This window comes from Adelges cooleyi, unplaced genomic scaffold, assembly GCF_023614345.1.
Source record: "Adelges cooleyi isolate 19-005CV unplaced genomic scaffold, UGA_ACOO_1.1 ACOO_flye_CR_arks_rails_tigmint_CR_PRNA_115, whole genome shotgun sequence".
Taxonomy (NCBI): Eukaryota; Metazoa; Arthropoda; class Insecta; order Hemiptera; family Adelgidae; genus Adelges; species Adelges cooleyi.
Window position 1 is genome coordinate 532,743 of NW_026095768.1, and position 72,089 is coordinate 604,831.

At 32.6% G+C, this 72,089-nt stretch overlaps 1 protein-coding gene and 1 pseudogene across 1 annotated transcript; one reads left to right on the top strand and one right to left on the bottom strand.

The window, feature by feature from the left end:
• The first annotated feature begins 19,886 nt into the window (after positions 1–19,886).
• On the top strand, positions 19,887–20,459 carry LOC126847666 (putative nuclease HARBI1; annotated as a pseudogene).
• A 1,028-nt stretch (positions 20,460–21,487) lies between these two features.
• Positions 21,488–25,682, bottom strand: LOC126847676 (fatty acid CoA ligase Acsl3-like). The gene is made up of 12 exons (XM_050588054.1): positions 25,557–25,682; positions 24,803–25,018; positions 24,126–24,303; positions 23,788–24,042; positions 23,360–23,560; positions 23,124–23,260; positions 22,909–23,048; positions 22,667–22,839; positions 22,476–22,601; positions 22,246–22,383; positions 21,710–21,994; positions 21,488–21,642 (listed from the first exon to the last, which is right to left on the bottom strand). The coding sequence occupies exons 1-12, from the start codon at positions 25,680–25,682 to the stop codon at positions 21,488–21,490; spliced, it is 2,130 nt and encodes a 709-aa protein (XP_050444011.1).
• Positions 25,683–72,089: the final 46,407 nt, after the last annotated feature.

A 72,089-nucleotide genomic window follows, 5' to 3' on the forward strand; every position in this document is an offset into this window, starting at 1 on the left:
GAGTAAATAAATATTAAAATAATTTATTAATTTTATTAAGTTGTTTAAGGTATCTTTGATTAACTGCAGTATTTTATATTTGCAAATTAAGTGCAATGTACCTAATTAAAAAGTCGAGTATATAGAGCCAAGGAATTTAAAACTAAATAACGTGAATGTAAGAATTACATATATATTTTTTAAGCTTTATTTTTAATTTAACGAACTATTTTATTTAAGGTCATGTCAGGCCGCCGCTTGACTAATTACAATTCCAAACTATCTGCTAACAAAACAAATTTTGCACACATTGTAATTCGTATTAAATTTACTAACTTTTATTTTTGTTTCTAGTTCTACATCAGAAAATGGGTTTGCGTTTGTAGCACTCTTTTCTTTGCGATACCTCCTCTGAGCCATTTCTTTACAAAACTGAATATGTCTTTCGTACGATTTAGGTGTAAAGTTACGATTACAGACCGGACATGTTTGACTATAAACCGATTTGGTGGATAATAGTACAATATCCTCGTCTTTAACACCTCTAGCAACTCGGACAGCTCTTAAAAGTTCTTTATGTTTAGCTCTCCAATTATTTGGTGGTTTTTCGTTGATTTCCTGATGGTCGTGGTTATTGTTTACAAGTAGCAAATATGAAGTTACGCCTGTAACTTTTCTGCGTTGACTAGATGAATCAAACGGCACTCTACGGCGTTTTTTTGCATATTTTTCACATACTACAATATGCCGGGGCAATATATTCGGATGAAAGGTCCGTGAACAAAGTTTACACGGTTGTAACTCTACTTGATTTACGCAAGGGAGCTCTAATATAAAACAATAGTAAAATAGTTAACGTAATGGCAGCAGCAGCTATATAGTGTACATTTTTATATATTAAATTTAGTGAAGCTATATCGAGAAATAGTATGAGAAAAACGAACAATTACCTTCGTCGATAATGATTTGCTTCATTTTTTTTTTTTTTTTTTTTTATGTATATGACGAAAGAGGTTTCAAAATTATAAAACGCGATTAGTGGATATGGTAAGAAAAAATGTCAGTATGCGTAAAAAATAAAAATAAATGTAAGGTGCATATACAACATAACTATAAAGTATAAACTATCTTAAATAACATAGCAACACGATATCGCACTTATAAGACCACACTGTAGAGAAGATAAGGTGACGTGTCTCCAATCAAAACATTTTTTTCTTGTAAATAGTTGTATTTATTATAGTAATTTTATTACGTTATTTCAGAGGACAGAAGAACGGAGAGAGGTCGAAATGGAAAAAAGAATAAGAAAGGAAAACGGGACCAAAAAAGTACAAATTGCAATGGATAAAATGTTGTCCAAAGAACTGAGTTTGAGAGTAGCTTCGTTGCATTACATCATGGAAAAAACACTGTACACGATAAGATATTGACATTGAACCGTGGAAAAGAAGTAACATCCCAACTAATCTACCAAAATCGGTAGATTCACTAACACCTCACTCAAGTACGAACAAATTTTAGTGAACCACACAATAGATTTGTTTAATAGATGTCTGCTGCTGATGAAAAATGAGTTTTTAAAGTTAGCTTTCAACTTGGCTGAATCTATGAAGATCCCTCATCGCTTTAACAAAAATAAAGGTATTGCTGGGAAACATTTTTACTACAGTTTTATGCGGAGATATCCAGACCTTTCGCTGAGAACACCAGAGTCGTCGACGAGCATGATGCGGGCCATACAAACCACAAGTGGATCTCTATTACGACAATCTTAAAAATCTATTGACACGGTATAAATTTTCACTTCCCAATATTTATAACTGTGATGAAACTGGAGTCGGCTGCTTTTACAAGCATCAAAAATGTCTTGCTCCGAAAGCTGCCTGTCAAGTAGGAAAGCTCACTTTTGCTGAGAGGGGCAAAAATATCACAATCTTGTTTTGCATGAGCGGTAGCGGCCACTTTGTACCGCCATTTTTTGTTTTCCCTAGAAAAAGGATAAATTATCGACTCGTGAATAATGCTCCGGCCAAAAGTGTAGGCGTGGCCATACTTAACAGAAAGAGAAGATTTGATTGTTTGGCGTTGCAATTATCTATACGACATTCGTAAATACGGGACGAAGGTAGGTCGATATATTACTTGAACGAGACGTGGCTTAATGCCGGCGACTGCAAAGAAACGGTGTAGGTCGATAAAACCGTATTATCCAAACACGATGCATTCAATAGAGGCCGGTGAAACTGGACCGAAAAACCCAACGGGTAAAGGGAAACGATTAATTTTATTGCATGTCGGATCAGACCAAGGATTCCTTAAGGCGGCTTGTTATGTTTCGATTCTAAGAAAAACACGGCGGACCACCATGACGAGATGAATGGTCACAGTTTTCATGGATGGTTCGAGTCAATTCTTACTTGTCTTAACAAGAATTCGCTCATCGTTTTAGATAATGCTCCATTTCATTCTGTAAAATCAGATGCGATACCAACAACAAATACGAAAAAAATCCGACATCTTGAAGTGATTTAACTTGAAGGGTGTCAAGTTTAACAGGTCAATGGTTGAAGCGCAACTTTTGCAAAAGGTGTGTGAAATTAAGCCGAAGTACACATCTTACGTCGTCGATAATATGGCAAAATATGCAGGTCATAAAGTATTTTGACTATCACCATACCACTGTGAATTTAACACTATAGAACTGCCACGGACAATGATAAAAGACATCATGTTACGTCAAAACAACATTATTTAAGCAATTGACGATCACTCCAGAACTTAAAATTGGAAATTATGTATTAAATAATTATGATGACCTCGGTCTTGACACTAAATTAACATTTCCATTTAATGTGAAAGATTTAAAAAAATAAATTGAACAGTTTAATAAAAAAAGACATCTGCTATGGTCGTCCAAACGCATCTAATTTTAATGGTACCTACCCATCTAATTACCTTTATAATATAACACAATCTAATTAATTTTTTCCCCTCAGGTATCAGAGTTAAAAATGACACGACTGTTTAAGGGGTGAAGCATACTTTGTATGCTCCTGCTACTTCCTTGAATTTCTCATCGGTTCCTGCAGTTTTATTCTTGTCCGGTTGATATTTTAATGCCAATTTTCGATGCGCTTTCTTAATTTCTTTATTTGAAGCACTTTTGGACACTCCAAGTATTTGGTAATAATTTTTTCTTGGCATATGATGAGATAATATTATTATCAAATACTAGAATGGTTCTCAGGTCAAGGAAACACGAGTAACCTACCGACTGCGCCAAATGACACGACTGTTTAAGGGGTGAACGGGCGGTGGCCAGGAGATGAAATAAGTTAACACAGGTGTACAATTACAATGGTATATTCTTACACAAAAAGTAATAACGTAACATCGAGAGAATGGTCGGCATTTTTCTATTTTTTCATTATAATTCCACAACTAATCTTAATTTTTATACGTTTGACCAAAAGTAACTTAACAAGTTTTCACTAGTACAAAATTTTTTTTGTTTTATTTATATCAGTAGTATTTTTGACAAGATGGATTCTGAAAAACTAAAGATTGATAACCCTGATGCGACAGACTTAACGTCGATGCAGAAAGATAAGCCAAAGCAACCACCGAGCTTCACATAAAAAAAAGAAAAATTGCAATCCGTCCAATATTACGCTAGAAAATGACTTCTACGAAAGTCATTTTTTATCAAACTTTCGCCATAACTAGGAGAAAAATAACTAAAAGTATTATTTATTTAAGTTTTATTGATGAAGAATTAAAAAACAATGATATAATGGTTTTATTTACAAATAGACTAAATCAAGACTTACTCAAAAATCTTTTTTTAATTTTCCGACAAAAAGGGGGTTATACAAAAAACCTACGGCGAGGACAATCAGAACTCCATTTCGAGGTACTTGTGTTTTTTAATTGATAATAACAACTAACTGTGGAAGTAGTAAGGAATTAGATGAACCATTATTAGTCCAAGATGTGATTACAATTGACAGAACAGTAATCGAAACATCAGAAATGTCTTCAGTCACAGCGTCTTTTTTTTCGTCTCCTCCGCCTACATTTGTAACAGATGAATCTAACTCGGTAGAAACAAACGATTTGAATACGCTGGAAGATTGTTCCATCACATATTTTTCTGGATACCTAGCATATAAATGTATTCAAAAATTTAATTGCAATGATTGTGAAATAAATTTTATAATGAAAAAAAATTTAACAGACAAAAATCAAATATTATTAATTCACAAAAATTACTCAGACTTAGAAATACAGGTCTCATGGCACCATCAATCAAGTTAAATACTATTAGAGATCACACCTTGACTATATTTGAATCAACGTTTGAAAAACTTATGTTATAGATGTTTTATCATACAATTTTTATGTGATTTAAAAAAAATGTTTTCGTATTTTCTTATCGTAACCATATCATTATTACCATTGATTTTAGAATATAAGAAGGGTATTTCGGTGGAATCTATATACACCCGTGTTTTTATAACATTGTATAAAACTGGTTTTTTAAGAAAATAGAATAATGTTGAATGAATGACGAGTGCCGACCGGTTGTAATCTGATGATAAGACGCCGCGCCGTCGCGTCGACGGTCCACCGCCCGGCTAAACTCTATTAATTACCTACATTTTTTTGCTTATGACAAAATAGAAAATGTTCAATTCAATAAAAAATTTAGTACGACAGCGATATCTATCGACGATTTGTAAAAACAAAATATTAGTCACCAAAATCTCCTATACTACCGCTTATCTGTATATTCTACAAATTCTACAAATTAAACAAATGCTACTTTTATTCTATTAAATTCTTTCCTAAATAATTCTGGCAAGACCATAATTCAAAATCAATTAAACTAAAAATTTAAATTTGCCAAACTTCATCTGACTTTGATGAAGTATTTCCAATCCTAACCGAAGAAGATCCACAAACTACACAAAATAAGATAAAGAATTAAGATCGAACTTAGTGTGTACACTATAATATATTTTATCGTTTGATTTTAAAATATTTGAACACATATTTCTAAATAGTTCAGTCAAATTAGACAAAAAAACGTCAAAGTTTGGAAAATATTTACCGAAAGCTGAATTTTAGTATACATTTAGTTTATACCATACCAATGAACATACTAAAAGTCCTGACGCCCACCCCTTGTGTGTAGCCCCCCACCCCTCAAAAGGGGTGTTTCGACCTATCCACCGTATTCTCTTATAACTCAATAACCGTTCATTTTACAACTAAAATGTATAGGACCTAAATTAAAGATCGTCAAATTTACTATAAGGACAATCTATTTTTAATACTTATCTTTTCACTTGAGAAGCAGAATAAGTAATAAGCCAAAATTTTCGGCAAAAAAAAAATGTTTAATTTTTTTTTGGTTTTTAGCTAAAATTGTGAGTTGTACGTTAAAGTCGCTTATTATAGAAATTATAGACCAAATGATTTTACATAGGATAGGTACCCTTTTTTTATTTTAATACTTCTACCATTGTTGATATGTACCGCGGAACTCTGTAGGGACGCGGTACCGGTGCCCGGTGGCTCGCGCTGAATGACAGTATATTAGGCCATCTATCGCCATGTCAAATTAAGGACCATCCTAATGTGTATATTATTTAAAAATCGCTAATCGTTGTGTAAAATATCGAGTCGTTATTTATTGTTGAGTATAAGTATTTTCCTAAAAACACCATCAACGAGAGGTTAACAAAAATAGACTAAATATAACAAAAGAATGTTTGTTTTGACTCAGGGGCGGATAGGCTAAATTAATGTTACCGGGAAATGTATGGAAAGGGCCCAAAGGGCAAAGGTTACTTCTAAGTACATAGAACCAACTCATAGAAGATTCAACCCTGCATCTTCTCCCCTTTAACTCACACAAAATATATTCCTTTTTCTTATTTTTACCATGCGCGTGTAATACATTTTTATATTTATAAAATATGTAATCAATAATCAATATTAAATTTGATAGTCAAAAGTTTAGATCCTGTATTTATAAATATACATTTTTATAATATGTTAAAATAATAAAATTGTAATAATATGTCAGAATTTATGAACTACAAAGTCTTAAGTTTAAATACTTAATACTATTCAATATTGAAGCACTTTTTTGAGGAGATCACTTTTGGTTGAAATTGTGTTTATTATGTCATCATTATCGAGATCCATTAGAATGTCTTTTTCTACACTCATTAAAATGAGTGTTTCGAGGTTCTTTTGACTTAGAGTGCTACGAATTGATGTTTTTACATATTTTAGTTTAGAAAACGTACGTTCACATGAAACTTGGCTTACTGATAAAGTTAATAATAGTTTGTAAGCCAAATAAAGTCCTGGGTATGCATTGGTATACAGATTATAGCGAACTAATACAAAAAAACAGCAAATGTGACACTTTTTGTCAGATGATTTACAACAAGAACTTTTTTGCGGTATGTCATTTAATATTGTTTCATCTATCAAACCAGAGTTTGCATAATCTTCTTTATCATAGTTATTTCCAATATCGGAGCTATTATTAGATTTGGTGTTGTAATATTCTTCTGTTAAACTTTGACTTAATATTTCCCATTTTAAAGCAAAATCCTGCAATTCTTGCTGTAAAGATTGTAAAGTTATATCATTATTAAATTGTTTGATTATACTAAATACTTTTTTTAAAGAGTTTGGAGGTATTTGTCTTGAAATTTCTTTGAAATTTTGTGGATCTAGGCATGAAAAATCAGCGCAGAGTTGTCCGTGTTTTTCAAAACGGGTTTCCAAACTATTAATAATTGTATCAATCATTGAGTTATAAACATTACATTCATAATTATAAAGAAGATTATTGCTTTGTTCATCTTCAGATTCATAAGAGAATAAACGTTTTTTTTTACGCTGGCGAATTTCTGGAAAACTGTCTTCCACAACTAAATTACTTTCAAGTGATTCTAATTGTATATTGGCCCTTTGAACGAATTTATCTGCCGCTTCTTTGGTGGCGGAAAAATCTCGAGATATATCTTTAATACTACTTATTGTATTAGTTACCATCCTATGAGCTTGTAATAAATCTAGACCTTGCGTCTGCAAATATTTTGATAAATGTGTGGTGTGTTTGAAGATACGTAAAAATGTTTGGGCTGTTAAAATAGTTTCGTATTTACAAAGAGATTCTAATAAACCTTTTGACTTATAGCGTATATCTGATTTAATGTTAGAATCTGTGTATATCTCTTCTAGTGTTGCAATTAACTCAATATAAAGACTACTTTCTTGTTCATTAAAATGTCCAAATATTTTTGATAAAGCGATATCTTTTGCCCACCATCTAGTTTGTCCAATGGTACCAAGTCGTTTATTTGAACACTTTTCTAACCAAATATCCATTCTTTTGTATGATTCTCTAATAAATACAGCACAACTATTGAGTAAACCAAATAAAGATAATGCTTCTACTTTATTTTCAGTAACATCACATATGACTGAATTTAAGACGTGCGCATAGCACCAGACATGTAGTTGGGTAGCCCCCGTTTCACTGAGTTTTGCCGAAAATCCTCTGTATTGGCCTTGCATATTAGCCGCTCCATCAGTTGAATTTCCCACGCAATTTAATATATCAATATTTGCTGTTTTAAGAACATTCAGCAATAGTTCAACAAATGCTTCTCCAGTTGACGATTTACATTTTACCATAGCTATTAATTTTTCTTTTACACTACATTTTGAAACATATCTTATTATTATTGAGCATTGATCACTTATTGAAGTATCTTGAGTTGTATCCAGCTGAATTGAGTACATACCAGCTTCGATAACTTCTTTTGAAATACTAGATTTTATCATAGAAGAACAAGTATCCAATATATAACCTACAGTAGTCTTAGATAGAAATGTTAAGGTACCACCTCCTTGTTTAGAACCGGCATCATGACATAATTTACTTTTTTCAATTGAAGAGTCAATATGTAATTTTAGAATAGGGTCATATTTGCTTAATAAAATAACCATTTCAAGAAATGTGCCATGGTCTATTGTATGGTCACTTAGGGTATACGCAGCTTCATTGGAACTTGTACCTCTATAACTAAGTCCACGTTTTCCTATCATTTTAATTATATCAATGATTCTTGTCAGTACCTGTCTCTTTTCTTCTATTTGTTTTTTTCTCAAATTACATTGGTCATATATAAGTAATTGATCAACCGAACCACTACTATTTTTCAAGAAGTAAGCATCTACACTATTCCCATGTGTTTTACTTTTTTCATGCTCTTCTATACGTTGGTAAATATGACGCCAATCGTTTACGCCTAATGTAAATGTATTTTTGTCACAGACAGTTCCAAACGCTAGGCATATACTACAAAATAAAGCTGAATGTTTGGAACTATAAGTTAACCAAATTCGTTTACTACCATCATTTCGATAGAATGTTCTATTTGCTGTAAAAGGAATGTCTCTATCTGGTTGAATTGGATGATACAACATAAATTGATTAATAAAATTATAGTTCGGCTTTCTAAAATAATCTATCTCATTAAATTCATTGATATTATTTATCGGTTTTTCAATAATGATGTCGTTATTTGTTTTCAACACACTTTGATCATTCTGACTAACTTCATTTTTATTTAAAATTTCAATTTCTAATCCAATTGTTTGATGTTCAATAGGTAACGGCACCCTTTTGACATTATTAACATTTTGTTCAATATTATCAGATGTTTCAGAAGTTGTTGAAAATTAAAAAAAATTATTTATTTTCTTACAAGTTTTTCCTTGTTCGATTAATAATTGTTTTTGTTTCTCTAGTCGTTTTTCGTGACCACTTTTAAATTTTTTAGATATTTTTTGTGGTTGGTCATCCATATTATCTACTTGTTCGATCGAATAATATGAATTATTAAGCATAAAATTATTTTTACTCACTTGAAAACAGAAGGCGGAGGCGTGGAGAGTATTCATACATAAAAGCCTGTATGTTGTTCCAGTAACAAAATAAGAAGAAATGTAAAATGGTTCGGATCATCAAATAATATTATTGTGACATTTCACATTAGTATTTGGTAGAATGTACCGATAATACTCCCATCAGATAAGGTCGACCGCCACGCACCGATGCTAGAATGTACAAATGTAAACATGCGGGACTAACGTGCCATTATTGCTATTTTTAGTATTTAGTTTAATTTTCAATATCTATAAAATTATTATTTATGACGAGGTATTACATATTGGTTCGGCCCTGTGTATATTTATACGTATTGAGTAGCGAACACTGTTCTGTAATAGTGTATAAAAAATAAAAATAAAAAAACCTACAGAGAGGAGGGCCTACCGGGATTTGCCCGGTATCCCGGTGGGCCTATCCGCCCCTGTTTTGACTAGTATAAAGGAACGCAGCTTATGGGATGTACTGTAGTATACGTTTGCCGTGTATAACAGTACAGCGTTACTCGCACGCGTATGTTATTTTCTTTTTTGTGTGCTTATTTTAACGTAAAAATGACTAGTTTATGTTTTATTTGCGATGAGAGAATTGAAAGCTGAAAGTGAATGTGTTTTAGTTAAGACAAAAGGTCTCGCCACTCTTATAAATTCAAGTAAACAGCGGTTAGACAACAAATGGAAATCTTTAGTTAATTTAGAAAATGTTAAAGTACACGTAGATGTCGTAAAAACTATACAAGGCCAGATACAGTAAGAAAATACGTCAATGAACAAAAGGATGCGACTCTGTTATCACCTATTAAAGGTAAGCTACGTTCCAATTACGTATTTAAATTTAAGGAAAATTGTTTATTCTGCGATAAAGAGTGTTCAAAAGAGTTTGAGTCAAAATTAAGTAAGGACCGTCGAGATATTATCGTTGAAGTTTCTACACTTCATTTTAAGCAATCTATTGAGGATGTAGCGACCATGAGAAACGATGAATGGGGAAAATAGTTTTGGATCGCCTACATAGTGTCATCTGTTTAGTTTCGGAAGTTCCATTTTTTTTGTTTATACATGCGATTGGTGGGTGTGTTACGACGTCAGCTATCTTTCAACAGGGAAAAATCAAACACCTGAAAACTGTTCAAGCACATCCAGAACTTCATGATTCCTTATTAATGTTTAATAATAAATCATCTACACCAGAAGACATTTTTCGTGCGGGAGAAGAGTACCTGCTAAGATTATACAAAGCACCTACAAATATCAAATCATTGAATAAACTTAGGTATGACGATTTTAGAAAAACTGTGGCTTCCAGCAAAAAGCAGGTACAGTTATGTCGACTTCCTTCCACGACAGATGCTGCAAAAGAACATTTATATAGGGTATATTTGCAAGTGCAATTATGGCGAGGAAAAGCCATATTCCGTTGGAATGGGGTTGGGAACAAAGGCAGCAAAACATATTTTCAGTCTTTACAAAGAAACCTCCAGCAACAGACACTCTTTTAGCAGCCATAAGCTGTGCTTGCACTAAATTTTGTGAGAAATTGTGGCTGTCGGAAGGCAGGAATGCGATGCTCCGTGATGTGCAAAAACTGTCAAGGAACATCGTGTTTAAACCAAACACTGATTTGTGACGATAACGAGCTGGACGATGAAGATAATCCAATATCCTTTAATGTGGATGAAGAAATGTATGAATATTCACAGCCATCTAAGAAGAGAAGATCTACATCCTATAATAAATAAGGTATGATTTCACTTTAATATAATGTTTATATAATACAATACCTACACAATAAATTAAAATATACATATAATTATTGTTACAGGCGAGTAACCGTTCAACAGGGCAGATTAATTAAAAATTGTGAAATAATAAATGTAAACAAATTAAAGATTTAATTAAAACTTTAATGTAAAAAAGATATACTTATCACCATCCTAAATTAATTTAAGTTTACCACACGAATAAATAAATTTAAGAATAAAAATGTATATACTTCTCTGGTAAGTCTGATGGTTATTAATTATGGTGCTGTACATTTAAGTTGCAAAATGAACGGTCATTGAGTTATAAGTGAAAACGGTAGGAAGGTCAATAACATGCCTTTTTGAGGGTGGAGACTATAAACAAGGGGTAGGCGTTAGGACTTTTAGTATGTTCATCGGTAAAAGTAAAAATTAATTGTGTACTAACTTCAGTTATCGTCGTTTTTTTCATAGTCTATTTTATCATTTTTTTTTCATGTCAATTCTAGGTTATATTAAAAACAGTACAGTATTAAAGCCACGGTATATATCAACAATGGTAGAATTGACAGTAATGTGTGTATTAAAACAAAAAAAAAAAATATATCCTATGTAAAATTATTTGGTCTATAATTTCTATAATAAGCGACTTTAACGTACAACTCACAATTTTAGCTAAAAAAACCCCAAAAAAAATTAAACATTTTTTTTTTGCCGAAAATTTTGGCTTATTACTTATTCTGCTTCTCAAGTGAAAAGATAAGTATTAAAAATAGATTGTCCTTAGAGTAAATTTGACGATCTTTAATTTAGGTCCTATACATTTTAGTTGTAAAATGAACGGTTATTGAGTTATAAGAGAATACGGTGGATAGGTCGAAACACCTCTTTTGAGGGGTGGGGGGCTACGCACAAGGGGTGGGCGTCAGGACTTTTAGTATGTTCATTGGTATGGTATAAACTAAATGTATACTAAAATTCAGCTTTCGGTAAATTTTTTCCAAACTTTTTTCTAATTTGACTGGACTAAGAACTAAATGTTTTACCAGGTACTCAAATTATCATTATTAGTCGGTATGAAGGATGTAGGAGATAGTGTGCGTCGTTTAATGATGAAAATGTTCGATGATGAATTGCTTACTTCATACTCACTGGTTGGTTTGAAGAAAAAGAAAAATTTTCAAAGCTTGATCTCTATAATTTATTAATTGGTTAGTTATTTTTTCTTCAAAATATATCTGTTTAAAATATTATACAGTGGCATGTTTAGAAATAGAATGAGATAAGATGATTTGAATAGCATAGACTTCCGCTAAATTTTTCTATTTCGTAAGTTCGTATGTTCATTTGTTATATAAATCTAGATATTATGCAACGCCCCCTCCCTCCTTTTCCACCACAGTTTTTATTACTTAACATACTAGGGGTGACTGGGTACAACTACTTATAACACGGGACGATTGTAACACTGTCAATATTTACCTCCATGACAAATATAAAAATTTGAAAAAAATATATACTTATTGGTAACACTGTGTAATGAATGGTATCTCCTTATCAATCAGCCAATATGATGTTTATATTGCAAGCCAAATAACAAAAGGTGAGTATGACACCGAAAAGTAAAAAAAAACACAGTGTTACGAAGCAACCGAGTTTTTATTATTTATTTAATATATTTATGAACATATGAAAAGAATTTAGTATTTTTTAGTTTTGTCTGTTCAGAAAGCTCTGTATAGTAAGTAATTTTTTTAATGCTTGATATAATTGAATCAAAATTAAATAGAGAGAATTGTAACAGTTGATTGGGGGACAACTGTTACATTACCTCTTTATTGGAATTTTTCTAATATAATTATTGTGTCAATTGTATTCAAAAAGTAAGAGCGAAGAATCGTGAATCCGATGCCAAAGGTGAAGTTATGGTCGCACGAAGCTTGTACATCACAAAATTATACAGATTTCTATTTATGTGATGATTGTGAGTCTGATGATTAGAGTAGTAATTATTTGATTTGTTATAAAGGTTTAAACAATTAAATAAGCTAAAAGAATTTAAAAAAACAACATGTGTTACATTTGTCCCTGGCCTTGTTACAATTGTCCTCTTACTGTGGGTATAATTGTAACACTTAGTTTTTTTTTTATTCTCATTTATTCAACAATTTGTGAAGTTTAAGGTCAATACTCATACATTTATAATGGGAACATGTATTTTTTCCTCTTCGTGTTCAGGTAAAATTCCTACGCGATCCCAAGAATTTACTACTCAATATAATATATAGTGGCTGCCTTAAGGAGACTATATCAACACTCTTGAGACCAGTCCAGTGTCAGTCCTCTAATTTAAACAAAATATAACACACTACTTACACGCAAGCTTTTATCTACGTCCGTGACCACGATAAGTATCGCTGTTGCACACAATTCTACGTGTAATAGTCTCCATAGTTCATCTCTACGCTGACCATCTAGAGATAATGCATCATCAATTTACTTCTGACTAAATGCGACATACATACGTCCACATCTTCAAACCAAGGTCCTTCTTCTTCGACTGCGTCTAACCCTCTCCAACATACATCGGGCGACAACACAGCTCCGCCAGTAGCCTCAACCCCTACTACCCAACCTTCCGGAGCAGCGCCTGCCCAAGTAGGCATGCAGCATGCACCACCCGCTTCTCGACCTTCCGGCCCGTCCGTCCCCTTTCTCAAGGGACAGGTCCTCCTCGACTTTGGTCGACTGGACTCTACGTACGTCCAACAAGATTTCATAGTCAATATAGAAGCACAGGAAACCCTAGCACAAGCAGTTTACCAGCAACTCGAACAGCTATCCAACAAAGCACTTCCTCTAACTCAAGACAACTTCGTCCAGATGTGGAAGACCCTGATACTCAAACGAGTTTAGGACATTTACGAGGAGGAGAAACACCGCAGAGCGGAATTCTTCGTCAGAATCATGCCAAACAATTCCAATTCCAGCACCTCTCGCCGACCTTCTCTACGCACTATGCCAATCTCACAGCAGAGCACTAGGAACCATATTTGATATGGTCCCTCCTCCTCGACCTGCCGACCCACTCATTTGGTGGGCACTCAACCCCGGAATACTAGACCACTTTTGTCTACTTACCGGCCGCATGCAATACCTTTACATCATGAAATAATACCCTTCGAAAAGCGAACTCACCAATAGGGCGATAGGTATGACTTCTATTCTTGGCGAAGGCCCACTACGCTCAGTCCAATCTCTCATAAATGAGCCACTCCAGCAGGTGGTTTCATACGTTTCGTAAATGACGAAATGTTCACGAATCCATTACTATTCCAGCAATCCAACCTGCGAATAGTAGATACCCTCGAGCGTAACTCCATCATACGTACTTACGTAGATAGTTACGTCCTCTCCGCAAACTCATAGTTTTTAAGTTCTCTATTATACATTAATTATTGCATTTATTATTAATCTATTTCTTATTCATTATGTGTTCCTTATAATTAATGGGAATATGTTACACAACAGATTAAAAATGTAATCAAACAAAAAAACTGCAGGCAAGAAGTCACAGCTTTCCGCACCGACCAAGGCTGCTTGTTCCACCGGACAGCATTATTCAGTGACGACGGAAACTGCAGGCAAGACGTCACAGCCTTTCGCATCGACCAAAGCTGCTTGTTTGACCGAACAGCGTCCTTTAGTGACGACGGAAACTGCAGGCAAGACGTCACAGCTTTCCGCGCCGATCAAGGCTGCTTGTTCGAATCCTAATTGAAATAGATCATTTTATGAAAATTGTTACAATTAAACCCAGTCTCCTCTAATTTTAAACATATTTTATAACAAATTTTATATTTTATTTATATGTAGTTAATTTATAACTGTTGTGTGTATATCTAAATGGGCGTGAGTGAAGTAGCGGATCATTATAATAATAAGGTAGTACTAAGTAATTAGTCACTAATTAATAAGTATAATATTAATTTGTGTGCATTTCATTTGAAAGAAACGATTACAGAATGCCACAAATTACAGAATTTTAACTTTTTTAAACTGAAATAATAAATTAACAAAAAAAGATGTTAACAGATTGCAAACCATTTGAGTATACAAATTTACTAAAAAAAAAAAAATAGTTTTTGGAATGCCGCAAAATTGGGGTTGTTGTTTGGCTTATTAACGACAATATCTAGCTACGGAACACTGTGGTATGTAATTTACTACTATATCATTATTATGTACACACGTAGGTGACTATAATGAGTGCACATGAGAAGGTATACAACTGTTTATAGATAATTCATACGCCGCTCACTCAATCGATCACCGAAGGACTACCCAAAAAAAACGAATCAGTTTTAAAAAATTGTATAAGATTTGAATATGAATATTCTACGATTAATGAGCAACTAGTGCCTTTTAGAAGTAAATATCCTTTTAAACAGTTTATACCAAGCAAGCCGGCAAATTATAGCCTAAAAATCAAAACTTTATGCGGTGGTCGAACTTGATTACAAACTTTTCGCAGTGGTTTGTCAATTGATTACAAACGTAAATGTTCCAAAAAAAAAGGCAAAAACGTAATTTTGATTTAAACAATGCATCCAAATTCTAACGATATTAGTTGAACGAATGTTCAAATAAAATCATGTAATAACAAGTAGAAAACGTCAAAAACCAAGACATTCTGTTTTACTGGTTCTCTGCTTAATAATTAACTGGTCAGGGAGATAGGGAGTTCATATCTTGTTATATCTGAAATAACTTAAATAACTAAAGATAACAAAAACACTCCACCTATCTAGTTCTGTAAACTTTTTTCATATACCTAATTGAAGGTCAAACAAATACAAATGGTCCTAACAACATTAGATTATCTTAAACAAATTTTGGGCCAGGTAAATTTGATTTAGTTCGTAAAAATAATCCAATTTGCTGGCTCTATATTTTTAACACTGTGCGTAAACGTCGCACAACATCCAATGCACGTTGCCAAGTCGTAACAAGAACGAATTTATTAAAATAATATACCGTCGTATTTAACTGAACTGAAGTTGTTTTACGGCCGCGGGTTCGCATTGTTTACCGACCGACCGGAAACGGCCGTGTCCATGGACGACTTGATCGACCGGGTGGAATCGTTGTGCGACTATTTGGAAAACGGCCGGGATCTCGGGACGGCCGCTGCTCCGGCGACTAGGCGCGAACGCCGCGGACCGTCTCGAGCCGTCGCGTCCCGGGACGTGTGCTACGATTCGATTCAGTCACGTCGGTCTGCGTCATGTCTGCAAGAGGCGGCTGCCGCGCGCACACCGGCCACCGACTACCGTCCGCGCCGTATCGCCTCGGCAAACTTCGGCAGCGGCAGCAAAACCACCGGCGGTGGACGTCACGAGTTCCCGGAAGAAACGGCCAAACCGCCGAAAGCCGGCGCCGGTTGCGAACGGTGCGAGGCGCCGCATTTACCGCCGTCGCCTTCTCCGTGTCGTCCGGAGTCCGCTGACAGACGACCTACCGCGGCCGCGGGCGCGTGCGACGAACGGCCTTGCTGCTGTTATCGCCGCGACAAGCCGAATCGTCGCCCTGCAGCGTGCATCGGCTGGTGGCAATGGGGAGACGCGGCGATCCGATGGCTCCTGAACAACAAGTCGTATTTTGCCCTTGCGGCATTATTCTTCGTGGCCGGCGTATACGCGGAATACCGTTTATCTCTGGTGGCCACCGCCTTCGGAAACAACTCCGAATCCGATGAAAATACTTGTTACTCGACAGATTGATCGGTGTGAAAATTTAAGTTATTTTAATATAAAATATGGAAATATCAAGTAAAAACGTTTATTAAAACTAAAATAATAAAAAATGAATAAATGCTTACTTAGTAATACAAACGGCCTTTTTTCCGCTGCACGGAAAACATTGAACGATGGATTAGAATAACGTTAGAAATAAATTTAGAATGACGTAATTTAATATAATTTAATCACACCTGGTTCAATTTTAAATTTAAAAAAGACAACGTTTATCCGTCCACTGTTTGTATCTAGTCCAAAAAATTAACAATGATATTTAAAAAAAATGTATAAAAACATAGTACACATTATTTATTGAATTTTAACACAGATATGCGATCCATTCAAAAATCCGTTCAAATTAATTGTTTATCTACATATTAATCTCATAACATATTTTTAAAAAAGATGAAAGAAGCTGAAATCAGAATTTCTATGTATATAGTTGAGCATAAGGTCGACAGATCATCTCATTTTACTTATTAAATCGATTTGTCCGGACTCTGATATTGTTAAGCAATTTTCATGTAATAGGACAAAAGAAACCTCTATTGTGTGCAATGTCAGTATGAATTTAATATAGCCGTATATCAAAAATGAATACTTAAACATTTTCCATTATAATCGATGAGTCAACAGACTCGTCAATTAAACATTTGTCAATTATAATAAGAACTTTTGATATTTCTAAATTTATTGTTCGAGATAAATTTGCAGCATTACTACAAGACACTTGAAACTTTCCTCATTGCCTTGGTCCAATTGATGGAAAACATATCCAGCTCCAAGCACCATTTGGAAGTGGTAGTGAATACTATAACTACAAAAATACATTTAGTGTGGTTTTAATGGCGGTTGTGGATGCCGATTACAACTTAATGTTTGCAAATGTAGGATGTCAGGGTAGAATATCGGATGGCGGAGTTTTTCGAAACACATCATTTTTCAAATTACTCGAAGAAAACAAATTAGAGCTTCCCTCAGCAATCATTTTGAATGAAAGAGAAACAGCAGTGCCCTATGTATTTGTTGCGGACGAAGCATTTCCTCTAAAAGAAAATATTCTTAAACCTTAACACGGAACTCACGAAAAAGAATCCACCTTTTAACTACCGACTATCAAGAGCCCGAAGAGTAGTCGAAAATGTTTTTGGCATTTTATCGGCCGTTTTTAATTTTTCGGAAGCCAATGCTACTTGAACCAGAAATGGCGGAGGTTATAGTAATGGTATGTATATACCTACACACCTTTTTAAGAAGAGACAAGTCTTCTAGAGATGTGTATTCACCAGCTGATTGGTTCGACCGTAAAGTTGAGGGGAATATCATTAATGGATCATGGAGATATGAAGTAAATGTTGCTATTTACGACAAATATCAAAAGTTGAAAGAAGGGCCCCAAGAGTTGCAGAAGAAATTCGAAATGAGTTTTCGGGATATTTTTCTAGTAATGGTGCAGTACCATGGCAAACGAATGTAGCCTAACGTACTTTACAACTATTTCGTTTCCGTCATAATATAAGTATACAACAAATTAGTTTTTTTAACAACTTCTTATTGTCTCAGAGTATGACTGACTTATTTACTGTTATTTATTATTTAAAAGGATACATTTTATTAACGACTAAAATCTATAAGAGTAAGATAACTCTATGTAATGTCGAATAGGAAAAAATATAATATAAATTATTATAAATATATATATATAATAATAATAATAAAACATAATAATATAATAATAATATATAATATACAATTTATATTTTAAACATTAACTTATGTAAATATGTACAAATAATATTGAATAATAATTTATCTTACATGAATTACAGACGGATACAGAATTAAAGAATAAGGCCCTCCGCACACGAGGCGATTGTCACGCGATGCGATTTGGGTGCGATTCGGGCGAGATACATGCGATACGTGCGATTTTAGCGACCAGAAGTCCATCGACACGAAGCGATTGTCAGTCGGTTGTAAACTGTCAATTTCGTAGTTTGTGTCAAAATGTCGAGTTCTAGCGACGAAGAACACATTACCATGTATTACTTGTACAGGAAGTTACAAAAAGAGAAGCTAAGGAAACATTGGATTTATCCTTATATTGAAAGGAACCGCCAATGTCAGCTTTTTGTATCAGCCAAAGGTTTACAAGAATCCGATACAAAATTTTTGGCATTCTATAGAATGTCAAAAGATTCTTATAAAACCCTTGTTGAAATTATATCACCTGCCATTTATCAACAGAATACAATTTATGAGAGAATGCGTAGGTGAAGAAGAAAGAATATTAATCACATTAAGGTACGTTAATAACGTTTTATTATTTTTATAATACTTTTTTTTTTTTAATTTTAAACGATATAAAAAAAATTATTTTTTAATTAATTTTAAAAAACAAAATGTATAACTCAATGTGGAGTTTCGTCGCCTTCCTGAGGTGTAAAAGACGATACAAATATACCAATTCGGTTACCATCTTCTGATGGCTGAATATGATTTGATCTATGACCAGAACAATTTTCCGAAGAGGAGGAATCCAAAATATCGTCTATAAGAACAATAGACCTTCGCTTGTATGTTCTCAGTTTTTTTCTGACATTGTTAATAAATCCGGTATAAAGCTATTTTAAAACAGTTTTATCGAGTCGATTCCAGCATCAGAAGAAGTGGCCATTTTAGCTGTTTTGGTTTCAAAATAATCGGCAATGGCTTTTTCAGCATCATTGACACTAGAACTTATTTTTTTTTTTTTCAAAACTTTTTTTCCCGAAGTAGTTTCAGATTGTTGAAGTGATACATGACTTCTGGCAGTTGAAGGACACGGCTGTGGTGATAGTGGTGGTATCAGTTGGGGTGATAAGTCTGTCTGTTCTGATGTTTCGGTAGACTCTATTACCACTGACGTGTTCAACACGGAATTTTCCAAAGCATCAAATTCAATATGTTCGTCAGGAATAGATGCTAAATTCCCACTTGGTATAGCACAAGTTTTAACGAAGGGTATTGTATATTGCATCGCGTCATTTAAATAATATGGTTTTTTGGCTTTCGATTCACTAGTGGGAGTTCTCATTCGCCTTACGAAAGTGGTTATTAAATTTCTCCATTTCTCTTTTCATTCGTTCACTGCAACATATATCGCATTATTCTTTTAACGCCCTACATCATTTTGTTCTTAAAATAATTGCAATTTTGTAATGTTTTTTTTTTTTTGAAAATATTTAGGTAATTAATGTAGTATTATTTATGTACTACATTTTTTTTTTACAGGTAGCTAGCAACAGGGAGTACATTTGTCTCGCTTGGGATGTATTTTTGTCGAGGGGAGTCTACGGTAGGGCGGATCGTAGCAGAGACAACCAAAATAATATGGGATACAATGAAAGAAGTTTGGATGCCGAAATCACATGAGGACCGATGGCTAAGTACGGCAGAGCGTTTTAAAAAATTGTGGAATCTTCCAAACTGTATAGGCGCCATCGACGGAAAACATATCCGTATATAAAAGCTACCTAATACAGGTTCGAGTAATTTCAATTACAAGGCTTATCACTCTATAGTGTTATTGGGATGCTGCGATGCTGATGGTCTTTTCACAATGATAGAAACCGGATATGCTGGTAGGAACAGCGATGGTGGTATATTTCGAGCTTCAGCAATGAAGTATTGGTTGACGCACTTAAAACTTGATATTCCGACACCTTCGAAGTTACCTCACGATGTCAATGATTTTAATTTTCCATACTGTTTTGTGGCCGACGAAGCTTTTCCGTTATCGCGATATTTAATGCGACCCTACCCAAGACGGAATCTTGACAATATTAAAAGAATATTTAATTATCAATTAAGCCGTGGTAGAAAAACGATTGAGTGCACATTTGGAATGATGACAGAAAAATATCAAGTGTTGAGTACCGCCATTCGTTGTCGCGATGTTGATAAAGCTACGTAGCGCAGATTTCCAATTCTGAATACAATTCTGTATAATTATTATAAACCACACCCATCAAACAGGAATGGCGTTACATGTTTTATTATATCATTCCACTGAAAATTTGGACACCGCAGTGGAAGATTATTGGAGCCGTGTTTTTAACATCAAAAAATGCAGCAGGCACACCACTTTTTAATAATTTAAAAGTAGTAATTAAATTCCGAAATACGGAATATTATATAAGCGCACCAAAATGGCACAACATAGAATACAACGGTAAGTTTACAAAACTTTAGGTTTATACAATATTTATCATACCGTAAATCTTTTAAAAGTTCATTGACCCATATACATTTCTTTTTTGTAACGTTGGTTTTATCCAAAAACGTCTTTTATTTTTATTACATTTAAATAAATATATCCAGCACCCAACATTAGTATATCTTCCTCATCTTCGATATCTCTTTTCAGTATCCACATTGTTATTTTAACTATTTAAAAAATCGAATTATTAAAATAAAATGAAAACAAAACTAAAAATGAACGAACCAAGAACCAAAAATATCGCACTTTGAAAGCAGACCAAACGACTGTGAATGGATAACTAGTATAAAAGTAAAAATTGTTTGGAAGTTGTCAAAAAACCCGGCTTAATATATTTTATATTATGCAATTGTTGAGACGTAATATTGTTTAATAAAGGCTAATTACAAAAAAATAACTAACGATTTGTAGATTGTAAAACAATTGCAAAATGGTAGGTACTATAAGGAATATTCTAAAATAACAACAGTTGACAATTCGTTTTACATAAAAGTGCAATAATTGTAATTTAACGGAGACCGAGTATTAATGTATTCAAATAGATATTAATAAAAAACCGTATAGAATCCAGTAACAATATTTAATTAAAATGTACCTATTGTTGTACAAAAATAAAAAACGAAATTGGTTTTAGCAATAAAAATAACACACTAATAACAATAATAACAGATGTAGGAAAAAATGTCTATTTTTGTTTTCGAAACACCAGGAAAACACATTTATTAATATTGGCATAAATTATTAATGTCAGCTTGGTACATAGCATAAATCTCCCTTCGTTTTAGTTTAAAAGCTGCCGTCACCAGATCATTATCTGGCGTCCATATTTCAGTGCATATTTTTATAGCTATAGGTATTTCAAATCTTTCTAGTTTACCTAGATTTGGTGTAAATCACAAATTATTAATAGAATATTCCAGCAAGTTTATTTCATAAGAAATTACTTTTTTCTCCGTGAGCTGTCAATTCGTCTAATACTGCTCTCACTAGTCTTGGGTTTACATATAGTTCTTCGGGATCGATATTTTCGGGATCTTCGATACCCAATTTTGTAGCTTTGTCTAATAAATATGGCCGATTAGGCACAACCAACGCGATTGTGTAAGTCTTAAAATGATTTCCATAAACGCATATATTATCGACAATTGGGCAAGTTTTAAGCTGAGATTCAACTTTACCCAACGACACGTATTCACCACCTTGGAGTTTGACTAAATCTTTTTTACGATCTACAAAACAAACAAATATTGTTTAATAGGTTATCGCTTATCAAGTCGACATTGTGCGAGAAATAAAGAACTACGGGTAAGGAATCATAAAAAAAGTAATATAATGTATTATCTTCAAACGCTTGGCTTGCATATTTTGATATGGACTTTGCCATACAATTTTGTTTTAATATGGTTACACAGTTTGTACTCACTCGTATTTATTTTTACTCTTAATGCAATTAAAATTTTATTTTTGAAAAATACGATACCTATAATTTTTATGGCGCCATCAAATTCTAGTTGTGCAATATCGCCGGTCTTGAACCACCACTTACCGTCTTTTTCAAAAAACTCTTCTGTAGTTTTTTGAGGATTTTTGTAATACCCTGGTGATACATTTTCCCCGCCTGATATATGCATTAGATATTAATTTTTAATTATTCAGGTGTACCCAATTAAAGTAATATACATCAGTATATATATATAATATCTTTGTTACCAATAATAATTTCGCCTCTTGGGTAAGGTTTATCAGTGACTCTGTAACCACCTTCGTCCCAATTGGTTAAAATAAAATCATTAACTGTTTGTGGGGAACCTGCACGACCCGTAGACATATCGTCTCCTACGAAATGGATTCAGTTGAATTTTTGGTAAATTCGAAACGATTGTATTTTTTGAACAACTCACGTGACATTGCACATCCACACGAGCTGGTTTCTGTTAGTCCATAACCCTGTTGAACGATTTCACATAGGCATACTTTGATTAAAGTATGGGTTTCAGGTGTAAGAGGAGCCCCACCGCATATAATAGATTGTAAGCGACCACCCATTAAAGCACTGGTTTTTTCAAATACTAATCTATAAGGGTGAAAAAATAAACCACTTATTTTATATTATGTTTACTCAAAAAAAATATAACTTTCACACTTGTCCATTAACGGAGTTTTAAAACCTCGTCTCATCCATTTCCTCTTATAATCGAAAGCAAATTTGAAAACAGTTTTTTGGAATGTCGAGCCTCCAGATATTTTTTCGTTTATGCCTTTGTAAATACGGTCTAAAATAAGCTAAAAATTGTTTTTAAAAATTACTTTTAGAAAATAAACATTTATGTACACTTATGTAACATAAACTATTCATACGGGAACAGCTGTCATAATTGTGGGTTTCAGTATGCAAGCATCACCTTTTGTGCCACGTTTTATTTTGCTAGAGCTATCAATTATTGTAAGAGGGCTTGAGTAACCGATTCGAACACCACAAAATAATGACGATAGTTCTGAAAACAAAAAAAACTATCTGGCTATTAATTATTTATTTATTTTCAATAGACATCAATGAATTAGCATTCAATATCATAACCGTGTTTTATATTAACCTGCGAGTAATTCGAAAACATGTGCAAGTGGCAAAAAGCCCATGAAAATATCATTTTCATAACTAATGCTCGTACAATCTTTGAATACTTTAAGTGTAGCAATGAGATTTCTATGAGAAAGGTTGACACCCTTTGGGACCCCTGTTGATCCACTTGTGTACATTATTATTGCAATATCACTTGGTGCGGGTAAATGATTTTCTAAACAAAAAAAATAATGTTATTATTAAAAATAGGTTCAAATATAATTTGAATTCCGAAACTTTGGCAGCTTTGCATAATTACTATGGCGACATTTACGGGGAACGATTAAAATTAAGCTATATTTACGAATAAAATAAAGCCAGTACAGTGGGATTGGGGCCATATTTAAGTGGATTACTAATATTGTATCACGCGAAATATTAATACTTTTTTAATTCACCAACCATCGAATGTGAATTCAGCTCCTCTTTGTAATAAAGAACTAAATGAAATGATTTCGACGGAATCATTATAGCCACTTGTAGAAGTTGCATATAATTGATCTTCCATGTAAATTAAAGTTTTTACTTGAGGAGTAAGCTGCAATATTTGCCTGAATTTCGGTAATAAATTATGTGACGTAACTACAACAGTGGTTTCAGTTTCATTTATACCATGACTAATAGCGTCAATACCAAGGGTTGCATACAACGTTACAACTGCAAACAACAACATCGGTTAAACTTTTAGACTGTGAAATATATAGTAGTAAACGGTATTTTGTGATGGGTTAAAATCATACCAGTAAAATTTTGTTTAAAACATCCTTGAACAGCTATCATCCATTCTGCCCGCGTTTCAGCAAATATTGCTATATTGGATTTATGTTGTTGTCCAAGTGATATCAAAGCATTTCCAAAATGATCTGATGCTATGTCTAATTCTTTAAATGTCATCCATTTATAATCTCCCATGATATACTAGAATTTAAAGTAGATACATACATAAAAGTAATACATTTCATAGATAGGCAATATAAGTATTACTAAAATTTATAACAAATTTTCTGCTATATATAATAAAAAATACTTAAAAGTTTGGATTTTTTAATAATGTTGGAATAATAATTAATATTTTATTTAACTAGATAAATTAGTCACAATAAAATTATGCTGTTTATCATTATAATACGTACTTAGTATGTCAAGGAAATAAATTAGCAATAACAAAGTTGTTTTGTAAACAAGTGTAGATTTACGCACGTGTAATCTTGTAAGTAGTATAAATAGAATTTCAACTAGGGGTTCGGGGCTCACAATATCTGACCAATTTATTATTGTAATTACTTTATGAGTTAACCAATAGTAGTGTGTTAATCACTTAACTTATTTGTGTTGTGTTTGTTATTCAAATAGCAAATTTCCACTCACAATAACTGTTATATTATATTTTAGTGTATAGTATCGCAACAATTCATACTTTTTTAAATGTTCTTCCATTTGTTTGAACTTCGTCTTCTTCGGCTAAAATTTCCCTAGTTCCTAAGCAACTGAAATCCGTATAATGAGCAACCGCATAATGAAATACTTTATATAGTGTGTCTATTTTTTCCCTAACAATTAAAAGGTGGCCAGCTGAAGGATCACTAACGGTTTGAATAAGAATTGAACTTTCTTCTATTTGTGTAACTTTTGACTGCAATGTATATCGTTAATAATTACAAATAAAACTAAAAATTATACAAATATATACTACGATAATTATAGTAAAATATAATATTCAACTTGTAGAACAATGAGCATAATAAATGTATAGTATTTACAAATGTCAGATTGACAGAGTAAAGATGCCAGTGTAGGGCAGAGTTAATTAATGTTATTGATGTTATTTACTTTTTTTTTTGCTATTAAATTAGCAGGACACGACACAATTGTATTTTTAATATTTTTTGGGGGTTACCAGGAATAGTTATAAAGTTCAGAATATTTAAGAAAATGTAGCAATTTCTTAAAACGTCATTTCTATATAATGTTAGAAATTTATATTCATAAAATTTTTGGGCAAATTTTATTTTAACGATTCATAACGAAATAGTAAAAAATTAATGGTAGATATTTTGATAGATCAAAAAGTTTACCTATTCCAATTTATTGTGGACCTACTTAATAAAATGTTAACATTACAATAATATAATATTAGTGTCTTATAATTAAATGTATTATAAAAATATTACTTTTATTGCATCAGATTTAATAATTCTGTTCCATGGCCTTTCAAAGACTAAATATACTGGATATGTTATAACATCAACAATTAATGATACAGTTTTTAAAGCTAACAACATTGCATTATTTTCCATTCTGAAAAAATGTATATTAGTATTTATGGACACCTCTGACAAAAATCAAATACATTTCAGGTTGTGTATTAAACAAATATTTAAATATTCCAACGAAATTAAGTAAAAAATATACGAAAATAATAACTTAAAACTCATATAAACTCAGTATAAATTAGTTAATAATTAATACCAATTTGTGTTTACAAAAAAAATCTGTTAAATTTTAAAAATTTACATTACTCTATTTTTAAAGTACTTTAATTTTTCAATAATTATTTTTACTTTATTTACTTGTAATGCATTTTAATAAGAAAAATCATAGCTAAAAAATAAACACATCGAAAAATAGAATATTATAAACACATTTACTGTCTATAAAATGGTATATATATATATATATATATATTTATAAAACCAATGTTATTATTGTATTGTAAATGGTATAAACTGCAAATAGAATAACTATTAAGAAGACAAGCACTCACATAATATTTTGTAATCCGAACAAACTAGTAGATGAAGTGTAACGAATAGATCTTTGGCATAAGTTATCTTACATCTAGCTGATCGATAATATCGGCGACAGACAGTTATAATAACATAAAGAACATGACGACATCATTTTCATTCTAATTTTAAGTAACGTATTTGTAAATTTTATAAGCAACACATAAGAAAATATTATTTTCTTAATCGGTATTCTTGACTCTAAAACAAATTTTAATAATACGATACATTTTAGCTTCGATGCAATAGCTGGGAAGGTATTGAACCGATTTCTTCGTGTAGTAGTTCTTAGGATCAGAAATTATACCTGTAAGGTATTCAATTGACTAAAAATTTAAAAAGTTCATCTGTTCCCTTCAAAATCGAGAAAAATTCTCTTTTTCTAGAGAACGTTTCCTTCGATAAGGAGACGTTCTATTTATTTAAAACGCACCTACCATCTGGAAAAACAACGTCAGAACCAAACTGTCGCAGAACAATTGTTTCAGGAAAGCGAAAAAAGCGCCGGTAAGTGTGCAGTAACTCGGCGAGTTAATGTTTGAAGTTTAAAAATTGAAATTTTGTTCCGGCAGATCTTGGGGAAGGGACTTAAAAAAACAGTTAGATATGCAAGTGGTGACCGAGTTATAAGAACAAGCTAACCTACAGGATTGCGTGTATTTAGGTTAAATTAATGTAGCAATCAGAATCATTAATATGAATGAATAACAAAGGGGAAAATGATAGTAATAGCAATTCCCTTAGACTTCTGGCTTGTGTCAAGGTCTTTAGGCTGACCCTATTAAAGCCACTACTGACACAGTGATAGTTTGCTGGAAAACAACGACATTGAAATAGTATTGTCTGATAAAAGATGATATTTGAAGAAAAATACCAAGCAATTAACAGTAAACTATGTAGATCACATTATAGATGTATTTCAGAATTCGTACCTCACTTCCCCAAATAGTTTTGAATTTGCCGCTAAGGGTGGCTTCAAACACGAACTTTGTACTTAAATACGAAATGTAAATAAATTAAATGTTTGTAACCATGATAACCCAAAATAAACACTTGGTTTGTAACCATGGTAACCACAGTACTAGAGCAAATGGTAAAGGAACAGGCCGATTCTGGGCAAGCTTTTAACTGTTGGAACGGGTTCTGAGACAGGGACTAGGACCCTCGAGTAAGAGTAGGACATAATAACCGAAAAAAAGTGTCACAAAAAAGCTCTGGGTCCGGACAGCTTGTTATCAATAAAAACGTAGGGATATGTAACGTTCCTAAGCAAATTAAATACACGGAAAATAATATTTTCTCTTAGAAATAAAACTACGTACCATCGAGCCTTTGTATGGACAACAATTTTCTTTTTTTAAGTAAAAAAAAAAATGTTTTAAAGCCGATTTTTAACAGTACTATTAACAATATATTATCTAATTTAAAGAGTTACATAAAACATCGTATTAAATATAATAATTTTTAGTCAACAGTAATCCTTAACTACTTGGAAAATATCAGCCAGTAAATCGAACAGAAATACGGTGATGGTCGTCCAATTACACATGTGTTTGAATTGTACATTGACTACGATATCAATATTTGTTTTCCCGGTAAACCGTAGAGTAAAGTTAAGAATTATGAAGGTGTGTTTGGAATCGTGTTAATATTAATAATATGATTAAAAAACTTTTAAAAAATTAGTACATTTGAACGAGTTGACAATTAAATGATAAGTTTAGACAAGTTTTAACCGCCTCAAATAGTTCCGTTACTTAAGAAATTTAACTTCTAAAGATGGTAGCCTGTGGAGAGCAACCAAACAAGTTCTTAGATAAAAAAAAACAGCAAATCTTTCAATTAAAAAAACTGACGGAAGTTAGCAATCTCTGACTTGGAAAGTGCAGGGTTGTTCAAAAAACACCTCGCTGATACCTTTAAACCTCATTCGACCATAAAATCGTCTGACATGACTAGTTCTGTAATGACATACCACGATGCTCCATTACCACTATCTTTTTCCTATCCACCCATCAAATCTTCTGGCTTTAACCTTACTGCTGCTCAGGTTACAAAATGTCTTTCCTAAAAAATATATTATCCACTTAACTCACATATTAATGCAATCATTAGACTTTCTTATTTTCCTCTCTTATGGAAATTTTCGACTACTATACTTAACCCAACAAACGCTCTGATCTGCTAACATCCTATAATCCTATAAGTCTTTTGCCGTTCTTTGCAAAATGTTTTAAAAAATACTACTTAAAAGAATACTTCCCTGTTTTTCTGGCAATAACATATTGCCTAATTCTCAGTTTGGCTTTAAGACATCCCACTCCACTAATACACCAAGTCCGTAGTATCGTAGGCGCAATATTGTCTCGCTTGAAAAAAATTATATTGCACAAGTGTGTTTTTTGATATCTCGCAGGCCTTTGATAAGGTATAGCTTGATGGCCTCCTTTACAAATTGTAACAAATTGTACCTTCTACCTACTACCTGTTTTTTAAATCCTACTTAACGGATAGTTTTTTCCAAATCCGTTTTGGCTCTACAGTATTCGATATAGCATCTATAAATGCGGAAGTCCCACAAGGGGGTATTCTATCTAAAGTCCTTTACAACATCTATGCCTCAGATCAACCCACAACTCCAAACACAATAGTGGCAGATTATGCTGACGACAATGCATTTTATCTTGTATTTCTGACCCTCAGCTAGCAGCCGATAATCTGCAAAATCATCTACATTTAATTGAAGACAAATTTTTGTTTATAAAATCATTAGTTTTTACCATAAATTGTAGAGCAATATAAAATTTAGTCACAATTTATTAACAGAATCGACAATACTACAATGTACTAAAAAAACGACACATGACGTTTCTGAGTACACAATGAAAGTCACGCACTTTGTTTGGGCATGATAATATAATATAATACCATTGTAATATAATCACACCGTAAAAATATGGGAATTAAAGAATTTAGTCGAAAGTATTGTTTACTGATAAGTTATTGTTAAGATAATTGACCAAAGTATCGAGCTCGGGACTCTTTAAAGTTGTAAAGGAAAAACAAAAAATAAATTAGATGACGCCGGATAATACCGATTTCGTATACAAATACTATTACACAGTCGGTGGGGCAGAAAATAACAACAATCCCTCGAAATTCAAACAAAACAGTTAAGTCCTTCATAATTTTTTTTGTAAATCAACATAATAATATACAAACCAATGGTAAGTAAAGCTAAAAGCGGTGTTTACAAACTTTTAGATTACTTAAAGAAAATTATGCATGATTATTAAAAAAATACTTGGACTGAAAATTGAAATCCGAATTTGACGGATTATCCGGAATGATTTGACTTTTGTAAAATGTGTATTATATTATAGTATTTTTACTATACTTGACTTGTAAAATGTACATAATGGCAATATTATGTTAGTAGAAAGTGAATATGTAGGTTTTTTTTCTTGACTATAGATATAAATGAGTGATAATTTGATTACTGTGGAAATGCGCGTTTGTTGTATAAACAACATTTTAGCTGGTATTCACATTGTGTATTTTTTTATTTATTTGCATATTGTAATAGGAGTGTAATATGTGTGCCGAATTGAAATCCGATGAAGAGCTGGACGCGCAGTTCAAGAGTGGCTTGGAAAATATCGAGGCGTTGTTTGGTACATTGAAAACAATCGACGGTAGAACTATGGATTTTTCGTTGTATGCAAATTGTGTAAAAACAGTTTAAAATTAACCAAAAACACTTGTTTTTGCAGAAGTTCGCCTATGTCGAGGTTGGCTGCATAAACTGCACGGAACTGGTGGTGGGCAGAAAGCACTTAGAAACGAATATTTGACCGAACTCATTGACCAACTCAAGCGTGGCTTTTTGAACGATCCATTCGATAAGATGCCGGAGAGCAACGGGTCTTTACCCCCTTTTGCCTCCGATGAGTTAACGGTAAGAGAATTATGCGAATACAGTGATTTATTACGGTTCTATATGGATGCATAAGGCGCCAACATATAAAAATCCATCGCCATTAATCTTTCAAAGAGTTGGCCTGTTTGCTTTAACCCTCACAAGTGGGGTCGTCGGCCGACACTAATTATTTTCTCACATGCCATTCATTTTTTCAACAGCTGTACACCTATTGCCTTCTTGGTGACCTCGTCTTAAACCTTTGTTCTAGATTAGCTATTACCTATTACTTTATTTCTACAACTGTGTAAACCGCAAGACTTAAAACATCTCTTATGGTCGTTTTTAGATATATAACCGTTCAAACATAGACAGCAGTACGTCTTCGAGTAGTGCAGAATCGGTGTACTCATCACTCAGTACGAAACAACACTCACAAATACAACCAGAAGTATACAATCCTGAAGGAGTCACGACAAAGCAGCATACAACAATGGACAATCGAGATTTTGGTACAAATTCGAACAGCTCTACTGAACAACTATCAACAGTCGGGGGTTAGTTAAATACGTATATATGTATTTTAAATTATTCATAGAATTATAGAAAAACCCAAATCGTTAACCGACTATTACTCATACGAGTAAGTGACCTGAGTATGCCGATGATATCGTTTGTGTTGCATTGCACTGCATCACAAAGTGCAGCATATTAGTTTTAAAATAATTGAACATAATTTGTTTGTATTTATAGTTTTTAGCTGCAATCAGAAATTAAACTGACGATATCTAAATTATCTTAAGTTATTTTTTTGTGCGTTTTATCGTTTTAGATTGTAACGTCAATGATGACACCGAAACATCAGCCATAACAGATCATTTTGAAAGAAAAAAATCAATGCTCGATACCACACATCGTTTAAATGTTGATATAAATCAAATAACTATCCAAACCGTACTAACCGAGCACCCTCGACTGGGTTTTATGGAGGTAATTATTTTTAAATATAGAATCATATATTAGATAATACTATAATTAATACAAAATATAATATTGTTCTTTTCGACGCTTATTATGTTTATAGTTGCAAAAACTGACACATCTCAACAGCGAAGGTGGTGATGTATTGATTTCGAAAGACGAAACAGAAATCAAGTTGAAGTACGTCGAAAAGGCCGTGGATGAATTAAAAGTGGGTTGTAGGCGATTATCCGTTTTTTTAATATTATTTATTACATCCGTTCGACCAGCGATTTTTATTACACAGGGACAAGTTAAGATCGTCGTCGACAATAGCAACCACAATACCGACCAAATGACCTTTATGACGTTGGAGTTGGACAAGTAAACATTTATTATTTGCTAACGCGAGATAGGTTTTGCATTATGAGTGTTAATAATTACAATCGACGGTGTGAAGGGTTAAAAACGATTTGAAAAATATTAGCAATCAGATTACGGCCGAAGACAAGGCTGTTGTGAACAATTTGAGCGCATTACAAAAAATGACCATGGAAATGAACCGCCGGATGGACGAGATCATTTCGGAGGGTAAAGGGCTGAAGGCAATGGTGGCGGATGCGCGGGAAAACAAAAAAATATTAAAAGGTATGTTGGCGTTAATTAAGTACACGGAAGAGAAACACAGTGCGCGGATAGTCGAGGATCAAAATCATTTCGACGCCAAGTTGAGTACGTTAAAAACCGAAATTAACCAGCTGACGTCCTACGCCAATGTCAAAAAAAGAGAAGTCATTGAGCTGCAGCAACACAATATCGATTTGAAACGAGGGTTCGAGGAATCTATTGAAAAACTAGAAGTATTCATGAGGGATAAGGTATGAACTGATGCAACTCGATCAAATATCGTTGCTCGAAAGTATTATAATTGCCAATTATCAATTACAATAAGTAAAAAAATTTGTATTAAACGACTGTGTGCTTTGAATGACTAACACAGTCCATATTTGTTTTATAGTTGCTAAAATTAGAAGCTAGAAACAAAACCATTACAGATTCGTATAAAAAAATGAGAAAAGCACTTATAACCTTGACAGTGAGTATGGCAATTTTTTTTTAATATTAATTAATGTTCTGATGACAATAATGCTGTTTACAGAAAATACTAGAAGAATGCAAAGCGAGTGACCCGAAACAAGTCAATGATATCATTAACGATAGTCTATCAGCTCTGGATAGCGAGTACAACGAATGTTTAGATCACGGCAAAAAATTCGAAACAACTAATTTGGAAATAGAAAAATAAAATTGAAATAAATCAAAATTAAAATGACACTTGTTTGTTCACACTACTTCAATGGGCGTCTAAGCTTGTACGTCACGCCGACAAGGTGTGAATAACTTACCCCGCTTAACGCTTAAATTATGTCATCCAGGTAGGTTAACAGCTGGCTACGTCAAATTCACAGAGGGGTTCGACCCTCGTATAATAATTTTTCTTGCATAGATGTATTGAAAATTGTCTATAATCTAATTTATTGTTGCAGCGACATTATTGCGTTAACTAAACTCAATAATAATACCAAACAAAAAGAATTGCTTTATTACAAAAAAAAAAATATATATAACACAAAATTGTACACAATACTGAGAAATAATATTTTGTTCTCTGGCTAGCGTGGTAGTTTTTTAGCTTCGATGCAAAGCGAGAAGGTATTGGTTTTACTCTGATGTGGACTTTTGTTTATCTGTATACACTGTAACTTTTTTAATACTGGACCAATTCTTTCGAGTAGCAACTCTATAAATCACAAATTTTATCAGCTGGTACTTTGGGGGGGGGGGGGGGGTAAAAGTTGAAAATGTTTACTTCTTCACAGTCGAAATTTGAAAAGAAAAAAAACCGTACGAGTTTTTAAGTTAGAACTTTTACTGGCTAAATTTCGAGAAAAAGAGTCGGATCGAAATGAAATTTATTAGGAATATTTATTTGGTATGCCCGCACACGTCAGTTGTATCTAATTTAAATTATACTCATTTCCCACTCTCCTAGGGGCGGTACAAGTTTTTTTGTTTTTTGGGGTTTTTAGTCGCAATTTTAAGAAAATTTGCCAGTAGTTGGAACTCATATGTATCCATAACAAAATTCTGCACTACAGTTTTTTTTAATTGCCGGAAAACTGTGTTTTTGCAGATTGCGTATAATTTAACAAAAACACCTAAAATCTTTAAAAAAAAATTATGAATTTTTTTTTTTTTTTAACTACCAACACGGTGTACCAGATAAGACAATCGAACGGACGCTAAAAACTGTCGATTGGTAACGTCGACCCGTGTTAGGTTAGGTTAGGACCCAATGGTCGGTATCATAATATCGTGTTTATCACAGACGACTAAATCGTGTAACTAATTATAGTAGATACACGATTTATTAAGAAAAAAACCGATCCGTGTACTTATTAAGACACTTAATGGTTCTGACACGACAAAACCACTGTCGTTATCTCGTTATTTTATCGTCCGCGTTATATAACCGTACCGAAGGTCAACTATGAATATATAAGGTCCAATATCACTTATGTTTTGCATATTGTTATACTGTTATTCATTTAACCTTTAGTGACGCGCGCGGGGTATTTATTTACCCTAGTCTATTTTTAGAATGCTATAACATATTTGTTGGATTTATCACACTCATGCAGGTCATGCTATCTTATAGTCACTATCTTACAATCATATAAACGAAAGAATCTAGATTATATTAACATTAGTTCGTAAGTGACCGTTAACTAAAGTGGTTGTCTTTGTAGTTCGGCAAAAAATTACCCCACGAGCGCTTAATTTGTTAAATATTGGTCTCTTTTTTTTTTGGAATTATGGCCGAATTAGAACGCCGTCGTATTGTATGTCTATTGGACGACATAAGTGATGAGGAATTATTGGGTGGTTCATCTTCTACTGATGATTGTTCACCTGATGAAAATGTCGATTTAGAAAGTTCAAACACTGAACAATCAGGATAATCGTCAGGACTGACGATGAGATTCACAATGATATTCAACAAACACTATCAGCAGATTGCGACAGTTATCATGAATCCGACGATGAAATTCCACTAAGTATGCGCGTAGTGTTTTTATGGAAAAGATGGGACAAAATGGAATCGTCGTAAGCCAAATCAGAGAACAAAAAATCCAAGTTACAATAAGATAACTGAAAAACCAGGTGTGACTAATTTGGCAAAAGATGCGAAAACCGAAATTGATGCGTGGTATATTTTTTTTACGGAGCCTATGATAGAACAAATCGTTTCCTGTACAAATATATACATCGATAAAACACAATCATACATCGATAAAGACAAACTTTGCTAGAGAACGAGATGTAGCTCATACAAGCGCACGAGAAATAAAAGGTTTACTTGGTTGCCTGTACATGAACGGTAAGTAATAAATAATAATATATTTTACACTATAGTTTTTTTGTTATAATTATTATAAATTATTATACGTTACATGTCTTGTTATTATACTATAATACCAATTTATTATCGGTTATATATTTTCGTCAGTCGTCGTCGCTCTTATCGCTATATTTTGTTTGATAAACGTAACCAATATACAGGAGATGACGTATTCATTATATTATATAATAAACACACACACACACACATATTATATATATATATATATATATATATATATAATTTGTACTAGTTCATTTATCTTATCTTATATTTCTGTTATTAGGTGCAATAAAATGTGGTCATAGAAATGCTCGGGATATGTGGATAATCATAGATCTCCTGACTTAAAAAAGCTATAAATAAAAATGGCCCAATTTGGCCTTTAAGCTCGCTATTGTAGGTTATAGTACAAGTTCTCAGCTTTTTAACCATGTATAATTTATCTGCCTTTAACCGCCTTTGAGGTGCTGGCAATTTACTTGCCGTAGAAAACTGATTTGTAAGGCGCGTGGTACGAATGGTCTACCGGATGATTGTTAACTACCCATTCAATAATTTAAACGATTTTAGACTCTTTTTAATTATTTTAACTAATTTTTACAAAAAAAGGTGTTACCCTGACAATTGCATGATTTCAGAGGATAGTTGTGAAATACCTTTACAGAGTTTGCTAGACCATACAGTACAAAGAATTTGTCTCGTACCCGGATTAAAAGTAGAAACTCCCAAATTATCAAAATTTGAAATATTGTATAAATGGGGCTGTGATGGTAGTGGAGGCCATTAGAGGTATAAACAAGTTTTCAATAAAAATCCTGGTAGAAATGACGAAACCATATTTATGGCTTCTCTAGTTCCACTACAACTTAGGTGTCAAAATGTAAATAATAGTAATTATCAGATAATCTGGGAGAATCCTCTCAATTCATCCACAAGATTCTGTCGACCGATTATGTTTGAATACACGAAAGAAACCGCCGAGACTACGAAAAAACTAGTAGAAAATATCGAAAATCAAATCAATAAATTGCTATGAATGACTTAACTGAAATTTGACACGGCCTGCAAGTGCATGTTTCCGTTATTAGCGATTAAATGTGCGCCCGGTCGTGTTATCAACTGTCCACCGTATCACCGCAGGTGGGAACGTTGAACTACTATATCGGCTTGAGCCGGCCGTCGGTGTATGAAGAGGTCCGGGAGGTGTCATCTTTACAGCGAAACACGGCGGCGATGACCACTGTAGGCAATCCGATAATCAGTTATTGATTTAACATTTGTCCGGTTTTGCCATCCGCCGCCGTCCTGCGTATTCACGTATTTCCACATTGTTTCTAAGTTAAAAAAATAAAAAAACCTTAACTTTTTTAAAATTCGGTTTTTTTTGTTTCTATTTTCTTCTACACCCCTTTTCTACCGTGTCAAATTAATGTAGAACACACATTGATACTTTCAATGATTGATGGCAAGGTAAATTATTTATTGCCAATGTAATTTTTGTAAAATAAATTATTATACATAAAAAAATTAATTAAGTTAGGTCTGCAGCTCACTATCGGAAACTTCTAGTCAGAAGTGTTTTATCTGTAAATGCACGCCGAAAGACATGAACAAACTTGATGACCTAGACAAATTTAAAAGTAATCCCGATATGTTTAAATTTGGTCTATCCGTACTGCATGCCCATGTACGGTTATTTGAATGTTTGCTCCATACAGCGTACCGCCTGGAAATAAAAACTTGGCAGGTAAATACAAAGTTAAATTTGAATTTATTAATGGTAAGTTACTAATTACAGTATTGTATAAAATGTTTGATAGGTGAAGTCCGTAGAACATAAAGAAAATGACTAAACTCGTCAAAAATATATACAAGAACAATTTCGTTCGAAATTAGGTTTGTTTATTGATGTAGTGTTACAAGGTTAGTATTGATTTTTATAAATTAAAAAATGAACTAATTAGTGTATACATTTTATTCGTTTTTATTAGGTGCTAGAACAAACAACGATGGAAAAACTGCCCGAAAGTTTTTCAAAAATGCAGAAACTAGTTCCCTAATAACAGGATTAAATGTTTAACTAATCCACGTTTCTCTAATATCTTGGCTGCTTTATCCAGCCATCACGCAATCAAAATAGATTCATTTAAAACGTATACCACAGAAACAGCAAAACCATATGTCAGCTTATATCCGTGGTATTACATGCCCAGTAGCGTATACAAAATATTAATACATGGGTGTGGAAATATGCACTGCTCCCAATGGGTAAGTAAAGATTTTACTTATAATTTATACTAAATAAAATTATCATCGTAAATCAATGCTTTCAATAATAAGCCATTTTACATTTTTAGGACAACTATCCGAAGAAGCTGCAGAAGCAAATAATAAAGAGCTTCGTAAGTTTCGAGAGCATCATTCTAGGAAAACTAGCCGGGTTAGTTAAAACGAAGATATTTTACACATGCTATTAGTTTATTCTGACCCATACTTGTCATCGATAAGAAAAATAATTAAGAAAAAAAAGAAAAAATTACCGTTAAAAGTTAAAGAATTCTTTATAATAGACGACGAAAGCAGAGAAACTTATTTCTATTTTCGATATTTTCTACTAGTTTTTTCGTAGTCTCGGCGGTTTCTTTCGTGTATTCAAACATAATCGGTCGACAGAATCTTGTGGATGAATTGAGAGGATTCTACCAGATTATCTGATAATTACTATTATTTCCATTTTGACACCTAAGTTGTAGTGGAACTAGAGAAGCCATACATATGGTTTCGTCATTTCTACCAGGATTTTCATTGAAAACTTGTTTATACCTCTAATGGCCTCCACTACCATCACAGCCCCATTTATACAATATTTCAAATTTTGATAATTTGGGAGTTTCTACTTATAGTAGTGATGATGGTGTGATGACCAGTGAATATGACGATGAATCAGAGGAATAAAAAATAATTCCACAATAAAGATTAAAATATATATTAAATCTTAAAAAAACGAATATTTTTTATATTTTATGTGTTAATAGTTGCTGGCAATTTGATTAACGTAGCTAGGTACTATGAAAATTCAAATTTTAGATACTTATAAGAGGTTAATTTTAAAACTGATACCAAATTTGAGTCCAGCGTTCCCAAAATTAAATATAAACCAATATGCGACATAAGAAATTATACAAAACTAAAAAAACCCTCTTACAACCTTTTAATCCTTCCTAACTCTGAATTTTAGGGGTTAATTGAAAAACTGATACCATTTTTAAAAAAATGAGAATCAATATGCCGAATATTTTTTTTTATAAAATTGAAAAAACACCCCCTCTAACCTCATATCGGGGGGGGGGGCTCAAATTCAGCATATGGCATCGGCCGAGATCTGGAGACACGTTCCCACAGCTCACAATCCGGCAGATTGCGCCTTTTGAGGCTTGACCCCCGAAGAACTAGCCAAACATTCTATTTAGTGGAATGGACCGACTTTTTTATCACAAGCATCAAATACGTGGCCGCAAAAATTAGTTACCACAGACATTGTATCTGAAGAAATTCAATTAGAAGAAAAACCGGTAGTCCTTTTGACAATGGAAACCGAAGAGAGCGTAAGCTTTTATTTATCTCTGCCGAGTTGCCTAAAGTTTTACGCCTGACCGCATATTGGTTGCGTTTGCGAAGACTGTTATCTCATCAAACTACAACATATGATGAAACTAAACACCCGGGTGTTCAAGAGAAAGATGAAGCAATGCATGCCTTATTGCGTTGGGTCCAGCGAATTCATTTCAATGAAGATTGGAATCGCCTCACTGGTGGTAAGCCATGTTCACCTAAACTGCGCGTGCTTGGAGCTTACTTAGATCCGGACGTGAGTCTTATCAGGGTGTGCGGTCGTCTTTCGCAATATGACCTCCCATATGAAGCAAAACACCCAATATTACTGCCAAAGAAGTCCCAAATGACTGTTCTAACAATAGACTATGTCCATCGAATTCATTGTCATCCAGGACCACAAACGGTACAAAACTTACTGCGTCAAAACTATTGGATTCTTTCCGCCCGCAGTGTAATCAAACTGAGAATTCATAAATGTATCCCGTGCTTTAGACCGAAACCTCGCTCGGCTCAAGCTACTATGGGAAATCTTCCCTCATTCCGCGTCTCCCAAACTAAACCGTTCAGTCATGCAGGAGTGGACTTTGCTGGTCCCTTTGCAGTGAAAGCCGCCATGTAAAGACAATACGTTTTTACATTTTACAAATGTTACAATTTTTGTTATTTAATATGTATTAATTTGGATAACACAAGCTTATATCTGGATAATATTATGTGATTCATAAATTATTGTCACAAAAAAACCCAACGGAAATATTAGAAAATGCTACATAAACCAAATAACAATCATGTAAAAAACTTAACGCGTAGAGTAAAAAAAGAAATATATTGATTCAAACACTAAATTCGATATTCCTTTATGTGAGAAACAAATAATGCTAAGAAAATGTGACCTATATAATATTACTATTTCAGATTACCATTGTTATAGGAAATAACAATATTTTTACTTTTGATTTGTAACAATTGAACATATAAAACCAATATTTTTGTTTTCAATAGACCTACCTTATTGTGTAATAGTCTTTACATAACTACTAAAGTCTAATTAGTCTAAAGTCTAATAATTTATGTTAAACTATTTTTCCAGCGTCCATTGTACATTCGCCGCAGACTCAATTCATAGAACCTAGACTAATATTTCGAGACTGAAATCAAAGGTAAAACAGAAATGATTAAACTACTTAACGGAAATAACACGACGATGAGAGGGGAAAAAAGTGGGTTTAAACATGTTATTGAAACGCTAGTTGAATTCATCGGAATTCCATGTAATTATTTTGACTATCCATTGTGTACATTATTGGAGTTAAGTCGTTTGCTAGAAACGCTAAAGACGCATCTTATTACACAAAATGGTCATAATGAATAAATAATTTTCAAAAAAAACCTAGATCAACTATTGACAAAGATATTTCAAAAACTGTACACATTCTCGAATTCGATATTGTTGCTGGCCCCAAATGAACACACAACGTGACGGAGTTGTGTTGATTTTTATAACATTATATATTGTGCTGATTACTGTTAAAGTAAAATTACATAAGTCATTTGAACTTTGATAACATTAAAGAAAACCCGAATACTACTCCATAGTGCAACTTCAGAATGATCTTTCGGACGTTTTTGGCGTTGATCGCAATTGGAATTATACAATTTGCTATTGGTGCTAATGCAGAAAGGCGCAATAAGCGTATTTGCAGCCGAATCCCCAGGTGATGGTCAAAATACTAGTTGCCTCTAAAATACTACCTGCATTGCATCCGGAGACGTTTTTGTCTTATCGTACCATTATTAGGTAAACACTAGTTATCTCCCGCGAAAGCCTTGCCGACAGTCTCGAAAATATATCTAATTCTTCTTTTTCGCCTTCGTCCCAACTATCTGGGTTCGGCCACCCTTGTCCAAAAACTTCCACTTGACACGATCTCCTGTCCTTGCATCCAACCATTCGGTTTTATGTCCCGAGAATATCTGATTAAAAAAAAAATGTTATTGAAGGAACAAAGCTTGAAATTTTCCTTTTTATTGTTGTGTCCATTGTGTAGTATGGTTGACGCGAAGAGAGAAATCGACGCCAAGATCTATAACGAATGCTTAGACAAACTATTGTACATGGACAATATAACGGCCTTGGCGGATATAGAATTATGGATGTCGTACTGCAGCACTTTATCACGAATGAAAAACCCAAGCGAGCCGAAACGATTTTTGATCTTCGAAGGTAGCACCTCAGTTCTCCGATCAGAAGCAACGACGGTCAAAGACAATATGGGGTCCCACAAGAAGAGCTTGGAGTTAAATCCCGAAAATTGGTTAAATGACACCGTCGATATGGAACCGGCCACCAACCTATACACGATAAACGGCTTTAACCTGCTACACATAATTCGTGATTGGTTCCCCGTGCCTATGCTAATAACGGCCTTTTTATTGGTCTATTGGCACGAAAAAAAGTATTCGCGTGAGGGCGAACTCGAGTATTTAGTATAAGTACATTGGCAACACCCGTATTTACTGAATTTGGTATACCTAATTGTAATAGCTTAAACTAATAAACCTATTTTGATTTTGTTTGTGAAAACTCGGTCAATTGGTAATATTATCACGCAAATCCATTTACGGTGATTGTATAATATAGTCGACTTAAAAATTTCCTTTAAGCCATCTTTATTTTATTTAAAAAAATACATACTGCACAAATACAACGTTTACAAACCAAGTTGTTTTAACGGCTGTCTTTTAACAAAGAATATTAAAAACATATTAGTGTAAAAATTGAGCACTTATTCGAACTTGAATATTATTTAAGCAAAACTTATTAGCAATTAATTGGCCATTGCCCGCCCACTACGAAAATCTCCTTAAATTATTCTTTTAGATAAATGTAATTTACAACGCATTATTTTAACGTTGAATTATAATTCGTTGTTTTCTTTATGTACGATTAACGTCTTAACTTTTTCTTCCCCCGGAAATGCATGTAAAACACGAATGAGTGAGTAGTGATGGCGGCTCGAATGCTGTCGTACCTTAAATAAATAATAACAAAATCAAATTTTAGCTGTAGGGTTTTTTCAATATTTTCACCATTGCATTTTTTACAGAAATTGCTGGTTTATTTTTTAAAGATTTTACCCACGCATATTTAGTAAACGTATCAATAACAAGTAAAATATATTTAAAACCATTATTTTTTCTTGACTGCGCCTGCATATCCAATAAATAAACTTGCTAAAGTTCATTCGTTAACCGTATAATAACTTTACGTCTTGGAAAGATTTTTCTAGCTGGTATAAGTAATTAATAAGATGAACTTGACGATCTTTACGGGATAATTTAATTTTAAGATTAAATTCTACACCTGGACCACAAAAAGATTGGATAGAATGCCGTAATGTATGTAACATTATATATGCTGTAAACATTTCACACTGATGACATGTTATTACGGTAAAGTCGGCTAACGAAATATCATTGAATTTAATTGCCTTTTCTATTGTTTTACATTTTGCAACTAATCGTTAAGTTAATCTAATTCTTTAGTTATCAGTCTCGAGTCGCCGGAAGCACTACCCTGGTCATCATATAACACAACGACAATGAAAATTTGATGTAAATAACAAATCACCCTAATTTAATATACATTAAAATAATATTAAATAACAAAATAAAAAATAATAACTTATTAAACTTGCTGAGTGATATATTTGCTAATAGTCTTAATTGTGATGACGTTGGTATAATAAATAATTCCCTCGAAAGACACGCTATAAACTTCAACTACCACTATACAAAATTTTAAAAAAAGTATGAAACTTTGACCTTTTAAATTTTTTGGAGGTTGTCCTCCAATGTAATACCTTTTTTTTTGCATTTTTTGTAGAGCTTCAGCTAAAAAAACGAAACAGCAACGCTTGTCGGCCGCAATTGAAAACAGGTGACCTTCAACTTGTTTGTGATGAGAGAACCCTTATTATAAGATGAAGTTAGCTTTCTTAGAAAAACAAATTAATATTAATCAAAGAATACCATGTATTTTTTGAAATCCAACCTTAAAATTGTGGATTATGAACAATTCATGTAAAAAAATTGGCCATTTAGCTAGATTTTTTTTATCACTCAATATTTTAGATAAGAAATATTAAAATTCATACATACATTTGAATAAATCTCGGCCACAAATGCATGGGATGATAGCCAACAATTAATCATGTTCCCACTGTATCTTAGGGAAGAAGCTAAGATTTTTTTGAGAAGATAGAGAGTGAAACTAGTAGCTTAACAAAATAAACATGTAAATTCTGATGAAATCTTGAGAAACTCAGAGTTAGTAGAGAAAGTAACAATAGTGACGAGGTAAGACAACTGAAGGAAGAGCATTGGAGGAACGTATCAATGGCTACGAAGAGTTGGTCAGAGAAACTCATGCCATGATTACAGAAGAAGATAATGAAAATACACCATCCTATATTGGATAAATTTAAATTAAAAAAGTAGGTCCGTTATACAGTTATTTATGTAAATTTGTTTTTATATACTTTTTTAAATATTTTATGCTTTATAACCAATTCAATTGTTTTGGTAACTGATGTATTATAGTCAAATTTAACTTCTTTTTACACAAACTTAACCACGTTGCTTATGTTAATATTATTGTTGATAATTTTTGTTCTATAATGTTATGTATTCTCTGTGATTTTTTCTACCTTTTCATAAATGTGTAGGTACCCATATATATTATATAAATATTTTTGTTAAATTGTAAATCATGTAATTATTATTGTGTTTCAACCCGAATAAAATACTTGTAAAATTGTACGTTGTGTATGTAGATAATATTGTTGATAATTCTTACGCGAGACTCCACGACGTGACGATGACCAGAAGTCTTAAGGTGTCAGTATGATTCTCGTCTCCGGTCGACTTCATTGTAATCAGGATCAGCAAAATGAGATATTTCTCATAGATATTTTTTTCACCTACTTCCATTTTTCGAGTTTCGTTGGCTGTTCTCACTACCCATTCAAAAGCAATGTTGAACAACATCGGCGACAATGCGTCCCCTTGGCGAAGGCCGGATTTTACTTCAAACTTTTCAAACAATTCCTGCTGATATCTCACCTTAAAATTTGTCTAACTATTACACATCTTAATCAAATCTATATATTTCTGAGGGATACCCAAACATCTCAAAACCTTCCATAACTCTTTTCTATCAATGGAATAGTAGGCTTGTTTAAAGTCTATGAATACCAGGTGAAGATCCTTCTTCTAACTGTATTGCCTAAACCAGCCCAACCTCTAGATTCCACAAATTTAAAAAAAAATTGCTGCTAGAAGAAATAATTATCCATGCATGTGGTGTGTTACATAAATATTTTAAGTATCATTGTCGGTAAAAACAATTTTTTTAAATTCATAAATAAATATAATTATTTACAAACACAAATATATATACACAAATATATAACTATACACAAGTATAGTTAACTGAAATAACACATAAATAACTTTTTGTTCAGATAAATTATTCAAATAAAGTTTATACAAAAATGCCCATCTCTTATATTTTGTTTTTTTTCAATATAAAATTAAAATTAATTATTAACATAAAATATTTAAATTTCTAAGATGTTGGAACAGTGACTTCAAAAGTTGAAGAGCAGCTTCAAAATGGCGTTCCTAAAGGATTTATTGTTAAAATTATTGTTTGAGAATTAAATACTCAAATATTAAAACAAACAATTTACAATCATCATAGTACAAAAGTACCAACATGTTTAAAACAATCCCATTACATTGATAAAAACATATTTTAAAATAAATAAAACTAAAATACTATAAAAATGTAATCGTTTTCTTTTAATGATAATCAATTAGTGTTGAACTTTAATACCGAGATTAATGTACTATTATTATGATGTACAGCAAGGTAACAAGTTAATATCACTGAATTCAAACAATGAATGGTATATTAAGAATCGAGGTTATAATAAATACTATTAACTTCAGCGAGTGTTTTAATCCTGCCCTTCAGTTATTATCCAATATTATTCATGCTGTGGCTGTCATATTAATGATAGGACTCGTTGTCCTAAGGACGATTCCACAATTTGAGTTGTACGACATCAGTAAGCACACGTGTTACATTTGTGCGTATTTTGTGATAGTATATGTATAATGATTTTTTTCTAAAACTTCTAGTAGATATATATGCTTGTGGGATCGTTAACGATAGCTAAAGTCATGTATCATAAAATAGCCGTACACTGTAAGGACATGAACGATTCCAAAAAATTAATAGTGGAAGGACATTGTTATGAACCCCTGTCTTGGCCATATTATTATAATATGTTTTTTTATGTATGTGTAAATAATTTCTGTTAGAATAAGAACATCAGGAATTGGTGTTGGCCACGGCCGAGTCGAATGGAATTTGCTGACTTAGGGATTTCGCCCTAGCCAGACGGCTCGGGCCGTGCCCACCACCAACGGAGATTTAGTCGTGTAACTACCGTCAGTGAATCGTGTCACACAGAGTATCTGTTTTACAGAGCATCTATGTTTTACAGAGCATCTATGTTTCCAGAGTATCTATGTTTTTAGAACATCTTAATTAAATGTAAATTGCGTATATTATCAGAAAATCTTGTTTTATTCGTGTATTTGTGTGTTACATTAAAATACAAACAGAAAATCCGCCGATACGTTGTGTAATTACTGACTTTTACCCTAATAATCGTCCTATCCCGTGGCTCACGTTACAACATGTTGAAATCGCAACTGTGACATGCGTCGGGCTCATATTTTATTTAATCAAATTTTGCCTTTCCATTTCGGATGTATTGAGGATAGAAAAGGAAACGGTCAGGAAATGGCTGTTCGATAAACCGAGGTGTGTCAACTGTGTCCGCTCACGCGCACCAGTAATTATAGAGTTATTGCTAATGCCGTTTGGTTTAATGTTGCCATAATATAAAGAGCTAATGAAGTAATGAAAGAGCTTTTGCGTTCGAATATATGCTTACAGACTGAATGTGTTATTTTTTCTTATTTTGACTTTTCTTTTGGATCTTAATGTTATTATTATACTTTATATCTTGATATTTTTATTTTGCTAAGGTTGAAGCTATATGCCTTCATTAGAACTAATTTAAAACTCTTCTTTTGGTCATGTTAAACGAAGGCTTCTTCAGCATTTAGCTTGTATGCCCACCCTGATTTCATAGAAGAGCTGTCTTCGTCCTCTTGATTGAAATTGGTGAGCCAAGCAACACAAATATCTTCGAAATTACAAGTCTACTTCACACAAAAGTTAAAACAGAAGAACTACATAAGTATAATCAAATACCCCAATATGCCTTAACTGCCAGTCCTACGGACATACTAGAAGAATACGTACCTATACTCCTGTTGTGTAAAATGTGGAGAAAACCATCTTAGTTTACATGTATGAAGTCTTGCGAAACACCTGCTACATGTGCCCTTTGTAATGGAAATCACCCGGCAAATTACATGGGATGTACAATTTACAATATACAGATCTCCAAAAACGTCGCCGAAACCCAACCAACTCAAAATCCCACAACCAACAACAACCGGAATACCACCATTCTCAGCCCAATAAATATTCACCTAACATGAGCTGATAAATACTATAGTAGTTCTAATTATCAATTTGCCAGATCAAATAATCTTCGATCGTGACCATATTGTAAATTAGATATGTAGATATTATGACATTTATAAAGTGATATTTGATAAAAGTTTAATACAAAAATATTAGTTTTTTTTTTGCAAAAGTTAAAACTAAAATAATATTGTTTATTGATAATCGGTTTTTTTTTTAGTAATTTTTAAGTGAATATTTATTTGAAAATGTTTATAGCGATAAACGCCCGGTCACGTTATCAACTGTCCACCGTCTCATGTACACGGTACAGGTGGGAACGAAAACCCCTTATCGGCCGGGTGATGACATTTGTAGGTAGTCGGTATTCGGTAACTCGATAATTAGTTATTGATTTAACTTTGATCCGGAGTGTCAATCCGCTGTCGTTCCGAGTATTATTATTTTTATTTACATATAATAAAAAATATTTAATTGTAAACAAATATTTTCTTTAAACAATTTTCGGTGTTAAATTGCCGCCTTCTTATAAAATCACCTGCACGCCGCACAGTGGTCCAGAAAACATATTTAGCTCGTCAAAATTAAGAAAATAAAAGTTGTCTAATTTTAGAATTCTGACGACTAATTGGCTGTCTGTAAAATATGGATTACAAATATAACTTTGTGTACATATATCGAAACGATTACCGATAAGATAATTAAAAACTTTTTTAATTTTTAAAATAAGTTATTAATAATATGGACATAGAAATTGAAGGTAATTTATTCAAATTTTAAAATTTATGCTCTGGCCTTTATTTATTTGCAATGCAATTGTATAACTATGTAATAATTATAGATCTCCTGGCTTAAAAAAGCTATAATTAAAAATGGCCCAATTTGGCCTTTAAGCCCGCTATTGTAGGTTATATTTCAAGTTCTCAGCTTTTTAACCATGTATAATTTATCTGCCTTTACGCCGCCTTTGAGGTGCTGGCAATTTAATTGGCGTAGAAAACTGATTTGTTAGGCGCGTGGTACGAATGGTCTACCGGATGATTGTTAACTACCCATTCAATAATTTAAACGATTTTAGACTCTTTTTAATTATTTTAACTAATTTTTACAAATCTAAATTAATATTTCAGAGAATGTTTGTGAAGAAATGTAACCTATAAAACCCCTTTTTAATGAATTAAGAAATAACGGATTTTTGTTTCCTCAAAATGTTGAGTCAAGAAAACATCTGACAAATTTTATTCTTAACCAATCAAATCAATAAATTAAATCCAACTATCATTGCTATGATGGACTTAACTGAAATTAATGTAGAACACACATTGATACTTTCAATGATTGATGGCAAGGTTAATTATTTATTACCAATGTAATTTTTGTAAAAATAAATGATTGTACATAAAAAAATTCATTAAATTAGGTCTGCAGCTCATTATCGGAAACTTCTAGTCAGAAGTGTTTTATCTGTAAATGCACGCCGAAAGACATGAACAAACTTGATGACCTAGACAAATTTAAAAGTAATCCCGATATGACAGTGTACCTATTGTAATTTAAATTTTGTCACAGTAATTAATAACTATTGTTCTTGGCAATAATTGTTGTAATTATTTATTACACTTTTAAGAATATATTGCCAGTTAAATAAAATAAAAATTTGGACAAATTGCTAAAATAATATACTATAAATTGGAATGAAGTCATGAAGTAGAAAAAGTGCAATGATAAATAATTAATATTATATTAATTTAGAACATAATTGGTTGTAATTGAATTTCTGTTTGTAAAATTGGGCGCGAATTGAATTTTTGATTGGGATTTTGGGCGTTATCATAATTTTTTGGAAGTGGCTAGTTTGGGCGACTTGAGCGCTATCTCTTGGAGGAATGACACTGAAACTATCTGGCAACCCTGTTATAAACATATTGTCATGTTATAAGGTTTTAATTCCTACAAACATAGCAGAAAATGGTAACTTCGATTAACTCTATTGACGGCATGTGCACTTGGCAATCTAGTTTATTATATATGTATATCTGTGTTCCACCCTTATAAGAAATAACTATATCATATTATCATAGTTTTAACAATACCTACTATAGTTTATTATTTTATGTATTTTTTAAATTATTATAACGACAGCAGATAATATTCTGTCATGTTATCCAGTACCTAGCGAATTAGGCAGGTGGGCGAGAGGGTGATCCCTCTCAGTGCCCTCAAAGCTCGTTAAATCCATTATTTCTTTACAAACTAACCGAAGAAGGCTGATTGTTATGTAATTAGCGAGTTAAATTTTTATAAGTGCCTAAGCCGATATTTAACACTATATATTTTATGCTTCTAAATGCAATATCAAAAAAAATTCCATAATTTTCGAGAAAAAAAAATATGGACTTAATATCTAGGCTGTTTAATTATAACCATATTATAGTTATGTACTTCGTGGTTTAACCAATGAATCTAATACCACGGCATAAGTAAATTTTGATAACATTTTAGAAGATTTACGTCAATAAAATGAAGAAATATATTATCCAAATATATTTAAAACTTAAAATACATTAAAAAAGACACCTAATTACGTATATATTTTATAATAAATATTAAATGTAGGATTGAATACTTGAATTTGTAATTCAGTCATAAAATCAAGTAAAAAATATAAATTAAATTTTGTTTAATATAAGGTATGAAAATAATTTTACGTCCAAGTGTTAATTGTGTATATGCTAATCTAGCAAATATAATATATAAGTATTAAAATACTGTTAGGAGATTGCATGCAGTCTCTTTTTGAGGAGTTTTGAATAGGCAATATTTAAGGAAAAAAAAGGTTTTAATAAATTTCTTCTATGCCAATTAATTTTTTGGTTAATTTGTATAAGCTTCAAGTTATTATATTTTATTTATATAATTGTTTCTGCGAGTAAAAATAATTTTGGCTTATTTTAGACCAAAAGTTAGATAAAATTTCGACTACTTAGGATGGTTCAATTTAAATTTTGTCAAGAGATTCGAGTTCTTTGGTTACTTTACTATGTTATGTAGGAAGCCGATTATCATTTAAAAATGTCAGTTTATCTCTATATATACAAAAATAATAGTCATTATCAGCGTCGGCGACCACGACGGGACACCGTAATCGTTTATTGGAAAATCGGTCATTTCTACCCACTAAAATAGTCAAAACAAAAATCCAAATACACCATTGAATAGTAGAGATTTAACGAATAACTAACCTAAATAACGCAACAGTGATTTGATAACCGAGTGAGGAAATGAGCCCGTGAAGATACATCTAACATTAGTCGACTGCAACGTGTTAAGATAACGAATTTTTATATTTGGACTCCCAAGTCCTGACATTGCCGTACGTATTGATTCCAAACCAGTAAGTATTTTTACTATTATTTTCTACTTAATAATTGAAGTTTTTTGTTATTAGAATACAATCATAATTTGTTTATTTTACAAATTGTTTTTTATTCTGTAAAAATCTAATGGTTGATAACTTTAAAATAAAATTTGAAAATTGTTTTTTTTTTCGAATAATTAATAAAAACAATTTTTGTTTTAATAATTCAATTATTAACACATTTAGTCTAAAGATCGCACAACAAAAACGTGACATGACTTTATTTTTATCATAACCAAACAAAAGTTCATATATATATATATATATCTTTTGAATTATGATGATAACAGATAACTGTTATCAACATTATATTGTTTTGGCTTCTAGATGAAATTGGTTACATTATTTCATAGCCAGTCACCTTTCTGTCATATTTATGATTTTCTATCTTTTTCGGATTTTTATAACAAATTGTATTCTAAGAATAAAATATTCTGGTTTTAGATAATTAGTGAAGGTGAAATATTCGGAATTATTAATTTATAAAAGGAAAATTCGGAAACTTATTCTAATATAAAACTATGAGACAAATGAGAAAAATAATTTCGGACTCATAGGGATTTGGTGAAAGGACGATTCACAAAGTCATCAATGAGTACCATGAGATGAAGTCGGTGACTGCTCCCAAGCAAACCGCGTGTGAGAAAAACATTTCGCGATTAATTTGACGAGTTTTATAGGAACGCAGTCCGTAGGCACGTCTACAGCATTTGGTTTCGTCGTGAAATTCCTACGGTAGACAAAATCCACCAAGTAGTGTCCGCTGACAATAGTTTGCCGTCGATATCGCGCACCAAATTATTTCATTTGTTGAAAGAATTGGATTTCCGGTACAGTCAACGAGGTCGAAACAGTGCTCTGACGGAGGAAAATGAAATAGTTGTGTGGCGCAGACGGTATTTAGAAACTATTAAAAATACCGCTAGGAAGGCCGGCATTATCTTGACAAGGCACGTGAGTGAACGCTGGTGATCGTAAGTCCCTAACTTGGGTCGACACAACAATTAAATCTCTCAGAGACGCATTTCTCAAGGAACTTCAACCGGTTCTGCAAATCTGTCAAGCAAAGGGGAACATCTCATTGTTTTAAATATATGTTCCGAAGACGGTTTTGTTTTTGGTGGGCTCCTATGTTGAGTAGGGTTGGGACTAAAATTCGGATTTTGCGAATATCCGAATACAAATCAAATGGCAGCCAAAGGCTTTAAGAAGGCCAAGGACGGCTGTGCTTACGTTAAGTTTTATGTTAAGTTACACATTGAAAAATTTACACTAGTATCATTTATTTTGGAACAAACCCACATAACCACCCCATGCCCGTAGCTGTCAAAACTAGGCACTTCTGCAAACATTTTTTTTGCACCATCGTTTTCTTCTGCAATGAAAAATAAATTAAAATTCAGACTTAGGGTGGTGGTAAAGTTGATTTAAGCCTTTATTTTTAAGGAAATGAGGCTAAGTAGGAAGGATTATTAGAGATCTATTCTGTAATACATTTCAGTTACAGAGAGTTGGACTGTGATGGCTGTACCGAAAAATAATGTTGCAGAGTAAACAGATAGGAAAACTTACATTTCAAATGGAGAGCTGCCATAAAGAAAACAGAATTGTGATACAATTCCTCAAAAAAAAAACCCTTAACGGGGAACTACTTACCAAATTGTAGAAATTGAAGGACAAAGTATAAAGTAGCACAGACCTATTCACAATTAATTTAAATATTTTTTTAACATTATTCCCCAACTTCTTACCTCACAAACATAAGAAAAAAAATAAACCCAATATTATACATTCTCCTCAATTTCTACTTAGTTTATGTTGTCAAAACAATAGAAAATATTATTTTTATCAAAAACAGTTGCAAGTTTTATTAATAATTATAGTGTTGAAAAAAAAAAATGATCAACTATTCGGTTATCTGAAACTATCCGGATAGTTTCGTCTATCCAAATAATATTTTAATTATCCGTGGAACCAAAACTATTCGGATAGTTTTGGATACCTATTCATTTTTTTTAAGTATTCAAATTTATGAATTTGTTGAAACTTTCATAGGTTGAATTATCTCCTCTCCTCTATTTGTTACATTTTTCCTGATATCCAACTTCTTAATTCTTATTACCCTTAAACGCTGGCTTCCTCATTTAAATATATGTAAATCTTAAAAATATGTTGTCATTTTCTAATATATATTATATAGTGTGCTATAATGTTTTATTACAAAAGTAACTAAAACGATTCAAAAAACTATCAACTATCTATTGTAGTGTCACTTCTTCACACTTAAACATAATAGATATCAAACACCGTACACGATACAACAGAAAAAGCGAATATATTATATACGTTAATATTATTTAACAAATTAATAGAAAATAAACATTTTACTTAATATAACGTGTCAACTGTCAAACGCGAACAAAGTACAAACGATAGGCAATAATTGATAAATACACGTGCGTTGCTATCAGACAAACTCGAGACGGCGTACAGTGGGCAAAATAGCTGATATAGGCGGACAAAAGTCATTCTCAGATGTGTTCTCCATTTAATGCTAGGTTAGGTTAGATTAGGTTTTCTTTGATAGCTGGGAAACCCAGAAACAGCATAGCTCCCGTTGAAAAGTTGTTCATAATTATTAATATGTGACGGTTTTAAGACATGGTTGAACAAATTTATGTTATCTCGCATTATTATCAGCGTCAATTTTGTTGCTTATTAGTTGTAATAATTATTACAACTACAATAATTTTAAAGTTATTTTAAAAATAGTTATATTAAAGTAGTAAAACTTTGATATGGATGCTTTCAAGCAAGGTAAGTACGAATAAAAATTAAAGAAAATGTTTAAAAAATTGCCTTGTTATTTTTGTTTCGTAACTTTAGAAGAAAAATAGTATAAGAGGGGCGAAGAGTGGCGCAATGAGCATTGTGTGATTTTAAAGGAAATTTAATCTAGTTTTTAAATATTACCAATTTGTTTGCATAAATTTGTCCATTAGTGTTTTATTCTCTTTTTTCGTTAAATGAGATTAAATAGAATCTTTAAAGTGGAGGCACAAAAACAGGGGGCTGTATAATAAATTGAATGTTAAAAGTTATATAAGGCAAACATTTTAAGTAGACTATTTTGAAAACCGGTTTTGAACATAGAAAAATTGCAAGGAACCTTAAAACTCATGAATTTGACCTTACTAATCCAATTCTGTGTGTGAGCAACATGAACCTGATACTCATTTTGTTTAAAAAGTAATTAACTAAATTTCAGCCAATTTTTTTTAATTTGTATTATACTTATGTTATATTACTATATTATTTTCAATTGTTTATTGAAATTGAAATTTTCAAACTATTTTAAGATATTTTTATATTAAATACGTAGTATAGTAAAATTATTCTTAAGTTTTTTATTATGTATATTAATGAATTAATTTGCAAATACATGTACAATAAAAAAGTAAAAGCATAATACTTTTTTCATTAAACAGTATTCATGCAGTATTCACCTTGTTGGAAAATAAAAGCTATAAAAATAACAGTTTTGAAATAACTATACATTTTCTATTACTTTTTATATATTAACACTTAATTAACACAAATTAAACATTTACTTATATTAATAATAGTTAACTGTTTCATTCGACCTCTGATAATTATGAATTATGATGTCTAATTTTACATCAATTGTGATGTCATATCACCGGGAGTTTCGCTTGTTGAATGTATATAGTATATACACATTTTCTGTTATTTATGTTTACTTAGTAAATATAACTTTTTTTGTAATGATTGTATTAATTAATAATAATTATGGTAGAAATAAATTTAGCAACCAAAAATACATATATCACACAGGCGTTTTAATCACATTGACTTTTGTCTACCTAAATCGGTCATTTTGCCCACTGTGCGGCGGTCACGGACAGCAGAAAATCTTGTTTAGATTATTTTCTTTTCCATGAGCGAGATAGCGTACAGTGTATTATATTGTCTTTTCCAAGGTCAAATACCGCGATAAGATTTTAACATTTTATTATTAAGGAAAAGTAACTAAAACGATTAAAAAAACTATCTACTATTGAAGTGTTAAACATAAAACACCATAATATCCTGTTGCTGTGAGTATTACAAATAAAACAACTATTTGAAATAATCAAACCGTACCTATATAAAACAATGGTATATTAACTAGGTAGTTGTCATAGAATAAAACAGCTACTTTATCATTCAATTTTTATTTCTATTGACTATTATTGTTATTAATATGTTGTAATGAAAATTAAAGATATATATATATATATATATATATGTTTTTAGTATAACCATTAATAGAATTGGCAACTACATAAAAATTGGATTTGTTGGTATTTTTGTATTATGAAGGACGGTATGTATACATAATTCAGATGTCTAATTTCTAAAAGTAAAATACTAGTGCATTTGTAAAATTGTATTTTATTTTTTTAAATAAATGCCTATTTAATAATTTAGTACTATTTGGATATTGGTAAATTAAAATTATATTTTGTTTTTACAATGATGTGTTTTTTTTTTGTCTCTGGACCCACGATATCTCGTAAACCGCTGAACCGATTTCTTCGTGTAGCAACTATAGATCATAAATCATACTTGGAAGGTACTATCTATATTGGGCAAAACATTTTAAAAAGTCACCCCTCCCCATCAAAATCGAGAAAAACACCCAAACAATTTTCAAATTTTTCAACTTAAAATTACGATGCTCTATAACTTTTTTAAAAATAGTCGAAAACGTTCCAAATTTAATATGAATTGTTCTTCAAACATAGTATTATCGATAAACATTAACAAACTAAAAAAATATCGTAAACCCTTTCCCTTAGAAAGGATAGAATTTTTTTCTTTATTTCACTTTTTCAAGCAAAGTTTTAGAGATTTAGATCTCAAAATTAGACCGAAGGTAGATCCTAAATGGAACTATAACATATACAATTTTCTTAAAAATCTGTAGTCAAATTTTTTTTTTTATTAAGAAAACACCAAAAATGGGGTAAATTTACACTTTGGCCGTAGTCAGTTTCTAGGTTGCTATGTGTGTGTGAATCAACAGTTAACAGGTAATGAAAATATTTTCATTATATTGTTAATTACTATATATGGGTAACTATGGCAATACATTTTTATAGACAGATGATCAACCCTTTTCGTATCCACCCTGCATAAGATAAAATATTAAATTTTAAGTACATTAATGATGGTCCTACAATATCTTCTAAACCGCTATAACTGGTTTGAACATACTACCCACAGATTCGTATCGAAGCGTTTATTTAAAAGTGATTTTATCACTTTCAGTTATAGTAAAATCTGTAGACCTGACCTCACTGTCCCCACTATGCCCCGACTGCCCCACTGTACTGGCTTTTTTTATGTTCATTGTTATTTGTATATAATATAATCGTGTAAAGTAATATTAGTAAGTATAGTTTATTACAATTTACGTATACGAAGGTGTATGGGTTAAAAGTTAAAACGCCAAATACTAACGAACATTTGGAGCGACACCCCTCTGGTTTTTTTAAAAATAGAGATACTCTGCGTGTCTATTACGATGAAAAGAATATTCTCAAATTTTTTCGGTTTTTTTGGTCATGGTTGTATAAAACAATTTTTGGTTTTTTTTCCTAAATACTTCTTTTTTATACATTTTTTATAGTATAAAAAACAATTTCTTATGTAAAATTATATCAGCTTTCTGAAAAAATTCTGATTTTTTTTTCCTCAACAAAAAGTCATTAAAATTGTTTTTTCGTGGTGCCCAAAAATTGAGACTTTTTATCATATTTTTTTCAGAAAGCTGAAAATGTTTTACTTAAGATATGGAAATTGCAAATTGGCTTCTCCATAACAACGGTTAAAAACACAAAAAAGTGGTAAATTCATTGAAAAAACAACCATATCAAAATAGTTGAAATAATTATGTGTAAAATAAGCTAACTTCCCGTTTCTTTGTATTTCCTATGAATTTTTATGAAGTCTCTTGGTAAATTAAAATTATATTTTTTATATTTGAAGGTTTTTGATTATTAACTACGAACATGGGTCAAGAACAGGCGTACAATATTGTGAATGTGCAGTTCAGTCTGACAAAAAAGTACTTTTAACTTATTTTTCGCAAATCTATATTCGACCATAAATCTTTAGAGATTCTATACCGGAAGTAATTAGTGTAGCTCTAAAATGCATTGTCATATGAATAATAGCACATACATTATTTACATAATGGAAACAAATTAATCACTGTTAAAATGGTTTAATATAAACGCTAAACAAATTTGAATTTTTTTGGATTTTTGAATACGATTTTGAAACTCTTGATTGTTTAAAAATGTAAATAATTACAATAACCTGCCTGACAATATTAAGCCACGATAAGTATACACTACTCTAGTCTTAAATATACTAGAGTACTCAGTAAGCCTAAAAACGCATGCTTTAGTATAATCTGTAGTATAATAGATTTTCAGATGATAACTTATCACGTACTGTACGCGAAGTGCAAAAGTCACAAAGAAGACAAAATGCGTTGCAGAATAATATGTTAATTAATAGCAAAATGCAATTAGAATCTTCCAATATCAAACAAAGGGTGGAAAAAAATGAAAAAAAATTGTTCAAAGAAGTATATTCTTATGCAATACCTTCTAATTATTATTATACTAACACAATGTTAAATCAAATTTGAAACATGATTTACAGTGTCAAGATTATCGTATAGCATTAGATATGACCAATATAGAGTTTTATGAAAAAGCACGCGTGGACCAATTTAATGATCACTATCAATATCGTAAAACAAAAATTGAAATTTTTACAAAACAAAAGTTGTGCAAAAATTACAATCAAACAACCAACCATCTTAAGAAAGGTAGAATACAATTTAGTCAAATTATACATAATTTTGTTTACTCTTATTTTTGTATCCTGCTCTGTAAAAGAGTTACGTAGTTTAAATTGGCAAAAAACACGTTGCTTAAGTTCAAGAAATCGAATAAATGAATTCATAAATCAAAATTGTTCATCGACGAAGTCAACAAATATATGGAAACAAGATCGAAAAATAAAAAATTACACACAAAGTACAGTACCTGATTTGAGCTCTGTTGATATCGTGCAAAAATGTAAGAAAAAATGTCAATGCTAAATTTATTAAAACTTTTTTAAATCCTTTTTTTTAAATTTATTTATTTAATAAAAAATGTTATCACTGACAAAAAAGTTCACTAGGTAGCTGTTTCAGTAGAAGGAAAGGGATTTACTAATAATTTGATTGATTAAGCCCCTCTACTTATTTTAGCAAAATTAAGCCATTGACTATTGCCTATATCAAACCTGAATAGGAAATATGACGTCAACTCAAGCAAATTATTACAAAGATATAAATTGTTAAAATTAAAACTATTACGATTAACATTATTGATTGATTAATTAATCAATTGTGATTTTTTTGTAAGGTTTAAAGACATTTAAGACTACCTGTAATTTGTCACAAAAATGTTTGTCGTGCATTTTGGAGGGAACTAATCGTCGTCACAATCTTCACAATAGTGAATTAAGAAGTGCGTCTAACGACAAAATGAAAACAATTCAAGAGGAACTAAAAAGTACTATTTTTAATATAGTCGGCAATAGCGTACCTAGTATACTGTAGGCGTTTGAGGGATCAACTTATAAACAGTTTCTGAGATGTGATGCCCCTGTTTTTAACCATGAAACGCCGAAGGCCAGTTAAGTATGTTTGTGGGGAACATTTCCGTCTACTGTAAATACTTCAGAGTTTACACATCAAATATATTATATAAAAAAAAAATATATATATATATATATAGTATGTGATATTACTCTTTATAAAATTGTTTGAATGCCTATTTAGAGAAACTTCATGATAGAAACATGTCTTACGAGGAGAACGTACAACAAGTTTTTTGCACCAACCTCTCTGTAAAATACAATTTTGAACAGGTAAATAGGAAAAGAATTAAAATCTGCTGAAAATATTTCTCTTTTAGAATGATATCTTGTAATATACGTGTGTCTCATAGACCACAGTCCTAAAATACTGGGTACGCCATTGATAGCAAACAAAACCCATGTACTATAACGATTTATTTTACGTAGAATTACGACTACAAGCAGAATACCAGCGTTTTAGGAAATCTGTAATAACAGAGCCTGAGATGGGCGACGACAAAAAGGATAAAACCGTGTTTATAGAAAACAACATGTACTCAGACTTAGATAACCACGTAAAAGTTTTCCAGAGATTAATTCGAGGGAGAGCGTATCATGCAATGGTAACATATGTTATTGAAATCATTTATTTATTTGGTCACGACCTCGCTTTTGTGTGGCCTTTTATTAATTACCTAATTAAATTAATGCAACATTTCTAGATGTTTATGGCCAGACATAAACTGGATGAAATGCTGAAAACCGTGTTAGGGTTAGAAGCACCAAGTCAACCAGTTAAAACCAAAGAAGTAACTGACGAAATAAGAAATTTACATCTTACTTCTATTAAATATTATTAATATGATTTCGATTATTATTTCCTTAGAACAATAAACAAGAGATTATACACGATGGACAAATAAGTTTAACCAATAAGCTTATAAGTTATTTCCTCGTAACAACTTCCAAAGAAACTTTAAGAGATGCAAGAAGAAGAAAAGCACAAAATGTTAATGAAACACGCTGAAAGAGTTAAAGCTATGACAGAAGCAACCGAAGGAAGACGGAGGCAAAAGGAAGGAAAGATACGAATGGAAAATGACGAAATGTTTAAACAGGTCTATATATTTGTTTGACTGGTAGTTTTTACTTATCTTGACTGGTTTGTTACTGATTGGAAACTCAGGTAATGAAGATTCATCAAGAAACAGCCGAACTAACTTATGATGAGTTTATCGAACGAGCTATAGAACGCGGTGCTGAAGAACAAAGTACACGCTACATGAAAAAATTAGCATCTAAGACATATCCTCATAAAGATGACTTTTATGATCCCAAGTACGTTCACTATCGAGTATTTATTATATTTATACAGTGTACCGAAAAGCATGTCCTGTGACTAGTATAGATTGTTTATGTTAGGTATGTATACAAAATAATATAACGTATGTGTAATGAAGTCATACTTATCAGATATCACTATTTTTTGGAACGTAAAACATCAGATGTGTATTTCTAGATAACTGGAGCGTTATAGAGAATATGTACCTATGAACAAAATTAAGATTAGAAATTAACATTATTTAGCAATTTTTTTTTTTTATCCCAACGAAGATATAAGCTTTTGGAAAAGCATAATTCGATGTCTTATAACTATTGGCCTCAACAAATAACATTATCGAAAATAATTTATTTACTTAAGTACATTTTTAAGAGGACGCCACATCGCATATCAATTAAGGGCTAAAGTAAGAGAAATTTATCAGAAAATATTTATTTAAAGAAAAAATTATATTACTCGTATTGTTGTATACTTAACTGTAGAAGAATACAACTCAACTTTAGGATTAATAAAAGACGTTTATTATGAAACGCTATAACAGCAATGACAAGTAATTATTTTCAATATTAGCGTACGCCGTGAACAGTCCCCACTGCGTACACATTAATTAGTGTTATCTGAATAACCATATTATAAATATAACAATATAACAATATACAACACCTCTCCCCTTACATTTAATTACAAATTATTTACAATTATTTATAAGACATTTTAATCATGATTGAGAAGGTGTGCGAATAAAATGAACAAAGATACAACTAAAAACAATGCTATCTCTTTGTATAGTAATTTACACATCATTTATACCTAAGAATAACAAGGCTCGTGCTTATAACTAATTTAAACAAAAAAATAACGATAATCGTCTTATTTTCTAAAATCTAACGACTTATAGCGATCAGGCGATCTCCTGACTCTAACCGGGCGAGAATGTCCAGTCGAGCTAGTCATAATTCCCCCGTCTACGTCATCCTCGACCACCTCCTGATCTTGTACCTCCCTTGGTTCCAACGAACTATCATGACCTTCGTCTTCGGGTACCCCCAGGTCCCTATTTGGTATTTTAATGGTTTGGTCTATGTGTCGCTTCCACGTGCCCGCCTCGGTATCTACCTCGAACGCGTGTTTACCCATGGTGTTTGATACTGTCCCCATTGACCACTTGTTATCCCCCCTTCGGTAATCACGCACGGCCACTGTGTCTCCCTGCCTAATTTCGAGCTGCCGTTTGCCGTGACGTTTCACTTGGGAATTCTGGTGATCACTAACCACGTCCTTTGTACTCGGGATTAAGGTATCGAATTGTGTTCGAATATTACGACCTAGTAATAATTTCGCCGGTGTCTGGCGTGTGGCCGAGTGCTGTGTATTGCGATAAAATAATAGACATTTTTGCAATAGTGTAGTACTGGTGGTTTTATTTTTCTTAAAAAAAAGTTTAACTAATTTGACCCCTGATTCGGCTGATCCGTTCGTTTGTGGATGGAACGGGGCCCCTACCAAATACTTAATGCCGCCGTTGGCGCAAAACGTACTGAATTCCGTTCCTGTGAAACACTTAGCTCCATCGGAAGTAATAACCTTAGGGACTCCAAAACGTGCAAAAAGTTCTTGCATTTTTAAAATGACAATTGTCGCCGTACATGCGCTTACCTCGAACACTTCGAGCCATTTCGAAGTCACGTCTACTATGACTAAAAAAAATTTATTTTTGTAAGGTCCTAAAAAGTCTACATGTAGGCGCGTCCACACGTGTTCCGGCCACTTCCATGGCGTTAGCACTGCCTTCGGCGGTGCGGGTCTAACCTGCATACAACTTTCGCAATTGCGTGCCATATTCTCGATGTCGCTGTCGATCTTAGGCCACCAAAAATAAGAACGCGCGATCGCCTTCATACAACTCATCCCCGCATGCGTAGAGTGCAATTCTGCTAATAGGGTCACCCGAAATTTACTTGGTATAATTACCCTGTACCCCCACATCAAACAGTCCTGTTCGGTCGAGATTTCGTGACGACGCGTGTAATACGGTTTAAGCAGCTCGTTTTTATCCGCGTGTATGGGCCACTCACCAATGTTGATAGCCTTAATTACCTGAGATAAGGTTTTATCCACTCGTGTTTGTGTTTTTATTTTGACCCAATTAACGTTAAACGGGCAATCGTCATAAATAAAATTAAGACACCGCGGCGTCGTTAATTCTTTATCTGCCGTGCCTATTCTAATGCGTGATAAGTAATCCGCCGCGTTTTTCTCAGATTTAACGTACGAAATGTCATAATTGAATGCTGTTAGTACATAAGCCCACCTTTGGAGTCTATTTGCCGCGTAAACCGGTATACCTTTCTTTTCCCCAAAAATGTGGTAGAGCGGTTTGTGATCGGTAACTAGGGTAAATCTGCGTGCGTACAAGTGTCGTAAAACTTTTGAACGCCGTATATAATCGCTAATCCCTCTTTTTCGATAAGCGGGTATTTACGTTCCGCTTCTGACAACACACGCGAAGCATAAGCTACTGGTTTTTCAGCGTTGCCGTATACCTGTGAGATTACCGCGCCGACCGCAATCGAACTTGCGTCCACCATTAATTTAATTGGTACCGACGGATCGTAGTGGTCAAGTACGGGTTTAGACGACAATATTGATTTGATATTATCAAACGCGTCGCCCGCTTCTTTGGACCAAGACCATTTTGCCCCCGCTTTTAAAAGGTCGTACAATGGTTTTAGAATCCGTGCCACGTTTTTAACGAATTTAGTATAATATGTTACCAACCCGAGGAAGCTTTTTAATTCGGACCGGTTCTGAGGCGCCGCTGCCTCCTTAATCGCGGTTGTGTGTTTATCTAAGGTATGCAAACCTTGTCTGTCTATTTTATGACCTAGATATTCCACCGCTGTCTGCAAAAAACTACACTTACGCTCTCTTACTTTTAGCCCTGCTGAGCCGAGTGCTTTTAAAAGTTGGTCCAAACGTGCATTATGTTCAGGCACCGTTTTACCCGATACAATGATATCATCAATGAACACTTCCACTCCCTCTATTTTTTTTGTGATACTTTCAATTGCTTTCTGAAATTCACCCGCCGATGATTTTAAACCGAACGGAACGCGTGTGTACCTAAATAAACCTTTAATCGTATTTATGGTCGTTAACGCGCGTGAATTATCGTCGAGTACCAACTGCTGATAAGCGTCCTTCAAGTCTATTTTAGAAAAATATCTCGCGCCCGCTATTCTGGCGTAAAGGTGTTCTATCTTGGGCAGGGGATATTCCGTACTGACTAACACGGGATTTATGGTAATTTTAAAGTCTCCGCACAGCCTGACACTACCGTCCCCTTTCAATATTGGAACTACGGGAGTTGCCCATTCACTGTGGTCGACGGGTATCAGAGCGTTGATAGACAACAGTCGATCTATCTCGGTCTCAACTTTTCCCCTTAATGCTAAAGGAACTGGACGATGTTTAAAAAACTTTGGCGTGATCCCCGGTTTTACTTTTAGTGATATTTTGTATCCATTAAAAGTCCCCAGCTCCTCACTGAACACGTTTGGATACTTTTTTAAAACCGTTTCAACGCTATCCTCTGCGCCGGTAAAATTACACTTTAAGTTTAACACGTTATTAATACCGAGCGTTGATAAATCATTTCTACCGAGTAACGGTGGTCCCCCGTTTTGAACAATATACATCCATATGTCGGCTGTTTTATTGTTATACGTGACGGTGAGCGCGACTTTACCTATCGGTGTGATTCTATTGCCGACGTAATCTGACAACTCGACGTCGTTAGTGACAATAACCTTCGGACCTATTAATGATTTAAACATCGATTCGGAAATAATACTGTGCACAGAACCGGTATCAATTTCAAAGGTTATAGGTTTACCTTCGACAGCTAAATTAATTCGATACGGGGCTACTTTAAGCTTATCGTGGGAAATATCATTAAGTGCAAAAAAAGAATCGATTAAATCTACGCAAGAACCGTGATCGCCTGACCGCTCCTTTACCGATAAAAACTTATTTTGACGCTCTGGCCCAAAACCGCATTTAGACGCAAGTTCGCGTACGCGAGCGCCCCACTGGACCACACTTTCACCGTGGTTTTTACGAGCTAGGTAAAACTGGTGGCGGGCGGAAAAATACGATTTTTTTGCCTCATAGTGATTTTGCAGTATGACCGATAACGACTCAAAAGTCTTACCGTCGGGGTCCTCGGGCAAACACAGACTGAACAGAATTTTATGCACTTCCTCCGAAATCGAGGATAGCAAAATTGCCCTCTTCTTACTCTCCTCCGTGATGCCGTTGGCGGCGAAAAAGTTCTTTAGCCGAGCGAAATATATCTTTACATTCGTCTCTTGATCGAAAATTCCCGGAGTGCCGATGACTTGCGAGTAGATGGTCCTTACTGACGCCGATGATGCTCCCGTCGTTGCGTGATGATTGTGTCATGTTAAACGAGTTCGGTTTTTTTTTTTTTAATATTTTTTACTAACAATATGTATATAAAATATGTTATATACTAGCAACAAACAAAAAAAAATTTTAAATCTTCGTCGCCAATTTGTTGTATACTTAACTGTAGAAGAATACAACTCAACTTTAGGATTAATAAAAGACGTTTATTATGAAACGCTATAACAGCAATGACAAGTAATTATTTTCAATATTAGCGTACGCCGTGAACAGTCCCCACTGCGTACACATTAATTAGTGTTATCTGAATAACCATATTATAAATATAACAATATAACAATAAACAGTATAACAATATACAACACGTATATTGGTAGTTAATTTTTTTGCCGTTTTTCACTTTTGTGATTTTTTATGTAAACATACAACAATAATTTGAGAACAGTTTAAAAGTTGATAAGTTTAATAACTATGAAAAAAATAAATAATAAAACCATTAATGAGCAATAAAAAGAAGTGTTCAATTAATTAATGTAATATGTTGCTCCTAAAATTGTTTACTGTGACGCCCTCTTAGTCTTAAATTTTGTTCATGGGTTCGTTAACGTGCATTTCCTGAGACATGTAAAAATATACCTAGCATAACAACTGTGTTACAAAAGTTAGAAATAAATTTAAACAGCAATATGAATTTCTTTTACGATTGGGGTAAGTTTAAGCATATAAGTCATCATATACGGTATGTATGGATACAGTTGTTACATTTAATCCATTTACCTCTTGCCAAAACGTATACGTAGGCTACATAGGAAGCTGGTGCCTGGTAATCTGTTGTAAAGATATATCTAAAATCTAAATATTATTTTATATTATATTTGTTTTTGTTTTTAACAGCCGCAAAGAACTTGAAACGGAATTGGTATTTAATTTTGTTGTACCAGAATCTTGCAAAGCTATTATGAGGAAAAATATTAAAGCCAAACAAATAAAATACCTCGAAATAGCGAGAAACATTGTTTTTGAAGAGTCTGCGAATACTGAAGAGTACATCATATATTAAACCAATTGATGGTGCATTTTAAATTGATTGATGTAACGTTTACATTTTGTACAAAAGCAAGTGCGTTCTGATTCTTTTTGTAATTCATAAAAAGACATGTGAACACTTAATTTAAAGAGTAAAGTGATTACCGGTGTCGGTGTCGATTGTAATGGTGTCGATTTTTCCGTTTATGTGCCAAAGCAAAGACATAAAAATGTCAAACTACCAACTTTGACCCCCCCCCCTCTAATAAAAAAAACCTTTTCGGTATGCCTCTGGGTTCAAATATTAAATATAGTTATCGCTGTAACTTGAAGCTCTATATTACCATTATGTATGTAACATTTAGGTAAATTAAAAGCTTACACTCAGATTTGAATCACTAATTTTAATTTAATTTTTTAGTTAACACTAGTTTGGAGGTACCTGTTATAGTATAATAAAAACAACTGTTTATAAAGAACTGTTGCTTTATAAACAATATTAAATTAACCGTCTTTATGTATTATTGCATTGCTGAAAAGGTGCTCAAAATTATAGCAGTAATAATACCATCTATATTATACATTTTCAAGTAAAAATGACTGATCTATATTATAGCGTGAGTCGTTGGCATATTTACCGTTCAATCCATCCAGTGTTTTACTAACTAACTGGGTTTGAGAAAGTAACAGGTAACATTTGTAAATGACCACCGAAAAATATTACAAGTACTTATTTTAAAAAAGCTGAGACTCCATTGCCTATACTAAATCTAAGTAGATAATTAATCTAAGTAGTTAATAGTAGATCTAAGAGATCTTAGTAGATAATTATTATCTTCATAATTTACACTGTGTATGTCTGATCTAAAATACCAGACCTTTTATTATTTTATTTAGAGTATTGAAATTTAAATACTATATTACAACTTAATGTAATATTATATTTTTAATTATAATACCTTTTGACAAATTGTCAAAGACAATGTAAGTATAAAATAATAAGAATGATTGAATCATTAATTATTTTTTCAATCAAACGTTACCAGCCTAAAACCATTAAAAATGAAGTTATACATCAACAAATATTGATTCTAACCTAACCAAAAAGATAAATGTCAGGTTATGAGACATTTAAGCGTTTAGTTGTGTATTGCATGGTGGAAATATTTTGAGTCCGGCTAAATCACCAGGAAATAGACTAAACAGTTTACCGCTAGCCATTAAAATAATATGTTTATTATTAATACAAATCGTGCACCTTAAATAATTTCATTTTTAATATTTTTCACCTAGGTTGTAACCTTTAATTGTGTATTAATTCAAATATATTTATTTTATTTAACGGCCGTATCACTGTTGGCTAGCACATACACATTGACCAATACCTACTCAGTTATTGCATATCACACAAAATTACTTTGTTACTCTCTCAATAATATTATGACGACATAGGTACATAGTAGGTTTAGATGTCAACAATATTATTTTTTATCGTGTTGAGTAGTCGGTTTTTAACAGTTTTTTCTTGTTAAATAAATACCGACACGACCAACAAAAGTAACGTGTGTGAAGCTAGCAATTTGTGATAACGATTTTCCGTATGGACCGCAGTGGTTACCGACTGGTGACCTAAGAAATGTCATATATCTACCGCTAGAGGCCGCCGCATATTCAACCGCAGCCCGGCAAACACGCCACTACCGCGGCGCGGCCGGCTACATGGCCGCGCCCGGGACTGAGCCACTACGGTGGCGACCGACACATCGCCGCACCATCTGCCGCGGCCCGGCAAACACGACACCATTACCGCGAGGCCCGATACCATGCCATAGACCTACGCCCGGGCCGCGTTCAGAAAATAATTAAAAATATAACCCCCGGCGAGTGACTTTTTTCCTTATGCCCGTCCTATGGGAAATTTTCTTAGCTTTTTAAATATATAACTTTAATCAGCGGACTCGGCCCGGAAAATATACCCGAGCCCAAAAACTACGGCCCGGTCGCAGTAGGGTTGGTTACGCCCCGGGCCGCGCACTTGTCGCGTTCAGAAAATAATATATTCCTTTTTGGTGGTCACACTGCGAGTACATAAGTATTTAGTAGATTTTAAATATACTAACAATTCTACCACCTACTGCATACAAGCTACATTTCGCACAAGTCAGAACGCTGTTACCTTTCGTCGCATAAACGCGTGTTGGTGTAGTTGAGGCTGCAACTTTTTTGTGTATGTAAGTACATTTAATTTCTATTTAAGCAACGTGATAAACGTTTTTATTTAGTAGAATTATTATTTTGACTGGTTTATATCGAATTTATTTCTTGAGTAGTCGTGAAAAAAGTTATGTCAACATTTTGGGCAAAATGAATATCGATAAATTGAGAAAAAAAAATAATCGTTTGTGTTTTATAGTTTAATTTAAAGCGTAGTATTTAGTAATAATAAGTAATAGTAATAGTAATAATAATAAAATATTGTGTGTTGAGTTTAGTCAGTATTTTTGTTCTTTTAGTGTAGGTATTTTGTGATTAATTTGACAAATCTTTCTGAACAATTTTTTTAGTGTCTAATGGGTTATTAAATAGTTTATTTTGTTGCATTTCAAAAATTGTTTATATTTTTATTATTAAATTATAATATTAGTTTAATAGGTCCTTAACAAAATCTGACTCGTCAATCAGTTTATTTATTTTAGACTTCTGATTGCTAGTTAAACGATATATTTTTATTTAAAAATTATTCTCTTCTATATGCTCTTGATCTATGATGTAAACATCAACTATTTTACTATTCCAAAAATGTTTTTTTTTTTTAGATCTTTTAGTTTTAATAATTTAGAACTTATTAAAGAAACATTTGACCTTGAGTCATACAACCCAAACATTTCCAATTAATTATCTAATATCAGTTCGACTTTAAATAATAGTGTAACTATTTCATTTTTTTTTATCTGTCATTTAATTCATCTTCAATTATTGAATTGTTTACATGCCTAATATACTATATAGTTTGTTTCTTAAATTATTTTCTATAGTTTTTTACCATCATACCGATTCAGCGTGGTAATTGATTATGTTATTATGTTTATTATTTTTTTCACAATTATTGCAAGGATCTTTGTTCTTCATTTTTCCTATATTAGTCATATTTATAATTTCCTTTTTTCCAAAAAATCTTTTTTTTATCAAGGTACCTGAGTCAATTGATCTTCTCATATCCAATAAAAATGTTTCTTTTAATTGCACAGCCCAACACAACTAACCATCTTTGTATTTGTATAATAATGCATGTGATACGTGACTAGGTTTAAACTTAAGACAGTCATTACTTTACTCGCGGAGTAATACATTTAATGTCCTTTGGGGTATCAATAATAAATGCTTGGATTTAGTGTAATATTTTAATAGTTGTTCATTAATTATGTTTTATGTTTGATTTTGTTTCAGATTTACGACGATCTTGACAGCCCTTTTTTTCTTTTATATATATATATTATATTTTTTTTTACTTTTTTTTCCATATTCAAAATTTGTTTTTGAATAACAAAAAGTTTGAATTTGTTTCGACTTAAAACCCTAAGTACATTTGTTGTCTGGGTAGTTCACAATTTGTTTTTGAACTCTTAAGAGTTTTAATTTGTTTAAACTTTTTTAGTGGTAATTAATTGTTTTAATTAAACCAATTTAATTAGGTTTAATTAAACAGTTGTTTTGATTTTCAAAGTTTTATTAATTTGAAAATGTCACTACAAAATAAATTGGACGAGATTTCACAGTACATATGTAATGAATATCCAGCTCTGAACTATCTAAATGTATCCAGAACGGATAGTTGTGTTATTAATATTTGCAATAAATTTCTAAATAAAAGAGACAACAACGCAAAAAAAGCTGTTGTGAATGCTCTTAAAAACGAAAATTCATCCCTACACAAATGTATTAAATCCATTCAACTAGAAAAAAATTGTGATATTTCTTCAACAATTGATAAAGAGTCGTCTTTAAGTATGACTATTTTGATAGAATACATTAAGAAGTGTAATTATCTAACTACTGCTTTTGAAACTTATAACAATAAGCTTCTTACTGATTTGTGCAGGGAATTCAAAATATCCCCAAATCGCAAAAACAGATTGAGAGTGTTGAAGATGTGTAGGAATTTAACGGTTAACAGTCAGTCCTCTAAAGATGGCCTAGACGGGGTTAAAGCTGATAACTTATCACCCGAAGTCGATAATAAACCTATAACATTCGAAAATAATACTTCAAATGTAGTTCCGTTGAATGTTGTACCTCCCACGGTAGACAGAGAAATCACTGAAGCCGACCAAATAATAAGTCCTCTCGGTGATTTTACACCGAAGGATAAAGAATCAAAGTCGCAGAGTACTTCGTTAAAACAATATCCGGATGTCAATGAAAATATAACTCCTAAAAAGTTATGGAGACCAAAAGAAAAATATAAGCCTACGGCGAGCCCTATAAAAAACGCTTATTTTAAGAGAACGCCAGTAAAGGCTGGTGTTATTTTACCTTTAAGCTGTAAAATAACTATCCCGACAACCCGGATAAATATAGGGACAATAATTGTACATCTTACAAAGGTTGCAACTATTTGGAAGGTAAATTTAAATGTAATAGCGAAGAATGGTCGCATATTAAGGCCGAAACTGCTGGTGGATTTACCCGCTTGAATAACCGACAATGTTTCGAAAACGTATAAAGATCGTAAACAACACGTGTGTTATTAGTGCGAAGTCGTTAAATTATCCGAAAACAACAAATATTATTACTGTGTATATGTATTGCATGCACAACGGTTGCAAAAGTTTTAGAGTACAGATCTGATGCTATTGTCGCAGCTGGACTGTGGCAATATGCAAAACATAAAATCAGATGACGTAACGCGTAAAATAAGTTTAGAAGCTCTAAGTGCTTACGATTACGATAAAGACGATTTTCACGATTTGTTGAAGAGGTTTAGTGATCCTGAAATTAAAAATTATATTAAGCATGTAGGTCTACCGTCCTACGCTCATTGTTATAGCAAAGAATAGATATTTATACTAAATCAACTAAAACCCAAAGGCTCCGTGACTGCTAATTTGGATGCGACCGGTACTACAGTGGTAAGAAAAATTGATACCGATTGCAAGAGACCGCTTTACTACACTCTGGTGGTCAGTGTACCATTACCGGTTAAATCGAGTCTAACATGTCCAATTGCTGAAATGGTGAGTTCGGCACATGACATTTGTACAATTTTTTCACAATGGCTTGCCGCTTTTAAATGTTTTGTTATTAAAAACAAAATGAGTTGGCCAGTATCGTGACAGATTTCAGTTTTGCGCAAATGCACTCATTGAGTGTTGCGTGGAACGGATTTTCTTCAATATTTCACTATCTTAATTGGGCTTACAGTGTTTTGTACGACAATCAAGATGGCTCAAACGTCACTATAATTATTATTATTTGTGCAAATCATTACACAAAAATAATAGTGAAACATGTGTACACTCGTTTCTAATCAGAGAACCACACAAAATAAAAAATGTAAAAAATTCCATAATGGATTGGATTTAATATGAAAAGCATTTCAGAAGTCGAAAAGTGGTTTAGACTGTTCTCGACAGTATTATTATCACCCATTGAAACCCAGCAGACGTTAGACGCTTTATCCGTCTTGCGAAACGGTTGTAACGCAGGCAACCAGCTGTACGAAGAAGACACGACAGAGAAAGTTTAGAATCTTTAGATAAAAACTTATGCGAGTCGGAAACAAGTAAATCGTTAATATACTGTAGATTTGAATTAATCAAAACGGATGTTAAGAATGAACTCGAGACAGCCAATGTTACTGATCGATGCTCTTTGGTGAACATATATTATGACGGGGCATATTTAGAAGAGTTTATCATTAAATGTATCCCCTTTCATCCACTCAGAACACGCCAGTGTTAAATGTTAAAGTCAATAACGGCGTAGAGGTGCGCCAGAGTAATGCGACAGTAGAGTCCCATTTCAAAACAGTAAAACTCGACATGTTAGAAAGTAAGAGTAAACTGAAATGTGGACGATTCGTTGAGACGATAACCAAATTCCGTTATCGTTTGACGAGAAGCAAGTTCTTGGCGAAAAACCAATAAAGTCGATTCCAACATTATAAATCACCCATCAATCTAAGCAACGCGGGCAAAGACTTATACTTATATTAATAAGGTACCGAAAAATCATGAATACTACAGACCAATAAAAACATTTAAATATGATGACTACACTGTTGGAACGTACGAATACCTACTGACCATTATATAGGTCGCCTCTTAAAGGATTTACCAGTTAATAGCTTGAACTCGTTATCCGGGGTGGATTGGGTTTCTAATATCGTAATAGATTTATGTCTAACAATATGTGCTTACCGAAAAAAATCAAAAATACAAACAATATGTACTGCTATGGTAACCGCTTTGATGAAGAAAAAACAAGTTGGTGAAGTGATCAATCTGAACATAAGTTTTATAAAGGATAGCACTGTTATTATGCCATGGCTTGTAAATAATGACCACTGGATAATTGTGTTTATAAATTTCGATACTAACGAATGTTTTATCATAAATTCTTTTAGTCCAAATGACATAACTAGTCGGACACATAAAATTCGATTCAAAATGTTAACTAAACCGTTGAGAACATATTGTACGTACAACGAAGGAGTGTTTTCCGGAATTAATATTAACTTCTTTCAATAACAAAAACATACCGGTACAATTTGATGGTTTTAACTGTGGACTTTATATTATTTATTACGCTTTCACTTTAATCAACGATTCACAATTCAGCTTAGGGTTCGATCCAATGTCTTATAGAGCATACTTAAAGATATTACAAACATTTGTCAGTAGGTACTGTGGTAAACATTCGAATAAGCACAGACCGATTGGAGATCAAGAATGTGTAGAATGGGTGGCCTGCACAGTATGTTGTCGTTGGATCGCTATCAACTGTAGTTGTGAAAGTGATAGACTCAAAGATTATGTGACTAGTAATTTTAAATGTAATTTGTGCCAAACGTAATTTTTGTAATTACATAACGGGTTTGGAGTTTAGGTTTCTAGTTAGTTTGGCAGCCATCTGTTAGTAGACTCATGGGAACTAATTTTTTATTTTTAAAATTTCTTTTTCTTAACAACAGTCTTTAAAACACTCTTTCTAACCACACTTATTATATATTTAATTTTTGCAACCCCTTGATACAATCTGATGTAAAAAATAAATATATAGTAGACAGTCCGCAGTCTGTAAGTAATTAAAAAAATACAATTTTCACGTTTCAACAAACTTGATTTTTAAATGTATTGTAAGTGGGACGGCATCGAATAACTATTTTCCTATTTAATATTTCATATTCCTATTTATTATTTAACTTATGTTAAACATTTTTTTCTTGAGAAATAGTACCATACGAATCAGACGTAACACATTACAATACCGTTTTCAAAATGAAAAAAATCATATTTAGATGTGATAATATTATTTTAAATCGAAGTTTTTAAGTACCGACTCGGCGACATGTATCTGTTACGACCACAGACCATTAAGACTCCAGTATTTGGTTAATGGTTATTACGTGGTATTATAATGTCATGTTGCTAAGCGCCTAAACTTGTTTATTTACCGTTCGCGCTGCCCACGGTTTGATATCATATTTTTATACGGTAACTGTATTTCAATGTATACAATTGGCGCATTTTTTTGATAATTTTTGTTAACTTTTTTTAGTTTAGAGTTTTGTTGTGCAATTCATGAACAAAGACTAGGTAATTTAAAAAGAACCATTCGCAACCAAACGACCAAGTGAGTCTTTAATATTTAATTATGTAGAAAATATCTTCGCTCGTTTAAAAGAAAACAATAAATATATATATATATATATATATAATATCTAATTATTGTTGTATAAAATTACAATATTACTATTCTATATATAACTAGATTATGGAACTAAGTTTTTTGATAAATTTTATAATAAAATCATTATAATTAATAAATAATAACTTGACAATATACAAAAGGGCAATGCCCAACAAAACTTACAGTTATTTCCTGACCTAAGTTCATGGCAAAAAGGAAAGAGTGGATCGGTACTTGTTTTATCGATACATAAATAAAACTTTGACCGAAACAAAAACGTCCCACTTGTTAATTAGTTTTGTACTTCTAATTCATAATTATCATTTAAAAATACTAAATATTTAATTTTTCACAAAAATCAATAGAATACAAGTTTTTATAAAAGAAATGATAACTTATATGAAGACAAATATGTATTCCATCTGGGAAAATGTTTAAGTTTGTGAAATGTTCAAACGCTTATTCTCGAAAACGACGATTTAAGACTTGA

Bases quoted from the DNA above. Each gene is read 5' to 3' on its own strand.
- LOC126847676 (XM_050588054.1), bottom strand. From the start codon at position 25,682: ATGGAAAATAATGCAATGTTGTTAGCTTTAAAAACTGTATCATTAATT. The intron at 25,019-25,556 runs GTAATATTTTTA...TATACATTGCAG, and splicing joins TTAAATCTGATGCAATAAAA to TCAAAAGTTACACAAATAGA. The intron at 24,043-24,125 runs GTATGATTTTAA...TGTTGTTTGCAG, and splicing joins TTTTAAACAAAATTTTACTG to TTGTAACGTTGTATGCAACC.